At 40.3% G+C, this 72,089-nt stretch overlaps 1 protein-coding gene across 1 annotated transcript; it reads left to right on the top strand.

Moving 5' to 3' along the window:
• The first annotated feature begins 11,085 nt into the window (after window positions 1-11,085).
• On the top strand, window positions 11,086-51,308 carry ntf3 (neurotrophin 3). The gene is made up of 2 exons (XM_080050925.1): window positions 11,086-11,256; window positions 49,538-51,308. The coding sequence occupies exons 1-2, from the start codon at window positions 11,239-11,241 to the stop codon at window positions 50,402-50,404; spliced, it is 885 nt and encodes a 294-aa protein (XP_079907051.1). The 5' UTR covers window positions 11,086-11,238; the 3' UTR covers window positions 50,405-51,308.
• The last annotated feature ends 20,781 nt before the right edge of the window (window positions 51,309-72,089 follow it).

The following is a 72,089-nucleotide window of genomic DNA, read 5'->3' on the forward strand; positions in this document are numbered from 1 at the left end:
GGAGATGTCTGTGCTTATTGTTTCAACCAATGAGTGTTTGCTTATTTTGTTTCTTTCAAAATTGGATTATACAACTTTACTTATATTTAAACATTTCTCAGTGATACGAATATGGCCACTGATTACAAATAAATAATGTTTTCACTGCAAATAAGAAGTTATTTGGTTGCATTCACTAATATGAACACACACACACACACACACACACACACACACACACACACACACACACACACACACACACACACACAGATCATGTGTGTGGGTAACCTTGGTGGGTCATTCTACTCTTCCTCTGTTTATTTGTCTAAATGTCTGGGAGCCAATAGAGCAATTTCTTCACCTTCTCCCTCCTTTTTTCAGCCTTTCTTCCCACTCTGTTTGAACTTCCCTCCCTTCTTTCTTCACTAACTGTTTTCCTTCATGCCATCCATCTTACCTCCTTTTCTTTGACTTTGTCCCCTTTCCTCTTGTACCTTTCTACCCCTCTGTTTTCTCCTCCATTGCTTTCAGGTGTGTTTGTTTTGTGTGCCAGCACACCTGTCTCTTTTAATTATGAGTAATTTGCGTGTGTTTGTCTTCCTACTCTAGTTTGAATGAGCATGCGTGTACTGCATTCATCTCTTTTTAATATGCGTCAGTCAACGCTGCTGTTTAGTTTTCCATGGGACAGGGAGTCGCACGTTAGGCAGAATGCTGTGACGAAAACAATGTCCCATCAATTACACCCTTTTGATATTTCAAACAGGCACAGTGTTTGCTGTTGGTGGTTGGGATTGTAAACCGATACCGATCAAAGTGCAAATAAAGAAATGAGAGCGCGGCGCCTTTGAGCGGGCATGTTTGTGACTCGGCATTAAGCATGCAGAATTTACTGTGCAAACATTTTTAATCTGGTCCCTATAATTTAGGATGTTGCTTGTGATCTCGTCAGGATTTAGTCTATCAGAAAGGACTTAGTCTCCTTGTTTAGGGTTAACTGCGGTATCCCAAAATGTCATCATATTTCAAGCCCTGTGGACCGACTCCAGTCAAGTTAATACAAGTCATATTTATTTACGGCGAGGTTTATACAAACACAAGTACAGACAAAACAAAAATAAAAAAATAAAGCAGGAAGAGCAGGGTAGGCGCTTTATTCCCACGGGAAGTGGGTTGGAGCCTTACAGTGATTTTGCCATTTCAAAAACAGTCTGTGAGGTACAAAATATCATAACGGCTAAATGACACCTTTTCCCTAAGAGCTGCATCTACCTTTGTGATGCTGGCTAACAGCTCTTACAAACGGCCGAATCTAAAAGCCACTCTGGAGAGGTGGACTTTTAGATGTGTCCACAAGGTTGTGGCATTGCAAGACACAGTGGACTGTGAGGATTTGCAGGACCTGCTCCATCAGCAATGGAGGGGGCACCATCTGTGGCACATCTCACCCTCCAGATATTATGGAGAAACATAATTTTCAGCCATCTCCTTAATGTCGGAGGCCATAAGGCAGACATAGACCATCAAGCGATCGTTGTTGTCAAAGGTGGTTGTCTATTCCTATAAAAGTAATAATTGATGATAAGTTAAGTTGGAAACCACAAGTTAGCCATCTTAGGGGCAAAATAGCCAGGAGTATTTCTATACTTTGGAAAGCACAACATTTTTTCAATCAAAAGGCCTTACTTGTATTATACTGGAGTTTAGTTTCCCCACATCTGCATTACTGTGCCGAGGTGTGGGGAAACACTTACAAAGGTAAATTGCACCCCTTGGAGATTCTTCAAAAAAAGGCAATATGAATTATATACCAAGCCAATTACAGGGCACACACTAATAACTTCTTTATTGAAGGTAGAATTCTCAAATTACGTGACGTGGTAAATTACCACACCGTACAAATGATTTACAAGGCTTCAAAAAAAAAGCCTTCCTAACAGTTTACAAGTAATGTTTGAAGAAAGAGGAGTTTCGGATGATTTAAGAAGAAAAAGAAAATTCACTGAGAAAAATATACGGACCACACTTAAATAATTTTCGATTTCAGTAAAGGGTATTAAATTATGGAATGAACTTGATGAAGATGTCACAGGGAGTTGCAGTTTGCGCAATTTAAAAAAAAATCATGTCTCAAATTATGGAAAATTACAGACTGAAAGCTGAGCACATTGGGTTTACTAATAAGCTGAGCACAAGGTGAATGTCACTATCATAACATTATTGTATCGAATAATAGAGGTCAGCAGACAGACTTGTATGGGTTTGAATACTTTTGCAGATGTGTCAATGAATAATGAGAATGGAAATTGACTGTGTATTGGACTGCAGCTGCTTAACAGAAAAAAATTAGCAAAATCATAAAAAACAAAAAAACAACAACAAAATTGTGTTTTTTTAAAACATTTTCTGTAACAGTAAATGTGTATCTGAATCTGATGAAAATGGGGGCGGGACCTGATAAGCCTTTGGCTTCTTCCGTCACCTTTCGGACAACACAAAGTATGATGTATGATGTGAAAGAGATAATTGTCTATTGTGTGGAATTGTCCGAAAGAATAATAATAAATTAAATTAATTTTTTTTTTTAAATATTTGACCATTAACCATAGCTCACTGAATCGATCTGTAACAGTTACAAAATGGCCTTGAAAGTCTATGTGGGAGAACTCCCATCAGAATACAAATTAAGCAAGAGCAGACTCCTGTTCTTTTCCAGAAATAGATCAACGCAGCACTTTCTAATGTCATGATGGTGGAACAACCTCACAGGTTGATCATGGCCCCTTTAATCAGTTTCAGATGGTTTGCATTCATCACTTTGGGCAAAGGATACAGTTTGAAAATGAGATGCAGTTGTGCAATTATTCTGATTTATTTGCTGTATCTTGTAGAAACTTAAAGCTCCCATATTATACACTTTTCGGTACTATTATACACCATATTATATGGTCTTAGTGGTCCCTAATACGTTTTTCTTTAATTGTTTGCTGAAAAAAACTTTCAGATAATGTATTGTACTATGCTGATGTTCAGCTAATCTCACAATGGCCTGTTTTTTAAAAAGAGCTGCAGCTCCCCTCGTAAATATACAATCTTTGAGCTGCCCCCGCCCCCTGTCCGGAAGCGAAGCCAGATACGCCTTGCCCTCTGTCTGTCAGGGGCGTGGACCAATAAGAAATAGGGGTGTGGGCTGCACAGTGGAAGCTTCTGGCTTTCCAGTTTGTGAGGTCAGAAAAGGGGAAATTCTGACTGGAGTATATTGGGGGGGAGGGGTGGGGGTTTCAGAAAGGGGGAGAGTGAGAACAGGAGAGATTGTTATTTTTTTTTATATTTTGGCAGTCTCTAGGCACACCGTGGACCCATGGATATGTTAGAACACATTTAAAAAGTGCATTTAGCATAATATGTGACCTTTAAGATTTGAGTAGTTTGGCGAGCCTTTGTGGCCGAGTAGTTATAGAGCATGTCACATTATCGCAATGTCGCCGGTTTGACCCGCTGTCGGCGACCTTGGTTGCAGGCTCATCACATTTCCTGTCCACTCTGCAGCTTTACTCTATCCATGAAAGGCAAAAATGCCCAAAAACATCAAGAATTGAGTGGCTTACAATGCCGCAGATTGCTACAGGTTTAATTCAGAAAATCAGCAATGCTTCCTGCAGTTGGGTCAGATCAAGGTCTGATCAGGTTCCAACCTCAAGTGAATCGAAACAGAGTTTGTTAAGGCTGGACTGCGACCACGTCTTAAACAAGGTCTCAGTGCCGTTGTTTTGGTCCTTACATGAGTACCATTTCTGTGTTCACACCTTCCCAAACGTACCGCACCAAGGCAGTAACCGCTCAAGGGATGGGGTCAACCGAAACATGGTTGGTGGGAAAGCACCTAAAGCACCTCAAAGTATAGTACAACCAGGGCTTAAAACTTTGTATATCAGGCAAATTTGGTCCCGTCCAAACTACATGTACCTGTGTTAGGACATTTTTTGGAATCTTTTTCTTGTCTTTCTCTGTTCTCCTGCCCCTGCAGGCATTGTAGGGTTAACCTAACACACCTTGACTCAAACTACTACTATCTTTAGTAGGAGCGAAGTTGAAAACAGTCCTCTCCCTTTCCAAAAGTGGATGCTTTTTTATAGGGCTATAGTACAACCATTTCAGAAGGACATTTCCAAAGTTATAAAAGTTGCCTTGTCACTCTTTAACCTGTTTATACTGTCCTCTCATATTTCATCTTCAATCTCTTCTTCTTTCCCTTTCTCCTTCTGCATAATAACCTCCTCTACCATTAACTCCTTATTTACACATCTCTCATATTCCTCTACATCTTTCCTAGCTTTTCCTATTTGTCGTCATCACCCTCCCCTCCCTTTCTCCTCTAAAACTTTTCCCCCTCTCCCTCGCTCCTTTCATATTTGATGATTTCACTGCGGTCCAGGATAATAATTACACAGTTGTCATGTCACATGGGGAGCTCGAGGGAACCGCTGGAGATGTGCGTTGCCGTTGTGCTCATTAAAGATTGAGCACATCCTTTACAGTGATGATGCTGAACGAAAGGCTGGTGTTAGGGGAACTCCTATGATGTATGACTAATGCTTAGTCATAGAAGGGGAAACACAATATACTGTACAGTATGACTGTGCGGATGCTTCAGCTCTGACTGGATCTATTTGGGAAAATTACATAACAAGGTGTGGAAAAATACCTGGCAGGTACCAGTTTGAAAGTCTATTTTTGCTAGCTAATGTCAGTAACTCTATTTAAGTTTACAGGTGAATTGCAAAATTGCAAGACTTAAGACTAACAAAAGCATGAATTTGACCATGAGTTTTGATATTGGCTGTGGTTGAACTTTTTTATTGCAGTCGTCTGTGTTGGTGCCATTGTAGCAGGTTACGGGAATGAATACAAGTTGACCATGTAACTGTTGAAGTTATGAGTCATGATAAGCCACACGTGCCTTATAAGCTTTCTGTTTCAAACATACAATCTGTGTCAGCATTTCAACATTTATTATGCAAGCTACTGATGCTGGACTTTCTTAAAGTATTATTTTGAACTCTTTAATTTTGAAAGCATGGTAAAGATTAGGGTTTAGGATGTGTTGTTGATGTTGTTGTTGTTTTTTTCTCCCTATGTTGTACTTCTGTTTGATCCAAACAAACATGGGACAATAAATGCAAAACTTTAATGCAAAAATTGCCACCTGACGATCTAAATGTAGATGTTCTAGATGCAATGCTGGTCCATGCAAAATGGCTTGGTACTGCTCCATGTTTGCGCCGACTGCACGCGTAGGTGCTTCCACTTTGAACCGCAGACCACTGTCCTTTGTTTCGTCTGATTGCCTGCTTGTTTTGGAGTTGTATTTCTTTGGGATACAAATGGAAGGACATGAGCACTAGGGTTTGTTGAAAGTTGTAGGAAGTGTTAAAAAGTTGTATAGAGAGGGTCCAGGCACTAGAATAAGAACTGAAATAAGAGACCAGCATTGCAGACAGAGTTTTCTGCCTTCATGGTTGCGGTTTGGCAGGCTTAAACCTCATAATGGTAATAAACCTTATCTCAATAAACATAATTGGAATCTAAACACAATTATATGATCGCTTTGATTGTTTTTGGTACAAAGCCACAGTGAGAAGGCAAAGAGGCTGTGTGTGCCTGCCACTTTACCCTCTATTTATGCCACAGTTTACTAACATCATTGCATCCATCACTTAGCCTGTGTCCAATCATCAGTCGATTCCGCTAAGGTCTGGCCTGTGTGCACTGGCCATTGATGAAACATTCATGGTTTTACCAGATGTGCTGTTGAGATTTACAAGAGACAGAGGGGGGAGACCAGATGTGCAACAAAAGAAAAGTTTGCCATGTCTGTTTTCGTGTCTTCAGTTGTGAGCCCAAAACCATGCATACGCCGAATGCACAAACACACATATTTGGATTAAACTGCACTCAGTAGAAATAGTGCCAAGCTGTGGAGTGATGTAGTAAAGACTGTTATTGAAGCTGCAACCACAATGGCGGTCTGATCTGAACACCAACCCAGGGGGAAGGGGTTATTGCAACCAGTCCACAGTGGTTGTTTGTTACTGCTTTTTAAAATCAACCCCTACGATTGTCGAAGCAATTTCAAAGAGATATCTTTTCATTTCTATGCGGACGACAATCAATTATAGATTTCCTTGCACCCAAACGGTTATACACGCGTTTACATATTCCCATCTGGATCATTGTTACTATCTGTTCACCTGTCTCAGCACAACATCCATAAACCGTTTACAGTTAGTTCAAAGCGCTGCTGCCAAGTTCCTGTCCAAGTACCCAAAAAGATCCCATGTTACGACGATCATGAAGTCTTTACACTGGCTCCCCATCAAATTCAGAATCCAATACAAGATTTTAGTTATCACCTTTAGAGCCTTGCATTGTCAGACCCCTCCCAGTCCCTATATCACAGATTTACCCCATCCATACAACAAGATCAGAAACCTCAGGTCCTCAGGTCAGCGTTTACTTGTTGTCTCTCATACCAGGCTCAAACAAGGGGAGATTGTGCTTTTGAGGCGGATCCTCCTACATTTTGGAACACTCCCACTGGATTTGAGATATCTATAATTTGTGGGAAACTTTAAAAAAACACCAAGACCCACCTTTATAGACCTGGATTCTTTGTTGATCTTGTTTTATGTTATATTATTTATGTTCCTCCCCGTGTTCTGTGTTTTTGCTTATATTTGCATGGAATGTCTTCTGCGCTCTTCTTTTAAGTATTTTTATTGTGTTTGTTGTGAAGTAGGGGAGAACGGGGTAAGTAGGCACACTTTTTACTCTAGTGAGAATTGCTCATCACCAAAACATCTGTCAATAGCCATTCCTACATTAAATTGAAGCTTAAGGTGTTGGCTAGAAATGTGCGTCTCTCTTTTTTTCCAACTTATTGTAATGAAGAAGTAATTTACCATCAAAGACACTCTGACACATTGTGACAACCAACCCCATCAAGGGGTCGGTTGTCACACACTATGGGGTTGTTTGTCACAATGTTATCTTAATGGGAAAAATCTTAAAAAGAAGGCAAGGAGGCAGAACCAAATTTGAATGTTTAATTGCATTGTCAAGTTGACAAATAGGCCTACATAACGTTCTGTAGCCTTGGCAGCTGGTCTAGTTTGGGATGCACTGGGTTGTTTTGATTTTGTTGCCCTTTTTTCTTTTGCTTGCTAGCTGCCTTTTCCTGCTCTATTCTTTCCTTCTCTGGGGTGTCAGTGAGGATACAGCTTGACAATTTCTTTCGTCATTGGGTTCCTTTTCTGGCTGCAGCCTTGAGATAACATGTGACAACCAACCCCCCAAAAAATTTGACGACCAACCCCAACTTGAATTTCTTGCTAGCATCAAGGCCAACAACCATCTGGCAACTAATTAGCTTGCTAACCACAATCTAAACTATAGATTACCCTTCACACTTTCTGAGGGTAACAAGTGTTTTGTTATAAACCCATTGTGTAAAAGCCTAGAAGAAAAATACTGAGAAGCAAAATATTTGGAATTTGACATGAAAAACACAAAACATCCTCTCACCTGAAATGCAGCTGTCTTCCTCCAAGGAAGTCTATGTATGTGACCTCTGATCCCAATTCTGGACCTTTTTTATATCAACATTTCAGAGCTAGCGCGCTCTGGTGGCGAGATATAACGAATGTGACATCCAACCCATGTGACAAATTACCCCGTTCTCCCCTACTTTGTGACGTCTGTTCTTGAAAGGTGCTATACAAATAAAAGTATTATTATTCTCATAAAACTTATTATGGGGCGACTGTGGCTCAGTTGGTAGAGCGGGTCGGCTGATGATCAAAGGGTTGGAGGTTTGATCCCCGCCCTGCCACCTGTGTCATGGTTGTTGTGTCCTTGGGCAAGACACTTCACCCACCTTGCCTATCGGTGTATGAATGTGTGTGTGAATGGTAACGTGGGAAAGCAAAACAGGTCTCCCTTGTAAAAGAGTCTTCGGTCTCAATGGGATTTACCTGTATAAATAAAGGTAAAAAAAAAATTTAAAAAAATAATTCTGATCTGGGGCAGATTTTAGGAGGAACACATGAACAATAACTCTGTCTAAGCCCGTACATTATTACGTAAATCGGTAATCTGTGAGTGCCTTCAGATACCATTGATTCACTTTAGTGTTCTCCTATCTGCCACCTCTATGGTTGAGCTGTAGTGAAGGTTAGACCACTAGACACTTGGTTAAGGTTAGAGAAAGTTCATGGTCATGGTTAAATAGACAATAAACAAACATTGTCTATTGGTATAAGACGGTATGTTGGACATGGATACTAGGTGTCAAAGTCTGACACTTTATTTGATTATTTAAGTCTTGTCAGGGATGAAAATAATCACCCAAAGTTCCGGTTTGCAACTATAAAGGGTTACTTGAAAAATAAACTTACTAGCCAACTTAATTACGTAAATTACCATTAATATATCCATGCATTCAGCCAACTTTGTTACCCTCTAACCTGCTTTCTGTGAGGCATCACCATACTGTATGTACAACTAGCGGACTGGGCACGGAGAAAAATAAAAAACGTCCTTAAACGCATTGAATGCTTAAATGTATTCAGACAAGCCTATACATTAGAGGTAATGTTAGCCTGGCACAGCGGCACCATGCTGGCAGCATCAATAATAAAGAGTATGGATAAAGATACATTGTTAACTGTGTTCTCTTATCTTTTTAACATACTGACACGGCAACCACATATGAATCAAGCACTAATAAAATACTAACCAGTTTCTAATGCTTCTTAAATGTTCATATAGTGGAAGAAAACAAAACTATGAGGAACAAGAAAGTATTGGTTGCACCTTTTAAATGGATTTCTCATCCTCTAAAATGCCTAATTATTACCGTGTTATTCCCCATAATCTTGTTTTCTTCCACTGGATGTAAAGGAATATAAATGCACATGTATCTGTGCTAATCAGTGAGCACACAACTAATGTATCACTGAATTTGTTTTTATTAACCTGTTCGGATCCCCCATCATCCATCCATCATCTCCAATGCACATTCATTTTCCAGAATGCTTAGACAGAGAAAAAGCACAGAATTTGAGAGTTTGCAATTATATTCAAACATTAGACCTAAAAGTGGCATTGTGTGGACCATAAACAACTTCATCAAATGCTACTGTCCTGATATTAAGTCAATAAACTTAGAAATGCATGCTTAATAAAAAAATAACTTCATGATGACGTCACGGCTATTGTCATTGGATTAACCATACGATTGCAGCAGTTACAGTAACCTTTAACGAGTGTAATACAATGACATTACACTAATGACACTAAACATGTTGACTAAACCATCAAGAGCATAGGCCAACTAATATTACACACAACACAGCTTGACAAAATGCTGCATCACGAAAAGACCCCACGTAGTCTAAATCATGACATGACCAAATAATCGAGAACAAATTCAAAACAGCCACAAGTCACTAGCAACTACCGGTCAAGGCAAATGTCAAACACACACACACACAGATCCCAGCTTAATCACAGAACCTGCGCCAGGATGAAAACTACCTGTCAGATCTTCTGTCTATCAATTTAGTTGACATTTTTAGAGCGCTGGACAGCGCAGCAGATTAGAAGAACAAACATTATTTGCATGTTTTAATACGTTGCTGGAACATTATGCTGGGAAGCAGCGCACTACTAGCGGGTCATACCATGGAGAATGAATAGCAGAACGGCACTGGCAGCGCACGTAGCACCACACACGGCAGCGATTGGTTGCAAGTAGGCTAGCAGACATACCCAGCAATACAATTAGCAATGAGCCAACTATAGGCCTACCTTTCATAATTTGCTGCCTGATTGGAAGTGTCGCACAGATCGTTTATCCAGCTGGGTCAGAGCGGCTAGTTGCGGTGTTGTTCGACCTAGCTTCACAATGTCCATCTTTTTTTAAAAGATCCTTTTCTCAACAAAAAAAATTCCCCAGTGAGTTGGCCATTAAATCCACTCCTTCTCTGTAATCCACTGTGTGTTTTCGACAAAGTCTTCTATCCATGGAAAGTAATGTCAGCTAGCTAGCGGTAGTTCAAGTAGGTACTTTCCCTCCCGATTGCGACAAGGCCAGCTGGAAGATGATACGCCCAACTCGGAAAACTCGAAATCTGATTGGTTAAAGAACATGTCAATCACAACATCGTCTCCATTAGAGTCAACAGAGAGGGGATTCTCTCGGAATTCTGAAGGCCTCCGCCAGATATTTTTTTTACCCGGAGACAGCGCAGCTCTAATATGGAGGCAGCGCAGCCGAAGGAAAAATAATTCAATTAGGCTACGTATTTAGACATTTAGACTTACGTGAACAAACTATTTAAGATAATAGAATTAATGAAAACATGTTATTTATTAAAATGTATAAATGATATATTTAATAAAAAATATAATAATTTATTAATCTTATATAATTTAGTTTTTCTGAAAGTCTTTAGGCCAGCAGAGAAGGCTTTGCTGGCCCTGACGGCCCGCCACTGATTAAGGACTAAGGTGGTTATTGATTTTTAAGGCAAGACTCTGCAGGTAGTTGATTAATAAACAAGAATTTTTGGTATTACATTTTTTTCAGACATGTTTAATCAAGTATGCAAATTTGGCATGATCTAACTAATTTTGCGCAATTTTTTATATCTTGTATAAATTTATTTCATTTTTAAAACAATGTAACGTTTTTACAGTTATGGAAGCACAATACACATACATCTCAAAATTGACCAGTGCTTATACAACAAGCACTTTCACTGTCTCAAAAGAAACCCTGCCAAATGTCAGCCAGCATAAAGACGTAAAGGTTGCATCAGTCACGGACACACCTATGCACGCGCACGCTCTTAATTCGTTGTCCTAATTCAATGTGAGCAGGCTTGCTCTCCGCTGACAGACAGTGGCAGCGTGCATGCAGGTCTTTGCAGCAACATGCGCCAAGAGCCATCTGTCCTGCAACAGAATGAGCGGCGTAGATTATGCCGGAGAGATAGAGAGAGAGAGAGAGAGAGAGAGAGAGAGAGAGAGAGAGAGAGAGAGAGAGAGCGCATTACGCACACCCTGATCCTCTCCACACAGAACCAGTGGGGCGCACAGACCGGCGGCAGCCCTCAAAGTTTTCGCCAAAGGATTCCTGTAAAAATTAATCACCTTCATGTCGACTCTGTTGGATACTAACCCACCGATGCTATGGTTACCTTTATTACGGTAGGAACTGCTTCATTTGGTTTGATTTGGTGCGCCGTGGAGGGTTTTTTGTCACTGAAGAACTTGGTTTCTTCGGGAATTACACTGACAGAGACTGACACCAAAGTGTTCACTGTGCTCAACAGGCTTTAAACACATGTCAAAGATTCACGAAGTTGAACTGTGAGTGCACCAAATCGTGTGAGGAACATATGTTGGCTTTTTACAAAGTTTGGGAAACGGAATTTGGCATCACAGAGGCGTCTTAATTGGGTTTGTGTGCTCCAGATTAAATATTTACTTCTTGTATGAAAGAGGAGTTGTATGACAGTGTTTTCTCCGCTAAGCTCGCGCTCTGACAGGTAAAATAAAGTATACATCGAGACGCAATGCGACCTGCGGACCAGTGGAGACGAGACAAGCTTATTTACCTGTCACTCGGGGAGTGCACAGGTAGGCAAACGGGTTGGGTCTTTCTTTTCAAAGCTCGATTACTCATACATCAGAGGCTCCTGCTGTTTTCACATGCATTCGAGAGCCTGGCTCTATTTTAGAGACGTGTGAGGGAGCGGAACTGGCTGAATGCGCACGGTTCCGTTGTGGTTAACTTTGTGTCTTGTAAATACCGAAGCGCTAATTGTCGCTGCTAGTGGCAGTGAAAGCTGAAATGTCATAGTTGATTCCCAACAGAAAGGTGGGTTATGCATTTAATTGCCCTTATTTCCCTCCATGCGCGTTCTTCCCCTCGTTTGTTTATGAACAGAAACTACCGTCTGTGCGCACAGAGACCATCTCCAACATCTGCGGTCATAAACTTTACCAAATCTGTCTTTGGAGAAATGCAACCTAATAATTATATCATTTAATGGAACAAGTAAACGTCAAGATAAGAGGAAAAAAAGACAGATTAGGTACAATCAAATATCAATGTGGTTTTCTTCACCATAATGAACTTTAAGTTGTCTGTCCAGATTTGGAGTTAATGAATGTTTGGTATTTATGCATGTGCATGTGTGTATATATTTTATACCTTTTTATTCCCCCCAATCCTGCAGGGGTCATTTTATGAATGGGAGCTGGTGACAGGATCAATGCCAAATAGCCCAGTAACCCAAAAGTACCCATGCTGCATGCATGCGTGTGAACGTGACCTGTGTGTGTGTGTGTGTGTGTGTGTGTGTGTGTGTGTGTGTGTGTGTGTGTGTGTGTGTGTGTGTGTGTGTGTGTGTGTGTGTCAACTTTGATAACCTTATCTATCATAATGGCATTAACAGTGTGGTGCACTTGGGTTATGTCTGATATGACATTTGGTCTGGGCAGTTTTGCCTAATGGAGCTCATCAGTGGGCGTTCTGAGAGCCTTCGGTGGATGCTTTCCTCCTGCGGTGGGAGTCCCCCTTGTGTGACCGGGTGCAAGTGTTGAAATTGTGCGTGTTCCTGTGTGTGTGCGTGCATGCGTGCAGAGCAGATGTTGCAGCGGCGGATTTGACGCAGAGCCACTCCTGACATGCAGACACACATCAGCGGGACAGGGAAATTAGGACAGGAAGGAGGCGAGAGAGAGAGAGAGATAGACAGAGGGGCCAGTTCCATTCTGTAAATCCCTTATGGACACTTGAGGCAGAAAAGGCCTCCGAGGCTCCCTGAGATAAGTTAAGAGCAATGGGCGCAGTGCAGCTGCAACCTTAAGCTCAGTTTAACAATGTTAATTTTGTGTTTTACTGCAGGAGAAAAGAGAAATCAAGCATAAGGGGTGTAAACCGACCAGGGGCTGGGCTCCCTGGAAAGAACATAATGTAGATAAGTGTATAAAGGGCCAAAATGGCTCCCAGGTGGTTTAATAAAGTGATAATGTTACGACAGAGAGGTTGTTGTTGTCCCTCCGGCTCTGTGTTCCAACCTGTTAGTGCTTTTGTTTGTACCAAATCCCCATTCCATTCTCTGATGTATGCTTCCCTTCCCTTTAGCTCTTTCACTTTTCAATTTATTTTATTTTTTTCTGTAGTATTCGTCTGGCAAAGTGGGTCAATGGGGTTATTGATATCAGCATTTGACAATGCAGTTTGGACCTAGGGTTGCTGGTTTAAAGTCTTAAATGTGTATTTCAATGATGCACCCCACACCTCGGAAGAACATCTCACAAGGCGTCTGATTCAGTGCCAAACTATGCTGCAATTGATTTAGGTTTTGGTGTAGCGTTGAAAGGAATGCGGTTGTGTGTTAGGAAGCTCACAGGTGTAAAAATGTCTAACTGTTAAGTGTGGATTTACTTCGCCTTAGTTAATTGGTGGCTTGAATAAACAAACAGATGAAATGACGAGAAAAACTTGTAATCTTGTTCACTAATGAATTCTGAAGAAATTGTTGTTGTTTTAGAATTGATGTACAGAAGTCTTTCTCTATTTGTCTCTGTACTAAGCTGCACTAATGCAAAAGAGGGAATTTCAAAGTGAACATTTAACCAGTTTTGGGAGAGGCTTAACACGAACATGTCTATAGTTTGAAAGAAAATTATTTTATATGGAAACACTGAAAGAGAAAGCGAGATAGAGGAAAATGGTTGGTGGGTGAAAATGAATAAAACACATCTCATCACACCTTCAAAAGCAACAATGGCGTCTTATGCAGTCCCTGAGGTCCACCCACCTCCACCTCAATCACTCTGAAACTCTAAAAGCGCTTAGCAGATGTTTCTTGCAAGTTGTTTCCGCTTTCTTCAAGACACAGAGGGGATTGTAGTAGAAGTAAGGTGGAGCTCAAGCACTTTTCTGATAGATTTATGTCAATTGAGGTGTTTTGCACTACTGGGGTCAAGCACCTGAAGGATTTGTGCGGGCTTTTTCTTGCAGGTTAGTTGTAATAGAGTGCTTGGAATCTGCATGAAGAGACTTCAACATGAAGTTAAAACTAGGGGTGCATCAGTTGCAATTTCTCGTCCGATCTAGATATCCGATATAGCAAAGAGTTTAACTTTTGAATTTCCGATATTTTACTCCAACTTAGAACTAAAGGCCCAATTCACAGCATACACAAATATTTTTGGAACCTTTCTTAAAGAAATAAATAATGAATGCATTAGTATAGGTATTTGTACAACTTAGAGGCTAAATTAAAATGGTTGTTCTGAATGTTTTTGGAGAAGTTCCTCCACGGCTTATTTCAGACTTATTGTGGACTCACACCTGGGAACTCAGGGCACTGCCATTGTGCTGCTCGCTTCAGACCCAGGAAATAAAGCTTTTGGTGTGAGCCTAAAGGTTACAGTAAGGTTACAGTAACCTAATGCAAATTTCAGGCTATCTGCCCTCTTCTTTCACTGCGTAGAACTCCCGCACTGAAGACATGCTGCTTGTGACTGACACGCTGCGGGGCTGTGAAGTGCCCTGTTTTCCTGTCTCTGCTTCAAATTAAAAGTCAACTCACGTTTGGTCAGTTAAATGCTTTCAATGTGATGCTGCAGTTTAAGTAATTTTTTTCAGTTTGCATTAGCGGTAATTTAACACTGCACACTTCAGATAGTTAAATGCTTTCATGTAGAAAGCTGCGTTGTAGCCCTTTGAGGGTTTCACCTCTAGTTAAAACCAAACAACAAAGCGTTATCGACAGTGATGAGCAGACTGCATGTCATTCCACATGGATGAGAGAGGCATAAATAAGTTGCTGTGTCTAGCTTATGTTAAAGAAGAAGTTTGGATATGTTTCCATGCTGTTATTGCTCTTCTGTGTAGATGGAGGTGTGCCCCTCTTTCTATACGGTTTCAGTTCCACACAACGCTGTGCCTGCTCTGAGATGGTTTACACATTTAGCCCAGTGTTTACATCCTGCACATTCTTACGGCTGGTGGGAGCAAAACACACTGTAAGGATGTGTATTGAGACGACTCCCTCTGCTCTGTGGAACAGAACCATCACACCAATGACAGGACATTCATGTTCTTGAATTAATTCCTTCCACCTTTGACCTAAACTGCTTACTGTCATGTTAACAAGCCTAAATCTTGAGCTGAAATCCTTAGGCAGCTCTCAACGAAAAAGCAGAAGTTCCCGAACGTCCTTTTGTCCATTTTTTTGGTTGGCTTTCCCACAATTCCCTGAGGCAGAGCAGATACAGATCACAGGGTTTCAAGGTGAGGCTCGGGTCCTTCCCAGCAGTTCAGTCATCAGACACTTTCGGCCCTCCTCTTTCTGTCCGTCTTGACCCGGTAATCTGTCTCAGCGATTTTATTTTATCTCCCTCACATTCACTGTCTGGATCTTATGTACACCCATTTGTTCTCTCTCTCTCTTTATGCCCCCTTCCATTTCCAACCCTTCCCTCCCAGTTCTCTATTCTTTCCGCACTCTCTCTCTCTGTTTCCACATTACTAAGGTAGACTGAGTGACCTCCAGATAACATCCTGATGCTGATACAGCCGGGCACAGATAGTGTCGACTGGGGACGGATTCCCGTAGAGGCCTAGCTTTCATTCACTTACACTGTAACATGCCTCTACGGATTTCGGCTGTTGTTTCTTTTAAAGTAGATTTTAACCCCCTCCATTGGTTGATGTAGCCTTGCTGTGTGTCGTGTGTCTGGTGTCGCTGGATGTATTTACATTTAGCTGTACTACAAATATGGAATACAGAGTAGTTCAAAAATATTTACATTATCAATAGCAGAAGTGAAAGCAGTATTTAGATTTTTTTAGGAAAAGAACAGATGCATTGCTGTATTCAGTTTATTTTCAAAAGTGTTTACTTTAATTCTCCTTTCCGCTTACAGCAGTTTCTGGTTTCATGTACATCTTTGTTTCAGAAACATGTAATATTCATTACATACATATATTCCTTATTTTTTCTACACAGAATTTTCAGGGAAATTGGTCGCAGGTCATTTAACTACAAAGCTCCACCTGCTGCATCTCAAGGGGCTATATCCTTCAAGAAACTGCATTCAAAATCCTACATTAGTAAAAGTGCAGCAGTATTATCAGAAACAAATACAAGTATATGCTCTGCATAACTCTTGTGACTGACATATCTGTTGTTAAACCGGTATTGCTTTATTAGACTCTTACTAATGATGCAACAATATGTGAGTAACATTTTATTGTTGTAGCTGCTCAATGTGAAGCAGGTTTTACTTACTCTATGGCTGTGTTCGAAACGGCCTACTAACGTCCTACTCATACTAATTTTGACGTCAATTTCAGTATGTTGTGGTTGTGTATGCGAGTTTGTGTGGTCGAGAAATGCCCGGATGAGAACTTACTTCCGGGACGATTTTGTGTATGGATCGATAGGTTAATACCCCTACTCAACCGCCCCACAATGCATTGCGTCTTTTCAGACAACACAACGTTTTTTTTTAATTCTTTATTGCAAAAAAAACATGGGGAACTGCGGGGAAATCACAAACAACAAACTGTTTTTTTTATTAACATTCTTATGGAAGTCCTAGACCAAGCGTAAAAATAAATTTATTATAAACAATGTTTTATTTACGAGAGCGTCTCGGTAGCTTGTCGACTGTGACGTGATTCACGTCAGCTGAGATGCTTCTGTATACTTCAGTGTTAACGGTCCGACGAACCTTGCATACACAATAGTTCGTTAAGTAGATAGTATGTAGCATATCATGTTAAGTGTGTAGTAGGGAGGACGTTAGAAGGCCGTTTCGAACACAGCCTATATACACAGTGTGGTATTTTACCCAGATGATTCCCAATGTAGTGGTCAGGACCTTTCAAAGGGTTAATACGATGAATCTAAGAAGTCGGATTAAAAAATTAAAAAAGCTCTGCAACGAACATTTTTAATGATTTTTTTCAACTTTTCTCTAACTTAACCTATCCTGTAACATAGCCTGATTGTTCTGAGCAGTAACTTAGTTTTTAAGCTTTACAGCGCATTGAATTTGACATTTTTACCACGTTCCTTTAATCTTAATTCTTAATATAAAAAAGTAACTACTTTCTATGGAGAAAAATGTAATGCAATAAAATGTGAAGTTTAGTACAAGCAGGGCATAGAACAAAACTCTGGGCCCAAACCTAGTTTCTGTGGGCCCCATTTCTCCCTTGATCCATGTCACACTTTTTTATTTTTTGTGTGCGTGTCAGAAGTAATTGAACTGTTAACATGATTCTGAAGTATTTATAAGGGTAGTCATTTAGAACCGTTCATACCAAGTTAAAAAGTAAAATTTAAACTGTTATATGGGGCTAAGTCTGCACAGTTTAAAAGTACCACACAATCAACCCTCCTTCCTTGACATGTTGTAGCCTACAATAACCTAACAACGGTTAAATATGCTGTTCAAATTCAAACACATTATTTGTTCATTTAAGACTTTTTGTGCCAGACGTCAGTTCCACCCACCCACTACGATGCCCATGAGTACAAGTAGTAACTTGGAATTCTACAGTGGTAAATGTCCTTTCCATTGCCAATCACCACCTATTAGCTACTTAGCTGTCCCATCTGCTAAAAATGTTAAGCATGTGCTCTCCTGGTGATAAGACTGGCTGTCAGATGGTTGTCTGAAGCAGTTATACATGTATTACCATTAATACCGTAGTCGAGTCCGCCTTATCCACTGTGCTACAGGATTATTTTTAGTGATTATATCAGATTAAGATCTTGTGCTCTTTTGTCAAATTTACTTAAAATGTGTCAGTTCCAGCAGAGATTTACACCAGGCTTCCTGTGACTCTAATCCTGTTAATGCTTTCCAAATCTGACCTTGGTGTCATTGGCTGAGACTAGGCACGGAGAGGTTGTTTTTGCCTTTCACTCCTCTTATCGGCTTCATGGAAAAATCTGGCAAAACCTGCTTTTTGTAATAGCCCTGTTTTTCTTTGCACCAGTGGATTTAAAGTGCCTCTCAGTTTATTATGTGAGATATAGTGAGAGAACGCACAGTAGGAATGTCTACAGTGATGGATTCCCTTTTAAAAGGTGGAGTCAGCGATTCTGGTGAATGTTTGTTGACAAAATCACTTTGTTAAAATCAGTTTATATCTCCTCACGATATAAACTGATCTTAAAAATGACTGTCTCTACCTTTAAAGCACAGTTAGCTTTGAAAGGTGAATTCAGCGATTCTGGAGAACGCCTGTAGTCAAAATCAGTGAATCTCCTCACAAGGTGCTTCCTGTCCGTAGTGTGTGCACGCTGAAAAGAAATCCATTGTAAATAAACAGCCTAGGCTCTATAAACAGGCATGTTGCTAGCTATGGTGGGCCCCCTTTGTTTACGCATCCTTTGTTTACATACTAGTTTCCAGAGCCTATAGGCTGTGTACTAATACCAGATTTATTTTCATCACACACACACACACATTATGGACAGGGAGCAGATCGTGATAAGATATTCCCTTATTTTAACAAAAAATTACAACAAGCATTCTCCAGAATCGCTGACTTCACCTAGAACGCTTTACTCAAATGAAAAGTAGATCTTTATAGCCTGTCAGATGGTTCGACTGAAACTACCTGTTCAAAGCTCAAATACTTGGGTGTGGCCATCTTCATATTCTCCCTATGGAATGACATGCCTATAGGTGACATCTGTGTAGACTGGTGTGTCAAGTTAGTGGCCAACTTTGATATTTGAGCTGACAGATGTTCAGATGGCCTGAGGGGTTGAGCGGCTGCTCACAGTTTAAACCACACACAAATCCAATCCCTTACTTGTCCCCTCATTTTGTTTGACTCTAACCTTAACATGAGACAAATCCTAACTTTAATCTTTTCCCCCGAAACCAACTAAGGCCATGAGGAAGTGAAAATGGTTGTTGAAAAAATGTCCCCAAGGGTGTCAAATCACATATGCTCATTGTTTTCTATGAAAACCACACATCTCACAAGCTAAGAAAAACAGGCCTGTTTTCAGCTTAGTGACAAAGCATATTTTTCTTATAATCAAATGGCTTTTTATTTGTTTATTTTTAGTTTCAAAAATGAAAAATCAACACTTAATACTTAAGTTTATCTGAAGAACCTAAATTTTGAGATGAAGTGATTTTTTTTAAAGAGTTTTTTTTTTTACTATCTTTGCAATTAACTAATTAATAAATTAATTCCACAAATTCACGCCACACAGATTCACGAAAGTTATCAAAATCAAATGGCTAAAGTGGTGTGACCATGATCAGATACTGCATTGTATCTCTATGAATACTGACATTATGTGTAATCTGGCACAGACGATGCACTTGATCGCCTGGGTTCTGACATCCGACACCGAGTGGTGTGTGGCGGGGAGTAGGTGCTGGGATGTTGGATGGGAAACACAGTTATTTACATCAAATTCCAAAAGATCCATTATCAATGCTCCTTATTGTTTCTGTTTTCCACATTTTATTTCTCAATCCTTGTTCCCCACAGGTTTTATTTACATTAGCTTTGTGCATCCCAGCCAAAGATCTGCAGTATGTCTAAAGTTGATGCAGCAACACCCACTGATCAGGTCCCCCAAAACACTAGACATCTCTATTACATATGTACAGTATGTGCTTTAATCAATATCCCCCACCACTGATTCACTTATGGGAGACTACTGTTGTGCAATAGCACACCATTCATAGAGAGCAGATGCCTTGAGCAATGGGTTTGCTACAGAGAAAGCTTTACTTGATATGTGTGTAAGAGCCAATTAGGTCTCGAGGACAAATAGGAACCAATCTTTGGTCTGTCAGGTGTTGTACCTGGAAGGGAAATAGTTTTTGGTCACATATCTCATAGTCTCGCAAAGCCAGACCAAACTACAGCAAATAGTATGGCCTGGAAGCACGCCGTTTAGAGCCGTCTATTCGGGTGGGAAACTGGGCTGGCCTGTTTTTATTTCTTTAAACCAATCACAATCATCTAGGGCGGGGCTAACCCCGGGAAACAGCAGCGGTGTCCATGCAAAATAGTGCCGGGGGGGAACTTATTTTGATGGAACGTCTTCACGTCCAGAGGCTGTCAGAGAAATGGCTAAATCTAACCCGCAAACGCCACACAAAAACTATTAAAGACAAAAGGAATACACATAGTGTGTTGCTTTCTAACCAGCATGTCAAGACACCATACACTTTCGCCCCCGAGGAGCTCACAGGATAACTTAACCGGAATTAACTAGCCACGTAGTCACGCAGTGTTATCTCTGGTAACATTATCATCGGCGGCCCGTTGTCCTTTAAATCACCGAAAAAAGGGAACGCCGGATCTTAATCTAGCTGGTTATAAGGTCCGGTGCTCAATTCAAACCCCCACGCTTCATTTTCCAGAGTTTATGAGGGTATTTCTGCCCGGGGGAAGTTGTACAATGAAGTTGGACAGCTAGGCTAGGCTAAGCTAGGCTGCGTCCCGGACCGCCGCCACCAATGTTATTATCCCGAAGTATCCCCACACTTTATTTCTGTCTACAGTATTATTTCTGTGTGTGTGTGTGTGTGTGTGTGTGTGTGTGTGTGTGTGTGTGTGTGTGTGTGTGTGTGTGTGTGTGTGTGTGTGAGAGAGAGAGAGAGGGAGAGCGCTGCACAGAAGCACACAGGTTGACTGTGAGCGAATTGTTTCCTAGTTTGAGGGGGAGCTCAATACGGGAACACCAGCAACAGGAAATGGAGGCGCAGCGTTGTTAGCCCAAGCCAGCGCTAATAGACGCTGGCGGAAACCATAGATAGTAAATAATATGGATGGAGCATCCGGGCTGACCTCAGTTATTCACACAGCATCCAATAATCCTGGTTTGTGCACGTCGCCATCTTGTGAGATTTTTACTCCGCCTCACTCCTCTTGCCGAAAAGGGGAATCGACGTCACGTCGGGGGGAGGGAGATAGCTGACGTATACCTCCGAGGCAAAGTGAGGGACAACGGGCGGAGAGCTGTCACTCAAGAGATCGCGCCACTACATTTTAACCTCTAAAAGAATAAAAACTAGCGTTGGCCAAAAATATTCACCCCCCTCAGTGTTGTCATGGAGATATGACCTAAACATACAGACTAAAATGGTTTTGTGGCCCAGGCTGTAAATAGGTTTAATAAGACTTTGAAAACGGCCTATCTAACAAGTGAGTCAAAGAAAAACTGCTCGTCTTGGCGCCACCCCCAGTGGCACTTTCTGGTTACTACAGTTGTAGGTCACTTCCTTATTGGATGCCGGTAAAAATCGCTGAGGTTGGGGCTTGGCGGAAACGGTTCAGCCAGAATACATATCTCACAACTTGTCGCTGCAGTTAGGGCTTTACTGTTGGAGATAGCTAGCATACAGTTTACGTGGAAATAAATGGAATAAGTGTTTTTAAGTGCAACTATTGTTGGGCTTACACTACACGACTTTTCACGTGATTTGACAGTCGCAGACAATCTTCCAATGTCGGACTGAAATCACAGGAGTCTTGCCGGAGTTGTGGCGCGCGCCCATAATCTTAGTCGTTTGGTGTAAGGTGGTCATCCGATCCGATTTCACTCAGTCTTCTTCCCGTCTTCACGTTCCGACATTATCAAACAGGTTTTATATTATCGTTAGTATTAAGGGGTTGGCTCAAGCGAAATGACGTAAACACTGTCACACTCTCTCCTGCACCAAGCGGCATTAGTCGTGACTTGTGTCCGCCTGTGAGGCACTTATTTCGGACACTTTTACCTAGTAGCCTCGGCTGGAGAACCAGCTGTGCAACCTTAATACTTTACAAATTTAAGGTTAGGAGTCAAAGTTATTGGCGGACGAGATCAGCAAATAAAGCTGGTCAAATAACTAAAGGAAGTCCCCCGCTCGGAATATTGAATTAACTTTTTTTTTATTAAATAATCACAGTTGCGTTGCGGAAATAATATTAATCTCAAAAGGAATCTAGTTGTAGTCTTTTCAAAGTCTTTAAAAGTCCTCTGGTGTAAACCCAGCATAAGACTCATAATAGGTAAAAGTGTATCAAGAAATAAATCAGGGGTAGAGCGGCTCAGTGTCTTAAAACACGGGCTTAGCCTCTACAACGTGTTTTCAGACGACATATGAGTCCAACTTCAACATTATCTTCACCCTTAACAGGCTCAATTGGCATCAGGAATTAATTAAACACAAGTAGTTAATCACAGTTCCTTAGGTCCCCACGAGCAATCTCTTTAGCTGCCAAAGCCTCAATGTTTAGTTTTAGGAGGTGCATATCAGCTATGGAGTAGATTTGGAGGACTTTTGGTACTGAATAGCATGGCTTCTTACCACAGTGTGTGCAGTGTTTACCGCAGGATTTTTTTGTACCCTTTAAATTTGAATGCATGAATCTGGTGCACTTTGAGAGGAGAATATGCACTTAAATCCCATTCAAGGAGTCTTGTGTATTACTATAGATAGGATTATTGATGCTGACTCTTAAACAAGTTTAACCCTATTAACCCTAGCCCCTAAGCTATTTTTGAGATGTTTTGGTTCGCCTGGATTTATTCTCTTATTAAGATTGGATTCATCAACCTTTTAACGCACAGCAGTCAAGCTATGAACATCATTTATTTGGGCCACAACCTGGACTATAAGAATATGTGCTGCAGTGATGTCGTTTGAAAGTAGGAAATATCAATTAGACCAAGGGTGTCAAACTCATTTTCACAAAGGGCCACTCTACCATATGATAATCACACTAAGGGCCAGCCATGTAGTTTACCGACATGCCTTCTTTTAATCCAAAAAGTTAAAACAACATACCTATGAATATATTGTATTGTAACAACCTGCATACAGGGCATATAGGCTAGGTTTTGTTTCAACATTTGGGAGTACAAATTATAGGTGGGGGGTACGGGGCGCCCCCCCAGAAAATTTAGAATTTAACACTTAATTTCCTGCATTCTGGTGGATAAAAATCCACCGATCTGTGCCTTTTCTAGAATCAATTTAGTGGAAAACTATTTATGACAGTTTACATTGGACAATGAAATGCAAAGCCACCACTGGAAACAAAAGGGATTGGCTATCAGTAGCTAGCTAACGTTAGCTACGTAACACACAACCAGATAATGTTAGCTTCCATCCTTAGACACTTGACACAATCAAACATCAATATTAGCATGCTATTTAGCCACATAGATTGGCCTATTTAAAGCCCTTTAGAAAACTGACATATTTTCTTTGATGCAAGTTCATCAATTCATGGCTTAAAATCCTGAGCTGTAGAACTTTCAGCAGACATTCCTTCCGGTAAGCTGCGCGAGTGTCCACCCGTTGGGAGCGTGGGCAACCTGCGGATATGACACAGGCTCCGCATTTTTTTTTAAACCTAAATTGATATGCAAATGATTTTTATAGCAGCGGCGGGAAAAATATAGCAGCGGCGGCCGACCGCTGCTGTGTGAAAGTGGGGGAATCACTGGTGTGCGTGTGGAAGGACAGTAGTGGTTAGTTTTGTTTACATCTAATAAGCATTGCAAAACACAAGCAGAAGTTATCAGATGTGGGAAAAGAATGACTTCTTTTGTGATAGACGTACAGAGCTATAACAGTCGACTGAGCTGTAAGTGAAACAAGAGAAGCCTCTATTGCAAATTCAAATAGTTCAATTATTCAAATGTATGAATACGGTAAACTATATTTTTGGCATGAGAGATAAGATATGGCTAGTATACAACGTGATAGACTGCATGTCATGGGCTTTCCATGCCTGATCCCGCATGATATAAATTCATAGCATTGCTATTAGCATCTATTTTGATATGAAGTCAGCACATGGGACTTCACAAGCCCAGACAGCTTTTCAGAATGAAAATAATTGGGGTAAATTAGTGGTACCTTGTATAAAACACTGCCTGAAGATGTGCCAAGTCAGCCGCTACTTAACCAATATTACAAATGTACTTGTGCCGACAAGGATACATTGATATCCACTCTCTGCAGTATGTTATTGGCATTAGATATGATAAAGTATGTGATCCAGCTACAAAGTAGAACGTGTTACACATGGTAGCAATCTAATGCAAATAGTGGAGTACAGAGATGTTTTTAAATAGTTTGAGGTATCTGAATATAAAATTATATAATTGTACTGTATATGTACACTTATATATTCAGCCTATGGTCTTAAACATGGCTGTTATGCGTCTCCATCTGCATTTAGGTTACCCTTTCGTTTTAAAGTCCTCAAACTTCAAATGGCACAGAACTTATCTTTAGGTGTAACTGGACAGTTTTAGTGAGCTCACAACAAGGTTTTTTACTAAAATAAACACCCAAATGTATATTTTGGACCTGTAATATATACTACTATGAAATGAGACATGTTATGGAAGATAAACAGCCAGAAATCTCAAATTTGACTTGGAAAAACTATATGTTTGTCTCGCCATAAGTATATCCAATTGAGTCTTAATTCAACTGAGCAGATTCGTCATAGTAATACATAACAAAGAAATATAAGCCTGAATGCTTATTTTTGTCTCAAACAAATGACTTCGGACAAACAATGGATGTAGGTTCTTCTTTTAAAATTACTAGTATTATTTCAGCTTAATAACGTTGTTACTTATCCTGGTGAGAATGGAGACATGATGTGTCCTGGCGTGACCAGATCCTAAAAGTCAGCCCATGTGTTTGTTTTATTATCAGAGTGGTTAAGTGCTGGTATGGACTGAGACCGCTGCAATGTTTTATGTGAGGACAAAACCTTCCAACAAGAGTTTAGTCTTGCTTATAAGAAAGGACATTTCCTCTTATACGGTGTTCAATGTCTGAGTCAGAGAAGGTAAGCGCCAACGAGCTGGAGACAATGCTGAGTGACATTGTGAGTTTTGAAAGGAGCCTTGCTGCACGGCCAACATATTGTGTAATGTCACCATCTTGGAAATGAAGAATCCTTTTATTTGTAGACATTTGTATTCAGAAGAGTTTATACCGACATACCAAGTACAGTGTCAAGTAGTATTACTGTTATGTATTATTCAAAGGCAACAACTCATATATTCAAACAAGGCCTTAGCTACAGTGCAATTTGCGGTTGAATGGTGGGAGGCCACATTCAATCCTTCCATTTGCCTAACCAAAATAAGACCAACTTCACCAACACATAGTTAAAAGGAGGTTCACTCAGAATGTGATGGTCTCTTCTGCTATTAAAGTGATTACTAATCTGAAGACTTCCCCCCAAAAAAATATCTGTTTTGAAAACTTGAAACATCTTTTAGTATTGACGTAAGGAAGTAAATGTTGTACAGTATTAACACACATGTGCACTGAGAAGTAATATATACATTAGTTCAGGAAGGCTTTTATCCAAAGTGCCTGCCAGTACAGTTAGTACTCGTACACCAGTAGGACGAACAAATATGTATGTTTCAGTGAATATACCTATGAACTACAATGGCAGCATTCATCTCCAAACCTAACCTTAGTGTGTGATCTTTAAATTTAACCCTAGGGAGGACCATTACTCTTTGGGGGTCATGTCCTCACAAGTCACATGGTTAGAAACGTAGCGAGCCTGTGTTCCCTTTTACTTAAGAGAGGCCATGTGAATAAATAAGAGATAATAGTGAATAGGAAACAAATGTAGTCTCGCACAGTCAGACCAAACTACAGCTACTAGTAGTATGGTCTGGAAACCTGCTATATCGTTTCGGGTATTAGGGGGGGAAATGGGCTGGCCTGGTTTCATTTCTTTAAACTAATCACAATTGTCTTGGGCGGCGCTAAGTCCAGGAAGTCGCAACGTGTCCCTTCAAAATAGTGCAATTTGCTGCCGACACCACTAATGACGCGTGTCGTGTGTGCTCCTGTATGTTTGTCTGATGAAACACTGAATATGAAACTAATATGAATTAATACAAGTCTTACATATTGATTCGACCAAGGGACCTTCAAAATCAGGTAATAAGGCAGAATCCAATTTTAACACTGAAATTAAACTAGACCCACAAGAAGGTACTCCTGGCTCCAAAAACCTGAACCAATGGTGTACCAACTTGGGTCAATGAGTATGACGCATCCATCCTTGAAGACGGATTAATCCAGGGCTTTTCAAGATTTTGGATGCTTGGGCAGGGTGGGATACCCTCCGACTAATGTTAGTCACTGTAAGCTAATGGTCATACCAAACTGAGTAAGGTTGTATCTGCATACTATCTACCTGAGGGAAAATGTTTTCCCTGTTCAAAAATTCAACTTTTCATTTCTAAGAGAAATAATTTACTCTTTTAAAAGGATCAGTGGGAAGTCATACACCAGGATCAAAGCACCTGATGCAAATTGGAACCAATGACCTACTGTCTCTGGGCAGGAGGAGGCTGATTCCAACCTTGAGTAGGGCTTAAACAGGTGTTCAACACAAGTTTGGATACTCTAGTTGCAGACCATGATGGTCCGTGCAGTATAAAAAATGTGCTGCAATGAATTATTTAGATACATGCAGTATCTAGAGCAGGGGTCTCCAACAGGTCGATCGCGAGCTACCGGTAGCTCGCGGGCGGGTTTTCAGTAGCTCGCCTGATAGGTTGACCGACTTGTAAAAAAAAAAAAAAAAACATTTTTTTTTTTTTTTTTTTTTTTTTACAAGTTAAAAATCTGATCAAGGTAAATGCACCTCTTCCCATGGTCAAAACTTTGCGATTTGCGGTAAATAAATGTTCACGTGTCTCAAAGCGTTTCTCTATCAGCTGGTGTGCGTGCTGCTCTGCGGCTTTGCATGCGGCCATGCATAACTACGGCATGCACTGTCTTTGACTTTTGCATAAATGTATTTAAAGGCCTACTCCACCGGTTTGAATATGAAGGTGTATTGAATTCTGAGATCCTATGTAGTATAAATGTGCAAAAAAAATTGAAATTGGTTCATCCTAGCCTGAGAAAAGGCAGAAAGAGTGTTTTTTTAACCCTATATTAATCTTACTGTGACATCACAGTAAGATAAATATAGGGTTAAAAAAAATTACTTTGTAAATATTACTGTGATGTCACAGTAGGAGAAATCACAGTAATATTTACAAAGTAAGGTTTTTTTTTAACCCTATATTTATCTTACTGTGATGTCACAGTAAGATTAATATAGGGTTAAAAAAACACTCTTTCTGCCTTTTCTCAGGCTAGGATGAACCAATTTCATTTTTTTTTTGCACATTTATACTACATAGGATCTCAGAATTCAATACACCTTCATATTCAAACCGGTGGAGTAGGCCTTTAATCATTTTAAGGGGAAAACACATTGTATTTAGTTATTTGTAAAACAGCCTGCTATAGTAGCCATACAAGATTTATTTTCTGAATTTCAATGCTGCTTTATTTTTACGTTTTAAATTGGGAAATACATGTTCCAAAACGACCAATAACCTCTGTATTTAAAAAGAAATCAAGCAAGTAGGCTAATAATAACCATTAATGAATTATAGCCTATCGCATCACAGTAGGCCTAATTGTCCACAATAATCTCACAACAGCCCCTATCTAAAAAGGAACTTTAAAAATGTACAACTGTAAGGTCAGTTGTCTGTTTTATTCAAATAAGCAGTTGTTTATTTCTGTAGTGCGTATTGGCATCTTTGAGCAAAATACCCCCAAAATTTTCGGCGCGCCGCGTTGCGCCGCGCCTCCTCCACACCTGGGTGGTGACCACCTTGACTAAGACATTTCCTGGGGGAAACACTGTTGCGTCACAATAAGAAGTGTAATACAGACATTGATGTCAATTTTCACTGATATGTGGCCCACAAAAAGTGTAAAGTAATGTGTTCTTGGACCTTTGATGGGAAATTATTTATGATAAGCATTGGGTATTGCAGTTTCACACATGTACAAACAGAAGCTTAATTCATTTGATGTGTGCTATGTAAATAAATATAAGCGATTTGATACAAGTAGCTCTTGGCCACTTTAATTTTTTCAAAGTAGCTCTCAGTTGAAAAAAGGTTGGAGACCCCTGATCTAGAGTGTCTCCTAGTTTAGGCATTGTTATGTTATGCCGAAAACGGTAAACACAGCCTTGAGCTCTATGGGGATGCTTGTGGTTCTGGGGCTGCTGGGCAGTTGCCCACAATATAGGTTGGTTATCCAGCCGTTGGCCCTTGGACCATTAATCTAAGGAATACTACAAGTACACACAGACACACACACACACACACACTGAAGGAAGGTCAAAACCACTGTTGAGCCCTACAGTCTATTTCTGTGCCTGTGATTCTATTAGGCTTGACACTAGATTAACTCCCTTGATCTGAGTGGCTGATTCGGTGTTGGTTATTATAACTGCTCTGTCTCTCTCGCTCTCACACACAGCCTGTGCTGACACCCTCACTCATCTCCTGCAGGTTTCTTTTCTAACATACCGCGTGCCACTGAGTTCGCTTTGCCACCCAAACACTCCAAGCACCTGGTTTCACTCATAGGATCATCTTCTGTGTGGGAAGTGCGGAGGCTCAGATAAACAGAAACATGTTCCACTGACATAGTACACGGTACCTGCACACTTTAACCTCTTAGTAACCTACTCCTGCATCAGTACTGTCTCTCTCATTTATGTCAGACCCAAAGCTACACCTTGCCAATTCAATGTGTTAGTCACATGGATAACTATTTAGACTATGAAAACAGAGTGAGAAAAAGGTGCGTGCTTACCTGGCAGACATGGTCTAACAGAAGACTCTAATGGCGTACATTTCTGTTTCATTTAAACCTTTATTGTATACAGAACATCCATGCTTACTTGCCTGCAGTCACTTCTTTACTGCCTTTGCTGGTGCATTGCTAATTTTACGAGATGTTGTACATCAGTTTACCCACTGGTAATAAAATGTCCAGTTACTAAACCTTACAAAACGCTCCGCAGGGTGCCTGATTACTCTCTGGGAGACTTAAGATCTTTAGTCCCCCTTCACTGACCAACAGAGGGATGTGTGAGGTTTACTGATGTTAAAATTCAAGTATCAAGAGTTCAAATTTCTCAGCGATAAATCATTGCTGTTTGGATCAGGTTAATGCTTCAATTTGTGTGTGAAAGAGCTTTACTGCTTTAGTTTGTGTGAGAAAAAAATTTCAAATGTTAGCAGTATACGAGAATACTCTGTGTTTGGATGTCATACTTTGCTGTCATTTATTGTTGGTTTTAGCTGATTGATATATTTGCTTTTAACAATAACTATTTATAAAGTCCATTGTCCTGCCAAGACCTCTGGTGGTTCCCACCAAAACAATCAGAAACTGAGTTGCAATCCAGTTTTTACTCCATCTAAAGAATTAAGTAAAAAAGCCATATCAATGACTGATGGCCAGTTTCCTCTGTTCCAATCCATACAATGACTGATGTCTATAAAAAAGTCCCATTGGCTCACTTTTAAAAACAAAAGTTAAAGTTTCAAAATGTGTTGTAGACCCATTGGGAATGATTCTGGAAGGGCTAAAAATCCTCTCTCTGGCTCTAGTTGCTTTTAGAGTACAAATTGGGGGATTTGGGGGGTAATCTAACTAATTACTTTGTCCGTCGTTACAACGCCGTTATCGTTACTGAACGTTAAATGCGGTGCGTTAGGCCTACTATGAATTGATTGAATAAACTGTGTAATCCGAACGCACCCCTGGCTCCATAGGCCTACTACACAAACTGCTAGTAAGGAGACCGGGTGAGGTGCGCTTTTATAGGTTACAGTGTTTGTTATTTCTTATAGTTTTTTAAGATGTGTTTTATTCAGTGTGGATGACGTCAGTCAGCAGGAGCGCCTGTTTAGTGAAGTTGATTTTTCTTTCTCTCTCTGTTGTGTGAGTGTGCAAGTTGCCGCACTAACATATCATTCCACGGTTGAAACGTGCTTTCCCTGAGTTTGTTTGCATCGCCCTTGTGAGTAAGTGCATGGAGTTTCCCGATCGCTGTAATAAGCTATAATTTATGCCCGTTATTAAACGGACGCGATTTGCGGGTCGCAACAGCTGTTTAAGGTGTCATCACGAGCGGAGTATTGCTGTTGTTCTTTCCCCGGGATCTGTATGCTGCTGTGCATGTTAAAGAAGAAATAAACATAGGATAAATCCTTACTCCTCCTCTCATCGTCTCATGCTTCATAGTCTGACGTTTTTGGCCGACACCCCTGAAGTGAATCCAGTGATATAGCAGATCAGCGCGCTAACGGTACATCCACCAGTTTCCTCTACTACAAAGGTGGAGATAAAAGCACTACTTCCAATTCATTGAGGTCAAAGAATACTTTTGTTGAGAACAAAATAGGCCTATTTGAGTGCAGGATAAACCTTGTGCTGTCTGTGGATGTGCAATAAATATCGAAGGTTATGTACAAGTAGGCCGACCTGTCTGTCCTACTCATTTCAACTGACTTGTGAAATCTGCTCAGAAAAATCCAAATTCTTTGACAAATAGCATTTCTTTTTTTTTACAGTAATGCAAATAGTTACTTTCCCTGGTAACTTGTTAATTATATTATAAAGTAATTCAGTTACTAACTCAGTCACTTTTTGGAACAAGTAGTGAGTAACTATAACTAATTACTTTTTTAAAGTAACGTTCCCAACACTGCTTGGGACAAGTAATCAGACTGTTGTGTGTTTGCGGAATCAAAAGGAATATTCTCTTCTTATTTCTCTAGTTATGTAGTCAAAGTTGCTGCAAGGTGTGTGTTCTCATTTGTTTTACTCCGTCAGGGGAAAAGGTGGAATGTGTAGCTGTAGGTAGATACATATGTATGTACATGCACTAGCACACACCACACATTGACCTTCCCCTTCCCACACCTCACACATACTGTACCACAACTTTCCCTCTCTTAAACGACTCAACCACACCAAAGAGGCAACACCACACAGGCGCAAATGTATTTTCTCAAGGGATAATAACATCCGTCAATGCAGTTGACTCACCTGGCACGAAACATTCAGAGGATAATTCACTGTTATGATTGGAATTCTGCCCTTCCCTTCACTTGCTGTAACACCCAGGGGGTGAAAAGAGAGTGAGAGGCAAGGTGGAGGAAGACAAGGAGGATAACTTGCATGCCTTAATGGCTTAGTGCAAATAAAATGGAGCATCTAACATGGCTTAATATAAACTTAAGAATAGGAAAATTAATCACGTGTCCAGTGTTCTCCTCTGGTGAGTAATATCCGTAATCATTTAGTGACATTGTTTAGGGATCTGATTGCCTGGAGGAAAAACTTTTCCTCAGTCTTTCTGTGCAGGTTTTGTGCACAGATAGTATAAATGGATGTAGCATCCGGGCTGACCTCAGTTATTCCAACTGCTCCCAATCGTCCTGGCCTATGCACGTCACCATCTTGTCAGATTTTAACTCCGCCTCATTTCCTCGTACTGAAAAAGGGCATTGATGTGACGTTGGGTGTAGGGAGATACGCCCATCTAGCTGAGGCAAAGTGAGGGTCAACAAGCGGCCAGCTGTCACGGCGCCCCTAATTATTCATATATTTTAACCTCCAATAGAAGAAAAACTAGCCTAGTAGAAAAAAATTCACCCCGCTCAGTGATATGACATAAACATACAGACTAGAATGTTTTTTTGTACCAGGCCTTAAATATGTTTAATAATGCTGTGAAAACAGCATATTTAACATGGGAGTTAACGTGAAATTGCTTGGTTTTGAAACCTGCCCTTAGTGGCCACTCTGTGAACTGCACTTTGTGTCACTTCCGCATTGGATGCTGGTAGAACTTGCTGTGGTTGGGGTATGGTTTTGTGCCAGCACAGGCTTCAGCCTGACCTCAGAGTCAGTCTGTTACGTCAAGAAATTCAGCTCCTTCTTCATGCCGTGCTCTGAGAAGACTGGGATGTTTGCTGCATCACTGGTAGAGCTCCTTCTATCCATGTTAGTCCGACTAGAGTTAGCATTGGTAGCTTCAAACCATGCACAAAAAAGAGTTCAGGTCGTTCGCCAGAGCAGCTGCAGCACTCCAGAAGGGCCCCTCCATTATAGTCCGTGATCTCACGTAGCCCATGCCATATGCTCTGTGTATTTTTCCTGGAATTGTGGTTTCTTGTGGTTTTATTTTATCCTTTTAACGCCTCTTGGCGTCTGCTATATCCCATCAGAAACGTCTTCTTAGTTTCACAAGCAGTAGGCATCAGCAGGAGGGTTAGCAAACCCACCAGCCCTCACACTTCAACGGCAAACTGATTTCGGGACCGTCAATATATAATACAGTCTAGTTTACACCAAACCGATTCAGTCGCTGATGAATGTCTGTGAAATATCCAACTTATGACGAACTTCACCACAGAGCAAATTCGTCTGACTATTGAGTTGACGGAACAATGTGAGGTCGGACTGAAGACATGGCACCCCTGGCCTAATGTAAACCAGAACCTCAAAATTTAAGGTTGACTTATTGATACTTTATATCTTGGTTAATTTGGATGAAAACCAAAGTTTAAAAGCAAAGTTCTGTGCTGTCATGTTAAAATAATCTGACACCACAACCTCGCCACACCTTTCTTCTATCTATATCAAAAACAAATCAATGAGTCAAAAAAATTTCGATACCGAATATTGTTTTCCGTTCCGTTTTCTAATTAACAGATTGAGTGAACCACCAAGTGGTTAATCACATTGTCATTTGAAAACATGCTGAACTTCTCTGGCTTGTGCTTTTGCACTCCCAAACCAGACCAGATGTTGAGGAGTTTGAGATAAGAAATTGAACATCGGTATGTTTTCAATCAACTCACAATGAGAGCTTTGCACAAACATCAGATTTTCCATCTGTCAGACGTTCCTAAACACTTTGGCCTTCTCTCAATTTGAATCTACTTTTGGACTACAGTAGTTACTTGTAAAAATGTGTGTAAATAAATGGAGCCATTCAACATACCATTGTTTCCAAGCTCATGTATACAACACATAGGAGACACATTGTTAAATAATTTTTGTTTATGCACCTCCGGTTTTAATTTATTTATTCTGCTGTTCACTCAAGACATTTTCTCGAGTTTGGATTTTTCAGTTTAGTTTTTCTGTGTTGATTAATTACAATTTGCAGTACAACTACTTGGCTGGAAACTGAGCGACAGACCACATCGCTCTCTTTCTGTCTCTGTGCCGTAACATCTGGAATCAATTGGACAGCATTAGGGCTCAGACATTGGTGGTGAAAATCCCTCTGGAGGATTTGCTGGTTTGGCAAACTACTAGCTAAGCCCCATCGCTAAGCGCCCTGACTGCATCATCACTGGGGTCTCCACGGTAACTGCAGCGCTCACCATCCATCGCAGTCATTTCAAGTTGATACAGTTGTGGTTTTCTTGAGCCAGCAGGTTTCAGCTTAGAGCCACAAGGAGAAAGATATTCTGACTAATGACTTCGGGTTGTATTTGTTGTTTTAAGATGATCTTGCCTGATATTGATATCAGTGCTGCCAGTCTATTTTTAATCAGGGTTTGTCTTATATACCCTGATGCAACACTAATATAAAATATCAATATATAGTATATCTCTATTATATCACTGTATAATATTTGTGCCAAAAGCCCAACTTTACTCGACATCATTGCAAAAGAGGGTCACCCCTCAATTGATCTTTCAAGTTTAAATAAAGGAAAATGAAATTAATGAATGAAAGTTTGAACTGTCGTTTCAGGGAAACTGGTCAGACACGGTTGGTGGTCCACACTCTTTCAGTACAGTCACACTTTTTTTCTATCAGCCATAACCAGCGGGAAATCGATGTTGTGCCTCTTCTGGGTAGGGAGTAAGTATTGACCTTAAGTGAAGGAATTCAAGAACCTTGGGTTCTTGTTCGCAAGTGAGGGGACAATATAGCATATAGCAGATTGGCCGGACAATTGGAGCAGTGGGAGCAATATTGCATTTGTTTTACAGCACCGTTGTGATGAAAAGAGAGCTGAGCCAGAAGTCAAAGCTCTCGAACTACCAGTCAGTCTTCGCTCCTACCCTCAACTATGGTCATGAAGGCTGGGTCATGACCAACAGACCTAGATGGTGGGTACAAGCTGGCAAAATGGGTTTTCTCAGGAGGGTAGCTGGCTTCTCCCTTAGAGATACGTAGGTTGAGAAGCTCAGTCATCTGTGAGGAACTTGGAGTAGAGCCACTGCTCCTTTGGGTAGAAAGGAGCAAGTTGAGGTGTTTGGGGCTTCTGATAAGGATGCCCCCTGGGCCTGGGCACCTCCCTAGGAACATGTTGCAGGCACATCCAGCTTTGAGGAGGCCCAAGGGAATACGCAGGACTAGCTAGAGAGATAATATCTCCACACAGGCCTGAGAACGCCTGGGGATCCCCTAGTCAGAGATAGTTAATGTGACCCGGGAAAGGGAAGTTATGCAGTTACACTGTCTGTTATACAATTTTTAGCAAGACATACGTGTTTACCATCCCTTGTAGACCTGACTGGTGGAAGTAACTTTATCCACTGCTCCACTGATAATTTATTCTAAGGATTCACATTGTTGACATATCAATACTTCTAGCTTTAATACTTACATGTGTAAAACATTGAAGCACAATTTGGATCAACAGGAACCAGGCTGATGTTTACTTTTCTCTATATTTGTGAAAGAAAAATGTCATCATTTAGTATTCTACAGTAGATATAGCTTGCTTTTGATTACCACAAACTGTTTTTGTTTTCCTTTCTCGCCTATCACTTCACCTACCACTTCACATTTTAAGTAATAAGTGTAAAATCTGACAAACTGTCACACATTTGTTTTTATGTTAAAATGATTATTTGAGCTATTCACCCTATAAATAATACATTGAACACATACACATATAACTTATAACCAACAATGATTGAGAACTTTAGTGAACTGTGGCCATGCGTGAAATAACATAGGAAATGAATAAGGTGTAATAATTGATGCACAAAAAAAAGGTGTGGTGTCATATATGGTCTTCAAATTCTGCCCCAGGACAAACAGGACATGAACCGTTTCTAGTAGCTACCACAGGAGCTGGCAGAGCCACCATGAAACACATATACTGTAGAGTAGCTGTGCTTCAATTACAGCACAGTGGGAACCTGTTTGACTAATCCGATTTTCTATAAGTGTCTGTTGTGTAACTGAGTCAGTAGAACAGCTCGACACACAACAGCAACCACGTGAAAACAGGCTGGCACGGTTTGTTGTCTCAAGGTATTATGACTAAAATGTAACTTTAGAGATGTGTGAAAGTTCACCTCAAGTAACATGCACTGTACACTGTTAGTTTTCATTGCTGGGATTTAGTAGATCTCTGAGCTGTTTTCTGCAGCGTAACATACAACTTTGGAGACTAGTGGACTGAAATATCTGTACTACTCTCCTTAAGCTACACATGCAACATCATATCTGTAATTAGTTTAGAGCAGGTGTCCTTACACTTTTAGCCTGGTAGCTAAAATAAAACAAAAGTCGAATCGCTTGTCCTTAAACCAATTGTCAGTTCAACATAGACCTACTGTATGTGTTTGTCAAGTCTGTTCAGTGCAGAATAAGCTGAATGACACGTGTTGCCCCAAGAGTACATATAAGGAGTACATATACTCCTGCTCCAATCCAAATCTACAAAGTGCAACTATGGTTTAAGTTGGAATGTTCTAATTGCTAAATTATTGCTGAAATACCATTGCTTTGGAGGTTAAAATTCTTGTAAGTAAATGTCAGGTCTGTTTATCTGAGAGTGGAGAATCATTTCATAAGAAATGTATTTGATTTAGAGTTTGGCTTTTCCTAATGTCTACTGCACATCTTATGATTTATTTCTATTTAGACACTACAATTGTTGTCTGAGAAGCTAGAATACTGAGTCAAGTGTGCTACAGATCATAGCATCTTCATCTCCTTTCCCACTGCCGGGTTTGACAGCAGTTGGCTTGTCTGATGAAGCCTCACTGCCAGCAGATTACCAGAATTGTGTCCCTGTTACAGTCAGTTCAGAGGTTAAAAATTGTAATCCCAACTTCTTAAAAAAAGCTTCATCTCCCACTTCATCACCATGTGTCTTTACTACCTCTTATTCCTCCCAATTTAGTTTCCTATGTTTTCCTATGTTTTCATACTCTCACTCCAACTAATTCCAGTAATTTCTTCTTTGACATACCCCTGGAGTTAAGTTACCGACCGTCAACCAAACTTAGCTTTCAAGAAGAATTTTTTTTGTCACATTCATTTGAGTTGTGAAAGCAAATCAGACCAAATATAGGAAGTTTACCAAAAAACAGTACTTCACACATTGTCACTTGGAATCAACATCGGAGTCAAGCAAGCGTGAAACATGCCTCGTAGACAGACCTGGTCCAATGAAGAGGTGAAAGCCCTTGTCGAAATATGGTCAGACCATCACAAAAACACAGTTGCTTGTGGACACAAAAAAGATGTGTTCTTATTATTTAGTGATATAATGGTGTCAATGGGGTTCAAACGCACGGCTGATCAATGTCGTAAACGAAAAATAACCAGCATGTTTTTTTATGTCTGAGCCCATCAACTGGAAAAATGAAGAAGAGGAGTGTCTTAATCTGTATTCTGCCATGCGGACATTTCGACGGCGTAACATTTGTTTACAGTGTCTTGTGTGCTTGACATGTTTGATCCGCTTGACAAAAAGTGCTGCGTGAAAGCAAACCAAACTAATTGAAACAATGCTGCAACTTTAACCCTGAATTGCCACCAAGACCACCAAACCATAGGTGTGAAAGCAACCTTAGCCTGGTCTCTGCCTTGGCACTGACGGAATTAGTTATGTGGATATGCACAGTTTATTAAGTAAAGAGTTCAACATTGAGGAAGACTTGTAATTGCACAACTTACAAATTACAAATAAAGGTGTTTCTCTAATATAGGGTCACTGGTTGTATTGGCCAAGGATGTAAATAAAGTCTGCTGCTATTTAGGAAAAAATAGAAAGAGATACAGGGTCTAAGGTAGGGGGAATAGGTGGCATACAGTAGGTGTAAATCTGAAGCATTTGCTGACATTTATTAATGTCAATGCATTTGAATGGGATTGTTTTGGACCACTTGCCATGTGTAAAAATGACACCTAGAACTTTAGTAAAAGAGTTTGCGTATATGCATGGGTTGAATGCTCCTCTATTAACCAGACAGTAGCCAACTTTGTGTGCTGTTTGGTGCTGCAGTTAGCATACAACAGGTTTATCACAGCTTTTGTGCTGCAAATAAAAGCCGCCCTCAGGCTCCTAAGAAAACTAACAATGAACTCAAAGATGCCAAAATGTAGCTTTGATTGTTATTTCTTTGCCTCCCTCTCTTTCTCTTCCTGCTTACCCTCCTGTTCCCCTTCTTGGTATATCTCCACCGGTTGGCTCTCTATCTGCTGCCTCGCTGCCAGACATCCACCAGACTGCTTCAATCTTTACTTCACATGAATGAGACGGATGGGTCGGTGTCTGTCTTGCTCTAACACGCTACTCCTCCCCTGCTGGTAAATCACACTTTTTTTCCTGTCTTTCGTTTTTGTTTGTTTTCCCAGTCCAGAGTGGAGAGGAGTGGCATGTGTTAAATGAGCATGTTATCGTCTCCATGCCCCACCATACCCTGTACTGGAATCTCTGCCCCCCCCCCCCCCCCCGGAAAGCCGTGTCTGAAGCTGCTCTCTCACATTGATCAAAAGTTAAGACACACACGATCAGAACAAACACCGACATGATCCGATGCACCTTGCCCACGGGATTTGCTGACATTTGCGTAGGTGAACAACACAGGAGAACATGCGCTCACACACACACCTGCTCTCTCTTTCTGCACATCACACAGTAATGAGTCTAGATTATTTTAACAACTTATTCTTCTTTTGTGGTGCAGTGTTTACACACACACACACACACACACACACACACACACAACCATGAACAGGCCTGAAATATAAACATGTGGTGAAGCCATGCTGCCTGCACTACTACTGCAGTCTATCTGCTGCACACATAAGCCTTGTTTCCACTGAGCGGTGTGGTTTGGTGCAGTTTGCACCTGTAATAATAATAATAATAATACATTTTATTTGTAAAGCACTTTTCATAAAGTAATCTCAAAGCGCTACAGAAACCAGAAACAAAACCTGTCATGATAGTTAGGTAGCTGGCGCCAACACAGTTCAATGGCTTTGAACCGTAGACTGTATAAACCCTGCCTACAAAGAAAGGGTGCTGTTGGCAGTGGAAATACAAGCCAGGTCTGGGGTCACCGAACCAAACTGTGCTGCTGACACGAGGCAACAAGGCAAAATACAAGCTCTCAGTGATCGGCAGTAGCAAAGGAACACAGATACCCTTTTTCTTTTTAATGCACAGGTAAAAAATTATGTTCACCTTACACATTTTGTGCTGATAATTTAGAGTACACTATAAATAGACTTGTATTGAATTGAGAATTAAGTTTTTGCAAGATACTTGCCCGGCTTGCATGTATCCTACCCCTGTCAACAGATCTCCAAAACCGTAAATCACATCATGGTACATGACTTGCATGTGCACATGAACAACACAAAAACATCCCATTTATGAGTCACAGTTGGTGCAGCCGTCCAGTACATCACTGCCGGGGAAACCTGTCTTTGGCTCATGCGAAGAAGCCTCGACACTGAGGCTGATTATCTGCTTCAATCCCACAAGAGTTAAAAGCTCAGATGGCATGAGCCCACAGCCACTCCCTTAGACTGCATGCATGAGACAGTTTTGCAAATGAAACCCTCAGGGAAGCTTTTCCATCGTACATATCTCTCTCACATTTGTGCCTACACCATGTTAATGCCACACAAGTACATTTACAGTACATGATGTGCATTTCTGTGTGCGATACGTTTGTGCTTCAATGCAAGCTTGTACAGGATTAACGGCTTCAGTGAGCGTGAAGAGCAGGTGAAATGAGGATATTGGCAATTTACCCAGCTCTGTTTCCTAGGGAGTGATCCACAGGTATTTTGGACATGGAGAGGGAGTTTCTCGTAAAAACAAGTACACACGTACCAGCATAAGCTCTGTTTGCATTGGACACACTATTTGCTGTCATCTGATGAGTTGTGTCAATATTGCGGGTTTTCCTTTTAATGCTGGACAATCTTTCATTTTGGAAGTGAAGAAAGTTACTTCAATATTTTTGGAAAAGAAAACATTTGTAAAGCAGGTTCAAAGCAGGTTTTATGGAGTTTGTCAGGGCTGTTGATTTGCATAATTGTTTTATTTTCCATCTTATTTTCTTTTTATAGCATTCCATTCCTGTTTTTATTTTCATTACATTTCTATTTCAATACAAAGCATTCTGGCCATGCATGCATGCATTTTTCTCATCGTAAAGCACTTTCTCAATTTCTTGTATGAAAGGTGCTATCCAAATAAAGTGAGGACGAATATAAGCAGATAGGAGTGTGAGATGAGGAGTGGATGAAGAAGGGATAGTGTTAGAGTGAAGAAGCAGGTGAGCTAGTCACGTGGTACAGTATATACTTTGTAGGAAAGAAATTGCATCACTTACTCGATCCCTGGTGTTATTTGGTTACTCACAATAGCTTACAATCAGCACGCTTGTTCCGAGTATGGCAAGCAAATGTAATTCAGTCTCAACATGAAGTTTAAGATTTTAAAGTATTAACCCTAGCATCAGGGGCTCTGAGGTGCATCTAATTTTGTCCAAGGCAGGTTCCTAGGAAGATCTCATCCTCAAATGCAATTGCATCAGATCTTCGTCACTGGCATTGCATCGTCCTACAGTGATTTTTACTTAATGGAATGGCCCAGAACAAGTCTTGTCTTTGTTAATGTTTCAGTTTATTCATTCATGCCCCCTTTCTATTTTATATAATGTACTGTATATGCCAAGATTGTCGATTGAAACAGATCTGCAGCCTTTAAGGTGTGTAGTTTACAGTAGGTAATGTGCAGCATTAACACTGTTTAACAATGTGCATCTTTGGATATTGCAGATTCAGAAAGTAATGGGAACAAGTATCCTTCAGGTTTAAAGAAAAGTTCAACATTTTGGGAAGTAATTAGCTTTCTTGCTGAAAGAAAGGAGAAGGAGATTTGAATAGATTGAAACCACTCCCTAGCCTGGAAATCCAGACCTGCCCCTGGCAAATTACATTTGCTTGGCCTGACTGGACACACTCCATTGAAGCTCATTAAGTATGTCAGAAAATTATAAGCTACGTTTCAATTGGTTCTATCTAATAGGGGCGGGCCAGAGCCCTACAGTATGTATGGTGCTCTAGGACGGATGTAACCGGATGATGACAGTGCTGTGCATTCACCATCGAAGTCGTGATAGGAAACTACAGAGATGGCTGCGGATATTTGGATTTGGAAGACGGCACTCAAATCTTTCAGTAGCAAGAAAGAAGAATGTTCTGTTTTGCCGACCGACCACGGCAAAAGTTTAATTTACCAGTCAACCTCGCTGATCGCTAAATGAACGGGGCTTAATACGTCACCTTGTTCATTGCTCTGATTGGTTGTAGTGCTATCCAATTGTTTGCAGTGGTATTTGAAATGCACATGTAGGTGATCTGGGAAGGTCTATTGATCGTGGCCAGACCCTATATCGTTCTAGATATGGGTCTAGATTTCTAGGCTAACCACTCCAATGTCTGTACAGCAAATATAAAGATACTAGGTGGATAATCATTTGATTGACAATTATACTTACACTCACCGGCCACTTTATTAGGTACAGCAGTTAATTTTCTTGTTAACACATATAACTTATCAGCCAATCACATGGCAGCAACTCAGTGCATTTAGTCATGTAGACCTGGACAGGACAACTTATTGAGGTTAAAACCGAGCAACAGAATGGGGAAGAAAGGGGGTTTTAGTGACTTTGAACATGGCAATGTTGAGAGAGCCAGAGGGGCTGGTCTGAGTATTTCAGAAACTGCTGATCTACTGGGATTTTCACGCACAACCATCTCTAGGGTTTACAGAGAATGGTTCGAAAATAAAAAATACCCAGTGAGCCACATTTGTGTGGACATCAAATGCCTTGTTAAAGTCAGAGGTCAGTGGAGGATGAGCATACTGGTTTGAGATAAAGGAAAGGCAACACTAACTCAAATAACCACTCGTTACAACCAGGGTATGCAGAATACCATCTCTGAACGCAAAACACGACCAACCTTGAAGGAGATGGGCTACAGCAACAGAAGCCACTCCTGTCAGCTAAGAACAGGAAACTGAGGCTACAATTCTCACAGGATCACCAATATTGGACAATAGAAGATTGAAAAATCATGCCTGGTTTGATGAGTCTCGATTTCAGTTGCGACATTCAGATGGCAGGTTCAGAATTTGGCGTAAACAACATGAAAGTATGGAACTATCCTGCCGTGCACCATCAACCATGCCATGTTCAATGTCACCTAAACCCCCTTTCTTCTCCATTCTGGTCCTCGGTTTGACTTCAGTACATTGTCTTGACCACATCTAAATGCCTTAATGCATTAAATTGCTGCCATGTGATTGGCTGATTAGCTTTTTGTTTTTATATGCCATTGAACAGGTATACCTAATAAAGTGGCCGGTGAGTGTATGTTCAGCTTGGAAAAGGAAAAGCAAATAAACGTGCATTTTATAAGCACAGTCATTTATAATTGTACACTACAGAGTGGTGTAGTTACAGGTGAACGTGTGCAAAAATACAAACCTGATGTAAGACACACCTGTGATCCACAAAACTCCTCCTGTGCCCCTCACAAATATTTTTTTTTACAAATGAAAACTTAAAATTGATCACATGCCCAATCACGAGTAGCCTTCCATCTCGACTATACAATGCAAGTTACATGACAGTTAATGTTAATCCCCATCATCATGAACCACTCAAACCTCTCCCTTTTTTCTTGATTAGGTTTTTTCCTCTCCTGTAGTCCTTTGCATCACACCTTTCTTCACTCCCTCTTTTGTCCAAACAACTAGCCCCTCTTCTTCTCTGTCCCTCACCAATGCCTGAGGTAATACAATATCCAAATGATCTTATTGAGTTGGGGTTGAAATGTCTCATCAAACCCTGACCTGTCCTTAGATGTATTTCTTTGCGTGGCAGTGAATCGATGGTAGATGAAACACTTCACCCTTAGTCAAGTGGTGGCTAATGTTCCATTTTAACACAAGTAAGAACATGAAAAGGCGTGGGGTTTGCCTCACTGCTTAATTTTGATTATGTAATGTGGCTGTGATGATGGTCAGCAGCTCCAAACACGAGGGCAAGTTGATTCTCCAAGTTGAGGAGTTCAAATGTCTAAATGAGGGTAAAGTGGATTGCTGCAGTGATACAGCCTCTCCGGACTATTGTATTGAGAAAAAAGCTGAGTCTTTGGGCTAATCGCTTGATTTAACTGCCAATTTACATTAATACCCTCATCAAAGGCCATGAGCTCTGGATTGAGAATGAGGGGATGAGCTAGATGATTCCTTGTACTTGTCGACACTAGGTTGTCTTTATTCCACTATGTCCATGTTTTGTCTGTCATACTCACTTAAGTTAAACTTCACGCGTCAGTAAACTTGAGTTTGGTTGAGTTGAAGCTATCACAGCATATATGTGAGATTGAAATGTGTTTTAAATGTTGTCATATAAATATTTTTGAGGGGTTGACTCGTAATGGAAAATTAACCAGTACTGAAAATTAAACATCATATTTTGCTTTTGGGACAATGTTTATTATGTACATCAATAAAGGCTCTCATCTTTGTTTAGGGCGTTAGCAATAGGGCTGTGCTAAAAAGTCGATTCGGCAATATATCGTGATTTCTGTTACATTTTCCAACACCAAAAATCGACATTAGAAAAGATAGGAAAATCGCATTTTAAACCATTTGTGAACTACAACCTCTGCTCCTGAAGATGTTGCAGAACAGTTAGTTGCATTGAATTGCCCGGTGCCATTTGGGTTGTGGCAGAATCAAAGCTGTAAGAAGCATGGCCGACAGAGCAGCCAAACATTGCAATATGCATCGTACCGAATTGTATTGTGATGTATCATATCGTTAACCCATATATTGTGATGCAAATCGTATCATGAAGTCCTTGCCAATAGCCAGCCCTAGTAAGCATGCTAACATTTGCTAATGAAAAAGTGGATTTCTATTTTTTGAAAACGCTTTTTTGATCATGAATGGAACACAACTGCTGGGGGAAACAAAGGGCCTATTTAAAATAATGTTCCTAATCTTGTTTTATCTGTTACATTTATACTTTTGGCAGTTTTTTGGAGAACTGAAACAGGTCCCAGAAATAATTTGGTCGATATTTATCTTAAATGAACGGGATTCACAAAGCGCAGCTCAGGGTTTGAAAGTCCCAACAACTCTGCATTCCAGTTTCACCCACTTCTTTGAACTATTTTCAGGCTGCAGTGCTATCTGAATATCACATGAAAAATGCATTACTGTTGAGCAATTATCCATTAAAGTGTGAAGCACAAGGCTCAGAGGCGAACCATGGATTCCTTGTAAACATGTCTACTGCTGTGACAAATGTCTTCCTTCTAGAGAGGAGAAGTCACTTTTACAAAAGTGTCCGCACACAAAAAAGAGGCCGACAGTAACCTCACCCTCAAACAACAGGCTGGGAATGAGAACCAATTACGGATATCCTGTCCATAAGACAGCGTCATCGAATCTCTGATGACCTGTGGATGAATGTGAGGAATCCTCAGACTCCCTGAGGCGTCAGATGTTTCTTCTTGCCCAAACCTGCTTCTTTGGTAACTTATAGTCTGTAGACTGTGTATTTGCTCTTTGTGGTAACCAACACCTCAGTTTGATTCGGTGGGAGAAACATGTCCACAAGTGCTGCAGCCAAAAGGATAACATGTTGTTCTTCGGGATGATTGGCAAATGGAACCATACCCCGAGATCTTGAACTTGCTCTGGACTGAGCTAGAGACACTACTGCTCTTCTTACATACTACAACTTATATGTTGGGTTGTTCGGACATGTCTAAAGTGTTTATACCTGTTCTCAAAGGCATTCATGGCGTTGCACTTGTTTAAACGAATGAAAGTTGATGGATGTACTTTGTAAAGAATGAGGCCCAATATGCTTGTCCTCTCAACATTTCAGATGTTATTAGACACACTTTCATTAGCATTTTTATAAATATACTCCTGTTAGCCAGGTGACAAATCTGATTGCCATCTGTCTACGTTTACCTAGACTATTTGCGGATAAGACTTGGTACTCCTCGATTTGACAAAACCAAAAAAAAGAGGCACTGTTAAACAATTCTACAAGCTTTGAATTTGAAAAATACCAACGTAGTCTGAACCAAAAGACGACAGCATGGTCTCCCAAAATACAAACTGAATTTGTCTTCCTTTCTATCAATGAGATCTCATCATCATCCATGTTAATGCTGCCAAGCTTCCAAATCTGAGTCTCATTGAAAAGAAGAGAAATAACTAAAGGCAGCCAGGGAAAGATTCAAACTGTCTAAGTGTGTTATACATTCAGCTCTGTCGTGGTAACTCATTCAAAAAGAACATAGTACGGAGTCTGTCTGAATAGATTTTGAAACAGGTGGACTTATAATATTCCAATTGTCTGTGCATGAAAATATTTAATTGCAGTTTATCTTTCGAGAGCATTACCATCTGCTAGCCTGGTTGTTTCTTCCTTTCTCTCTCCCTCACACCTACACTATGACTTTAAATGTCTACATTTATTCCTTAAACTTAAACCCTACCCAACACCTATTAAGCCTAACCCTAAAATCAAGTCCTTGACCTAAAATAACTTGTAGAGTTGAGGATGGGCAAAGTGTCCTCAGTGTGGAGGTGTTTCCGCATAATGCTGTCCTTGTGCACAAGTTTGTTACTACAATAAGCATGGCAACACAGGGAAACGCACACACACACAAACACACAGTCTAATTATAACCCTGCGCACTGAAAGAGTTGTGGCTCACTCACTGCGCTTCACTGGTCTCCGCCAGCTATAATGTCTAAATCATAAACTATAATAACAGCTTTTGATGGCTGTGATTTTGGCAGCAGGGGGTGACAATACATTTGTCTGACTAGATGTAGTTAACAGGGACCAGGCGCCTCATACGTTTGGATCTTATCGCCAAGGCAGAGGCAAAGAATGGATGCGACAAGTTAAAGCTTGTGTCAGTTTCACAATAAGTTGCCAATGTCACATCATCAGAAAGCCAAGATTTTGACATTTCATTTTGTTCCACTGCATGATGACTCAGGGAAGAAGCTGTTGTTTCACACTGGAGACTCAAAGTACTGTAGTTTTAGGGTTGTATGATTATAATATGTCGCTGAGTTTCCTTGCAAGTGCAGATGGCTTTGTGCAAGATTTACAATATTACATTGATACTTCCTTTTGGGCAGAGAAAATGGGCTGCTATGATTCAGCGAAAACAAAGCCATGTGTGCATATGTGTTTTCTGAGCCATTGATTTTAAGGCAAAATTGCTGCCAAGCAGATGCCCCCCCCCCCCAACAGCTGTATCATCCAGCCATAACGTCTTCTGATTGGAACGAGTTATGTATTTTAATTTTTAGCCATCTGTTTTCTCCTCCTCTTTTTCAAAGACATTTGAACCTTTAGGGAAGGTGCGTGTATTGGATTGCAACATAAAAACTTTTCTCCGAAACATAAAATACACATCAACATCCGTTTAAGTACTATAATTAGACTGGATGGCTCAGACAGGAATGCTGATACCTAATTTTGTTTTCTGACTAAAGGGACTAGGTTGAGTTTGTTTTATTAGGTCAAATCAAACTGGGATTGGAAGACATTTTGATTGAAGGAGTGCAACTATACCTGCTATACACTACCTGCTCTGCAACAATCAGAAGACAGACACAGTTAGTGACTAGATGGTGGAACCTTTAACAGCTAAAGGGCCCTAAACAGAGCATGTATATCTGACTTATATTTGTTACATGGCCAGAAACACAACACCAAATGAAATTATATTGTGATTCTCAATCAGGTTTGCCATGTCAGCTATAAAAGGGATTATGTCAGAGTTTACAGTTTGTTTCCAAATCTCCAGACTGATTATGAAAAGGTGGGCAAAGGGAATCAATGCTAAACAGTTCCTTCCAAACATGTTTCCCATGAGTGAAACTGTTTGAGGGCCAACAGTATAAGTTTGTGTAATAATGTGTGAACCTTTATAAACGAGCCCTCTATTAAGTGGTGATAACACGTCTCTGAAGCTTACACCACCAGCATATCCTGACCCACGCTGATTAGGAATGAGCATGTGGCTCTGAAACATCTGCTCTGTGCACATGAACAAACCTACAAAAGAATTACAAATATGCTCTCTGACGTGAAGTAATACTATGTGATTTGCAGATCTCCCTGATCACAAAAGTGTTTTTTTTAAAGTTCGGGAAGGGATATGGAATGAAAACCATTTAGGCTTCAGCAGATGATTGGATGCAGCATGAAATTTAAGACCTAAGTCCCTATTAAAAGCTCAGAAGCTCACAACATAAACTGAGCCAAAATAATGCAGTAACAATGGATGCTTCAGTTGGGGCCTTGTTCAATAACATGGCAAAGCCATGGCACAGCAGCTGCGGCGATGTGATGAAATCTTTGACGAACATTTCCAAAACCAATACAGTTGAAGTGTCTCTGATCGTTTTGGAAAGAACACATCAAGGAAACAAGACAAGACGAGTCATGAAGTATGAAAAAGTCTTCTTAGAGATTTGTGCGGAGACGTCATTATCTGTATCTGTTCAACCAACAAAAGTATCTGTATCTGTATCCGGATACACAACAAGAAGTGGTGTGGCGTATACCGGAAGTCTCTTTTACATTAGCCTAAAGGAAGTCACACCTAAATTGATTTTTCAATTGTGCAATTATTGTCCCTTCAAAGCATCAAATTGATTTAATATTGAGGTATAAGTCAAAAAGTCAGATATATTTCTACCTTTTCATCTCTCTCTCTCTCTCTCTCTCTCTCTCTCTCTCTCTCTCTCTCTCTCTCTCTCTCTCTCTCTCTCTCTCTCTCTCTCTCTCTCTCTCTCTCTCTCTCTCTCTCTCTCTCTCTCTCATTGTCCCTCATTTACTAATAAGTGAGTGGAAACTTTCTTACTTGCGGAGTTGATAAACTTTAAACGTTGTGTCGCATAAGACACAGTGGAGCAATCATTTTATTTAAGCCGTCTGAGGAAGTTCTAAATTTGTTCTCAGAATACAAAGAAATTCAGGGAACGAAAATATTGATAAATAACAGCCCAAATCTGTGCATAGGCTACTCCTTGTTAGTAAATGAGGGCCAGCGTTTTACTTTTAACTAAACTAAGATCCCCTTTAGGCCTAACTGGGGGAAATTGAACAATCTGAAACTGGAAAAAACATGTAGGCTACAGCTGTATTTCATGATTTTTTTTTATCTCTATCTCTCCCTCTTTTTTTACATTTGTTTTACTAAACTAAGATTTAGGAACAATCTGTATAAACGTATGTGCCAATCTCATAAACCATAAATAATATCTTAGCCTTTCCACAAAGCCATATGTGATTTTAATGTGTCAAGTTTGCAGTTTCCGATTTTATGGTATGGGTCCTGAAGTAAGCCTAGGCATCTACACACTGATTGCGGAAAAAGTACAGGTCCTGCATCAGTTTGATGGAAACGTTGTGATGTTTGAAAGAGTTTAAGCAGTAGGCTTAGTGAATGTAAATACATCGGGGAAGGGCTGATGGTGACTCGGGGTGCAGCATATTCCATCGGTTCGTCTCTTCTCCGCCACGGCAGCGGTTTATGAGGAAGCACAGATAAAAACAGCAGCGAATGCGACTGGTAGAACCCTCCATTCAAGGGTTAGGGCTGAACGCGCTGCGTTTATCAGTGTGTAAAAAGAGAGAGACGGCGGGTCACGGGACGCGCCCGGTCCTCTCGTGTCCACCGCAGAACAGCTGTTAGTGTCATTCTACCTGTTGTGTCATTGAGGCGGAACGCGCTACGTCAATTAAGCGCATAATATATAAAAAATTAAATCCCCAAATAATAAGGGGACTATTCGGGAATTATCCGTATCCGTATGAAACTCATTATCCGTGCTTATCCGAATACATATTCGGATTCGGGCTCATCCCTAGTTACATCATCCTGCTGGTCCAAGGATTCAAACTGGCAACCTGCCCATCACAAAACTGCCTCTCCACCAAATAAACTGCAACCACATTTTACTCTAGAATTACTCTGCAGTGCAAGTGGTTGTGTTTTTGCCGTGATAGTTGTTTCTCTTCAGTAGAGTCATTACTTCAAAGTCCCCTTATGGCCACACAACAAAGTGTGACAGGTTTTAAATACTCGTGCGAGGCGTTTACATGTATTCCTCTAAATAGTCACGTTGCACACGTAGCAGCACGTTAGTTTCCATAACTGTGTACGTACCAAGACACATGCTGCTGGTATTTGTTACATTGCGGTAACAGAGTTTAAGCCGAAAGTTCCCACAAAGTCTCAAAGACATTCACAACTTTATTCCCTGAGAAAACTAAACAATCCCTAGCAAGGGAGTTAAGGTGTATGGAGAATCATTTTCTATAATTTCTAAGTAGATTTATGGCCATTTGCTAGTCAGGAAAGATCGAATTTCATAATATCCTCAGGCAATGTAAGTGACACTGAACCTGTATGTATCATGTTAGTTTGTTCAGGTTCAGACTGAGTTAGGATTGCAATCTGCAGCAGACCGGCGCTGTAGGTCCCATATTACGCCCATTTTCAGGTTCAAAATTGTAATTTAGAAACTGTTTTCATGGTGTAGTTCACAAAAAACCCTTCATATTTCTCACAGTGCCATTTCTAAATCTTCTCTATTCAGCCTTTGTCTGAAACGCTTTGTTACAGCTCCTGTCTCTATAAGCCCTGCCTTCCAAAAAGCCCTGTCTGCTCTGATTGGCCGTGAATCTAACTGCCAGTTAGATCCGGGGGTATCTTGGGGTGTGCTAATCACAGGTGGAGGTAGTGCTAAGTTAGGTTGGTTCACAAGGGAGATAAATCTGACACAGGTTTTCAGAAAGGTGGAGGTGGGAAAAAAGAGACTAGTTTTTTTCTTGGAGTCTCTAGTCATACCCATATTAATGTTGTAAAAACCATGAAAAAGTAGGTGTTATGTGATATAATGATATTAACCAATCCAAACTACAATTCGTTAGTTAGTTACTTTTTTATTTTTTTAGGACACCATAACAAAATCTGTACCTTTCAAATCATGCTGTATCCTTGTACATGTTTTCTCCCTCCCCCTTCAACTCTCCCGTGCTTCCGAGGATGTGCACCTCACAGTTTAAAAACCTCTGATGTGGAGGAACAACAAGATAGAAAATCTGTTTTTATTTGTGTAAGGGGGAAAACCAGAAGTTTGACATGTCACTTAAAAGTTTCTCTCTGTCTTTGCAGATCTTACAGGTGAATCTAGTGATGTCCATTCTGCTGTATGTGATGGTCCTCGTGTACCTCTATGGTATTCAGGCGACCAACATGGGCAGCAGTCACCAGGGGCAACAGCAGCAGCCTAGTCAAGACCCATTAAACTCCCTCATAATCCAGCTGCTTCAGGCTGACCTGACCAGGGGGAAGAGCAGAGGTAACCAGAGCCAGCAGGGGAGGAGCAGGGACACTGAGCCCCGGGACACACCGCCTCCTCTCCTCAGTGAAAACTTTGCTTTGGAGGAGCAGGGCGAAGCGGAGCAGTGGGCGACTGGGGGTCGCAGCGTCGGGAGCAGCGATGGTGTGGTGGATCAGCAGGTGATGCTGTTGAACTCGGACCTTCTCAGGCAGCAAAAGCGATACAACTCGCCTCGGGTGCTGCTGAGCGACCGGCCGCCCCTGCAGCCACCGCCGTTGTATCTCGCGGACGATTTTGTGGACGGAGGGGCGGCAGGAAACAAGACGCGAAAGAAGCGATACGCCGAGCACAGGAGCTACCGCGGGGAATATTCCGTGTGCGACAGCGAGAGTAAGTGGGTGGTGAACAGAACCCATGCAGTGGACTCACAAGGGGACCACGTCACTGTTATGGCCAAAATTAAAACCAGTGTCACGCAGGAAATTAAACAGTACTTTTACGAGACAAGCTGTCGGACCCCAAGGCCCTATAAGGGCGGCTGCAGGGGCATAGACGACAAGAAATATAACTCGCAGTGCAAGACAACACAGACTTACGTTCGAGCGCTGACGAAGGTTCGCAATTCAGTGGGCTGGAGGTGGATACGCATAGACACGTCATGCGTCTGCGCTTTGTCGATGAAACGTCGCAGGACGTAAACAGCAATACAAGCTCTGCTTGGGACTACCTGTGTGGGATTCTACTTCCTGTATAGGATTTTATTTTCTGTTCACAGTGCTACCCACCACGGAATAATGTGTCACGGTGGTGAATAGCACGATTCTGCTATAAAATGATACTGATACTGAAGAAATCTTGGGTCCATTTAAATTATATTTCACATTCATGTGCTGCAAATCCACAAGCCGGTGCAGCGCCGCTTTTAAGGAAGAACTCCATTGAGAGGGGTTGGGGGGAGGGAGTGCGTGGGAACTGTACATATAAATTATTTAAATTATATGAAATGCATGTAGTTTATACATGTTTATCTATCTATATATGACGTATGAATATATTTGTGTTATTTATTGAAAGAAGTCTTCTTGTCTATAAAAAAAGGAATGAAACAAGCTATGAACTCATTTTGAGATTATAACACAGAGCTGGGCTGCAAAGGTGCTTCACAGTAAGACTTTACATGTGCCTTGACCAGTGTGGCTGACGAGCAAACATAGGACATGGTAACTCACAAACAGCAGTTGCTGCAAATGTTTTTTGCGGTGGAGCTAAAAAGTGAGAGTTGCAGGTCCAGGGGACCAATATGTGGCCCTAATCATTAGCATTATCCCCCCAATGAGACAGATGACTATATCTGAAGGTACAAGACATCCTATGACCAAAACACAGATTTGAGATTTATGACCAAACTTGTACTTTTACTTGTACTGCGTTCCCAATTGACCGCACTGTTATATTGTAATTCACATTGGTCCATTCCTTTCTCTTGGAAACAGTTTCATTCAAATTAAAATAGAAATTCAGCTAGTGGAATCTGCTGGCAGTGACTGACAGACACTCAAGGAAATCCAACTGTTTCAGACCACCTTGACTCTGTTCACCACATTTTACCCTCAACTGTTATCATGAGCTGTTTTTTGTTTCTTCCTTTTAATAAAAACCTATATTTCTTAAAGTTTGAAACATTTCATTAACAATTACCCAGTTAAAATTTTTAAAACAAAAAACAGTAAATGGTGAATACAATATAATCAACATCCTTCAAATGTGTGATCGACAATAGGTCAATTCTGCAATTTCCAAAATGATTGCCTGATGCTGTTTACCCATTTTGTGTTCGGGAACTTTCAGGGACAGCCAGGGACAGAAACAGTGATGGCCGATTGGAGGTCTAATCTAAAATCGTGCATTCTTTCATCTCGTCAGATGTTATACACTTTAGTTATCTTGTCAGTAACAGCACAGAGCAAGATATCAGCTGGAGCTAAAACTGCAAAAATGGGGTCAGTGGTCAAAAGATGTGGAGTTCACAATGTAAAAGAAGTGACCCATAAAGTGTGTGCATATAAAAAGGAGGCCTTAGCGTCAAAGTCCCGCAGCTCAAAACTCTTACATCAATTCACTCATATTGTTGTTCTATCTGTTGCACTAATGCCAAATTGATGCAGAAAGTATTTAAAGGTGGAGTCAATGATACTGGAGAATGTTAGTTGTTAAAATCACTTTCTAAAAATCAGTGAATATCTCCTCACGAGCCGCTAAATCCAATTTTAATACACAGCCTAGTAAACGGGCATGTAGCTAGCTTAGCTGGGCCCCTTTGTTTACATACCACTTATCAGAGCCTTGGCTGTGTATTAACACTGGATGTTTTATTCAACACACACACACACACACACACACACACACACACACACACACACACACACACACACACACACACACACACACACACAGTACAGGCAGGTAGCTGATTGGGAGGGGATATTCACTGATTTGGACAAAAAGTCATTTTAACAAGCATTTTCCATAATCACTTTAAAGAGGGACCTCTACAATGGCTCCCGCTGTGTGCAGCGCTATTGCATAAGAAATGCAGGATGAGCTCAAAGTGAAACTTAAGTGATGGTAATGACCATGGAACTTATTATCTGACATTAGTTAAGGTATTTAGAGTGAACCCAGTAAAAGAAAACCCAGAGGCGCAGGTTCGGAGCCTGAACTATAAAAACACGTGCCATTCATCTGCAGCCTTAAAAAATGACAATGATACAATCATCTGAGGGTATAGCAGGATATCAGCAAAGACAGAATGGCATAAATGTAAAAAGACACATGAGACAGAATGGCAGAGAAACTAATAAATCAAATTAAGCTTATCCCCAAATGTGCAGTGAGACAGAAACAGACTAGAGGCAAAGTGATCGACCAAAGATATGAATCAGTTATTTACAAATTCCTCAGAGGTCACTGCAGGGCTTAAAGATGTGTATGTTAAATGTGAACACTTTCTGTGTTCACTGGAATGTTAGGAGATGCAATCAGAAGTTGCCAAGGCAATGGAATGTTGGTACAATCATAAAGAAAAGGGAAATAAAAACCTGATATTAGCGACACACAACCACACAAAACTACTCGTCATAGACATCCTCATCACCCAACAAGAACGGTGTAGACCTTTCAAACATTTGACCTACAGTATATTCACATTTACTCGTGAGATTAAGCCTGCATTTCTGCTTTTGCCATTCTATTGCTTCATCAATGTTTAGCACAAGTTGTTTATGTACTGCATAGTGTCAATTCTTACTAGCCTCATATCCCTAGGAAGTAAATCCACTTTGGATGACCTTGCACTTAATTTTTTGCTTCTAATGGCAACTTTTAGGAAAAACTGTACATTACAGCAAGGCAGAAAGTTAGGGTTTGGAGATGGGTTGCTGAAAAAGGTTGTAGCTCATCTTACGTTCATGCAGGACATTGAGGTTTGTGTCCAATCAAAGTAATACATTTTTCCATTCTTCATTTGAAATGTATATCCTTTAAACTCAAGTGTTTTTGTGCTAAACTCTAAAGGATTCTAGTTTATGCTATAGCACTTGTTTATAATAAAAAGTGTGTATTGTTGTTTTGAACAGTCACACTGGAAGGCAGAGTGGAAAAAAAGCTGTTCTGTAGAGAGAAGAAACAGTAATGGTTTAAATATGGTGGCAACATAACACACTTTTGGAAGGTCTCTCCTGGAAGGCATTCATTCATGCAGTTGAACTAGGTTGCACATGTGAAAATGATTGAAGTATTTATGTGAAGAATGAAGAAAAGAGTAGAAAGAGAAGTTCATACCCCATTTACTCTCTCAGTTCTGCAAAGCTGACCAATCATTGAAGTGGGTGTGAATGTTAGATCGTCCATTTCTAGACAGTTACAAAAACGCTCAGATCCAGCTCTGCCCCGTTCCAACATCAGCCAAGCGTTCTGAATAAAAATAATGGCATCTTAAACTAAAGTTATTTGCCAAATCCACATCTCTTCATAAAACATAATCATTTGTTGCATTGTGCATATTCTACAGAAAGCATGAATTTGGTGAGCATGAAACATTTCTAATTGGAGGCAAAAAAAAAAAAAAAAATTCCAATTTCGGTAAATCTTTTGAGGTGACAGACATAACTGACAATTCTCTTAGTCAGTTGGCACCCGGCTAACAGGTTTGCTCAAGTTCTGAGGTCATCCTCTGCTGATTATCTCGCACTAGGGATGGCCATTCAGAATTTTTTCTTTAACCGGTTAACCACAAGAATTAACGGTTATTAACCGGTTAACCGTTAAGATTTAATGTAGCCTATTTATAGTGAAATACATGAAACATTATAGCAGGGCTCCCAACCTTTTTTTGTTCCAAGGACCTGCATATTAATTTATCATACATTTTGACATTCACACGGCACCTTGTAAGTTGTGAGAAGAGGTCTAGTATGTGAATGTAGGAGCAGAAAGTGAAATAAGTGACTGAAAGGGGACATTTACACACACACACAAGTTTAGGGGATGGGTAGCCTACCGAAACCCGGTGTTAAGTAGTGCTGTGCATGGGGCAACATTTTGAAAGACCGTAGTATTGATAAGCTCCAACGTTATCAGTACAGCATAACGGTACTTAACTTTACGCTTTTGTTTATGACGGATTTTCACTATTGATCCTCGCACACAAGCATAGCAGACCTCTCTGTGTCTGTGCAGGGGCACTCACTGCCTGTCTGTCACTCTCTCACACTCACTGAGACGGTGATAGATGCAGGACAGCATCCACCTCAAGAAGGCTAATGCTAGCGCTATGTTAAGCTAGCGGGAGCCCACGCTGTTAATTAAATTATACCAACCCACATAAGTTGTGACTGGCTATCTTTCTGGGAGTGTACCATGGACCTATTATAAAGTTGAGAGTAGCCTACACAACTCTTTTCATTCTTTACCGACAGTTGGCATTCTTACATCCGGTTTAGCGATATCAAAATAAGAGTCCGGATTTCAGAGAAATTAAGATGATTTAATTTTTTTTAACCGTTTAACCTTTAGTATTAACCGGTTAAAGATCTTCTTAACGGTTAACCAGTTAACCATGGACATCCCTATCTCGCACCAAAGCTTGTCACACATGTGACAACATCAATTGGACCTCCAATGATAACCAATCACCCGTCTCTGCCTCCCAGTAACCCCATCATCCTCACAGAAAGAGATGCTTTCACCCCATCATTTCTTCCAGGTTTGATGAGACTTTCCCCTCCCTTTTCGAGCCTGATTTTGCACAACACCCTGCTGGGTTCTTGATTTGTTGTTCATTTTGCGGCAGGTGAGTGAAGCATAAGGAGTGAGTAGCAGAATGTACTGTCTCTAATAACCCAGGGGTTTTTCAGAGTACCCCTCTGTAAAGCTGACTTAAGGAGATGTACATACATGCAGAGCTGGGATTTGAGGCAGTAATCTCCTATTCTAAGAGGAGCTTACCCCTTGTCGCGCTGCAGAGGAGAGCAGATCCGCAACGCCTTCAATGTGCTGACTGCATATGTGCTCATATTTAAAGTGCTTTAGATGCACTTTATTGTAAAATGGACACATTTCTGTGAATGAACAAAATCTAACCCTCAGGCATAGTGTTGCTCTCAGGGTAGAACTGAGCAGTACTGGAAGTAGGTACTGAAGCATACAGATAGTTAAGATGTTATTGCTCATTTTGCCCTTTTTTATGAATTGTAACTCACCACATGCAGTAGTGGTTTTCTAAAGGGGGTAACGGCAACCCAAAGAGTTTAATTGACCAATTTAGGTGTGCAAAGCTGACATTATCTCTCATTGGCTCTTTTACTCCTTCTCTTAAAGCCAGATCTAGAAGTGCAGACTTGGCCAATGGTCTAATCTGTGATGTCACACCATCGCACAGCTCCAGACAGTATTAGTGAGGGAACATGGCAAAGATGATTGTAAGAGCAGCCAAGATGATTACGCATTTGCCAAAGGAGACATTTGTGAAAGAATATCCCTGGTATACAGAGAGAAGCACTTTTCATTGCATGACTTTGATTGACAGCACTATTATAACATGAGGTAAAAGGCTCTAAATAAACATCCTGGACTAGCTTTTTCTTCATGCTTTTCTACCCCTAAAAGGATGCATATTCACAAATGTTTTCCTACAATTTGAGGCATTAGTTCCCAACCCTGCCAGGTACGTTACCGGACCTCAAAAGGGATAGATCCAGTACGAGTAAATTCCATGCTTTTGCACGCATTCCCCCCCCCCCCCCCCCCACCTATTATGAATATACAGAATCACTACAAACCCTGGTGCTAGGCTCCTAACTTATAGCCCTTACATGTGCTTGACAAGCAAGAAAAGACTGGATTTAATCAGGAAATAGGATTCTTTCAGCATTGGATAATTGCTACTTGACAGACATAGGTGCAAAGAGGGCTTTGCTGAACTTCAAATTTGTTAAGGTATTCTGTATCCCAGCTTTTTGTTCTGAGAGTTGCATGAAATCCCTGTCTTTAACTTGGCATTGAAAGCTGTTGGGGGGATTTCATACAGTCCTAGAGCCTATTGAGAGTCTAAAGGTCATAGGTCACAAGTGTTTACAGATGGCAGGATCACAGCAAGGATAAGAGGTGTCAACCAGATTTGTCAGTTGTTGTTAGAGCGGAACTCTCCCATTAGTGATATAAAATAGTTAACTGCCTCTGAGCCAAGTGTCAAGCTTTGGAGCCCTCTGCCAACAAAGTTCGAAAGAGGTCGATTTCCACAATTTGGCTGGTATTTGGAGCATCGCCTGTGGCCTGAAGATCAATTGATTGGACGATGTTAGAAGTATTTTTTTTGATTGGTTGTAATTATTATGCTGCTTACAACATTTTTAAGAATCTAAATAAACCAAGATGTACAAACCATCAAACAATAATAAACACTTTTGGCGTCTTGTGAGAACCTTTTTGCAAGAGCTTTGTGCTTTATGAAGTGCAACTGAGTAACAACAAGTAGTAGTCAATGAAAAGGTAAATTCAATTTCTATCCTCTTGGTATTTTTCAAAACTGCCCTAACTTTATATCTGACATGACCAGCTGGAGGAAAAGACACTCCAGCTCAACCCAGTTCTCCACTAATAATTCCTAGTACAGAAAACAAACTGTTTGAAATACAGATTGTGTAAAGACTTACGTATAAAATGGTCTTTGAAAAATAGACATTTCCAGACCATAATATACTGTATTAAATTACAGACACATTAGTAGCTGCTGTTATCCTTAATTTTTACATAAGATGATTTAAAGGGACTGAAGTGCAGGAGTATAGATGCATTGCATTGAGGTCAGTAATTTGGGGAAGTTCATTAAATCAGGCCTTTTACACAAAGTGGCTTCTTTAATGAGATACAGAACGTCCCTCAACTATTCTGTGCCCCATATTCATTGTGTTTCATCTGGTTTGTGGTAAAATTACTTAAAGGCCACCGAATTACACAAGAAAATATTATTTGTAAGCCCTTCAGAGCAACACAAGCTGTATGAGTATTATCTGAACCCCTACTGGCAAAATCACATCATTTTAAACCGTTCCATGTTACTGATGCCTGGTACTGCTATGGTTATGTTTTGGACAGGTTTGGACCCAAACCAACTTGGGACAACGTAAGGGAACATTCAATTAACCTTGACTGTATGGTAGGAAACAATTATTATATAATTATTTGTGGTAAATAACTATTGGATGGATTACCATGAAATTTTAAACCCTCTCATTTTATGGTGATGACTTTTCACCATAGCAACATAAAATGTAAAAGAAATATAAACTGGTGAAATTTGGTACATACATTAATGGTCCCCAGAGGATGAATTATACAATCCCTATTACTGACCTTTCATCTAATGGCATCATAAGGGAAACATTTAATGTTGTCCAATTTTGCAGGCATTTGGCATTTTAACACCTTTTGGGCCCTATTGTGGGTGATGATAGTAATGAATTAACTTAAATAAAAAAGGGACCATCCATTAACTTTAAAACAGTTGTCCCATCTTTCCCATCAGTTCTCAGGCCTGCAAACATTCAATGATTTTTATTGTGTTTGGGAGCCCTGTCAAACATATACAGTACTTCGCCCAGCCCTCATGCCAAAAGCTCTGACTTTCCTAGATTTAACAGTGCTTCAAAGGGCCAGGTTGTACCCAGAGGAAGATTTCATTCAACATCTTACTTTCCACAAATTCGTCTTTTAAAAATCCACTTATACCACGCATTTATATTTAGAACAAGAGTCCTTCTATGGTCTTCATGGAGGCAAACTCACAATATAACCAAAAATAAGTATACTCTGCAATAAATCATTGTATGCTAAACCCTTCTTCAAATGCTTCTTAATAGTCAGATAAGTCACCAATTATTCTGCGGACACAAGTTTATTAAATTTGGTTCAAGGCTGTCTCAAGATTACAGAGATGAACATATAGAAAGCCACGGATACAATTCAATTTACAAATCAAGTTTACAAATCTTTAAGGATCAAGATTTCTTGCACATTCCTGCCAATAATATGCTTTCTCCCATATTTGGAAAAGTGAATCTTGACCTATTCAAGAAAGAACGAGTCACTGATTAACATTTTATTCTGGCCCGTACTTAGAAAACTGAAGCTACAACACGTTAGTATATAAAGTGTCAAACTAAACTAGCCATGTTTCTGAAGCTGAACAATAATGAGTCATTAACGTGTTTCTTCTTATAAGCGTGTCCCACAGCATTAGGGCTGGCAGAGGTCATTGACATTGGAAGGAAAAAGAAAGACAGAAGTGTGGCCGAATGCTTGATGCTAAAGGAATTTGCTGCAGTTCATTCTGTGTTGACACTGGCAGCGCTTGAGAACCAACATGAAGACTTTAAATTGGATAACAATGGAAGGCCTGTGTACACGGCACAGGGTGAGTCCATATTGGTGAGCACACACACACTCGCAGGCACACACACACACACGCAGACACACACACACACAAACACCCAGGCACACATGCACGAACAAACACACACCTTTGGATATAAGAGGAAATCGAGGAAATGAGGAGGTGCTTTTAACTTGAAATGATTGGCAGATTTTCTGGGATGTGAGGCGGCCTCTGAGCTGCTGTGTGAACATCTGGAGTTAAACACAGCATTGACCACCCACTGGGTCTGTGTATGTATGTGTAAGTGTGTCAGTGTGTGAAAGAGGCAAACACCACAGGGGGAAAAAGCAGTGCATAGAGCACAAGGGTTGTTGTTTCCTCTCAAATTATTTCCTATTGAAGGAGGTGGACACACACACACACACACACACACACACACACACACACAAGCGTTCCCTGAGGTCTCATTCACTTTCTGTTTCTATTTTGAACTGTCAAGTCTAATTCAAACGGACAGCCCAGCAATCAACAGCTTGGCCCTAAAACAACACAACTGAACAATGGTCTGCAGTAATTTTATTATTATATCAAAAATCCTGGAAGAAACTCTAACAACGGCACATTCAGTCAAAAGTGCCCCTTTGCTGAAAGTTTTAAAAATTGCAAAGTGTGTTACTTGACCAAAGGATAATTGTGTGTCAACTTACTTATATCCCCTTATTGCCAATGTGAACTTGAACAATTCAGTTTGATCCTTGTTTTACCAAAGACAATCTAAACCTTAAGGTGCGTTAAGAATATACACAAAGCAAACACCAATTTTAAAGAATGTGTCCTTTGGATTTCAATCAACCAGCTTCTTCGACAAATTAATTTAAAATTATTACAGTAGTTCACCAAGGTCATCCCAATAAGATATTTAAATGCCACAGTTTAGCTCCTTAAAACAAGCAATCCGTTCCCCCACCACATCTGACTTCAGTGAGATGAATGGACTGCTTCACCCTGCTGAGCATGTTTGAGAGGCTGTCAAAATCAGAGGAATGTGCAAAAAGTGAAAAACAGTCTTTGTGTGTTCCTGTCTTGTCCAAGGTCTGAGGTTTGAAATCCTCTAAGCATGCAAATTGTGTACGTGTTATCCTCTGGCAAACAGTTCAAGGTGGGCTCAGTTTTTACAACTCTGCCTGACAGAGGTTAACTCCCCTTTTCAAAATGTAAAGTGACCCATGTCGGATTTAGAATATGTGTGCATGGCAGAGCTTTTGGAAATTATAAATGATAATAACCAATATTTTGTCCATCGCCAAATGAGTTGATACAAAGCCTTTCAGCTCCACATACAGTAACTCAGTATTTTTCCGAAAGGCAGCGTTTACAAACTGGTGTTGCCCCCCAGCACTGGAACAGGAGCTGAGAAAAATCCCAAGAAGCGCCCAAGAAATGTTTCAGTTGTTAATTCTACGGCTAAGAAAAAAACATGGACGTACAGCAGAGGGTAAAATCCATGAGCATCTCTGAATACTTACTTAATTTAGATTCACCAACATTGTTGTAATTTCTCATAATTCCTAATGAACACAACAGAAGCTATGCATTATAGCTTTAATTGTGAGTTGTTTTGATGCAGTCATACGTTCTTTAGATGTTTAGCTGGATAAACTTTTAAATTTTCTTCTATTAATTTTATTATTATTACAGAGAGATCATGCACAAGGCAGCACACTTAAAGAATAAAGAACATTTTCAAAAAGATGGAAAATAATAGTCAGAGTTTAATTTCAGGACAATCAATAAATTTTTTCTTAAGTGGAAGCAAAATAGCCACTTACAATGTTTTTAATAATTGGAGCTGATTAACTTCATTATCCTAAAGTGGAACTGGCAGTGCAGGCAGAGTAAAGAACATACACCATAAAGTCAAGTCACAAATATCATCAGCACATGAAAGACATCCAATAGTGGCGACAGCTTGCAAGATAAGACAACATGGAGGCAAAACAAAACAATGCAGACACGAGGCTGCAATAATATGCTGCAGTGCAAGATATGCAGTGCAAGATATAATTAATTATTTTGCATAAATGCAGACAAAATGATACAGCGATAAACAATGTGCATATGGCAACATGGGACATTGTTGGTGGAGTGACAATTTTTAAACGTTAAATCACGCTAGCTGCTTAATTTAGGGATGTCTGAAATGTCTCAAACATTTCATGCCATTCATGTATGTCATGTATGACAATAACTTTGGTGATCCCAAAAGTTTTTTACCTAGCATCAACATCTGGTCAAAATGTGTATTCATTCAAACATTCAAAATACCAAAAAACTAAACTTTTTCTGCTAATGAAAATGCCATTATAAAATGCTAAACATGGTTAAACTAACAGGTGGATTATGCTGCTGGCAATGTCATCACTCTTGTTATCATAATATTTCTAAAAGCCAAAGCTCTAATTCCAATCACATCTCAGATTGCCATTACACACTTGTAAAATGTTTTTACAATGGGGTCTTTCCATCTTCATAAGCTTGTGATGATATTTATTACCCTCTATAGAATAAGCCCTTTTGCGTGCCTGTTATTTTAAAATCTTTGCAGCTCAGGAATTGACAAAGAAAAACCTTGGAGGTGTTGTTACAGTGTGTCATGTCCTACATGACTGTTCTCTTTTTTCCATGTTTAAACAGAGGATTAGGGTTTAAGACTGAACAGCGAGCACCGAGCTTCAATGGAGAAACAGAGATCCTCTCTGCAGTACTCCTTTTCCCACCACTCTCTGACATAATGTTATTTTAGTCGCTGTTGAAGTGGAGTCCTAACCCGGTCACTCTAAATAATACCTTATCCGTTTCTCTCACAACTTGAGTGCCGTTGGTTTTGGTCATAAAACCTGATCTTTATTTTTCTAACTAACAAATAAGAGCAACTCTGGTCTCTATGGCAGATAGACCAACATGGGAATTATCATTAATTTCACAGCAGTTCTCAAAGGGATGGTCTTCTTTATCACAGAGTCTGGCTATGAAACTAAATGTATATTCTTCCTCTTACATCCACTATGTGGAAGGTTTGTATTTTGGTCAAACACAATTCTGAGATACACTAATTACATTGATTGGTTGAGCTGCATCTTAGCAACACAATGTGTTTACAGAGTGAGCGTCCCTGTGTAATCAAACACAGTGTCAACTTTCATGGGGGCTATTCATTGGTAAAATGTACTTCAGATGGAAACTGATTATGGTGAAAAATGTTATGATTGACTTGGCTTATGTGGGGCTGGCAGAATAATATTAATGCTCCTTCAGGGCTTAGGTCACCGGTGAGAGTTAAACCTTCTTTTTGCTCCGGATATTGGACTGTACTTAGGCCTACTGTATACAAAATGTTGTAGAAGTGTCTGTAAAGTACAGGGAAAATGGCAGAGGTGGGACCAAGTCATTGTTTAGCAAGTCACATGTAAGTCTCAAGTCTTTGCCCTCAAGTCCAGAGTCAAGTCTCGAGTCAAGACAGGGAAGTCCCGAGTCAAGTCCCAAGTCAATGCTGACAAGTCTCAAGTCAAGTCCCAAGTCCTGCAGATGGGCTTCGAGTAATTTTGAGTCCTTTAACCAAAAAGTAATAATATATTTACCCACATCATGTACGGTTTTAAAATCTATATTTATTTATTAAAACAAGTGCAATTGAAATTGTGGATAAAAAATTGTACGGACATTGCACTTCCCAATTACACTATTTGCCAGTGATTTTCAACATGTAACTCATATTAAGCACTAGGGTTGCAAAATTTCGGGAATATTCAAAGTTGGAAACTTTTCATGGGAATTAACGGGAATTTATGGGAATTAATGGGAATTTTAGGAATTACCGGGAATAAACGGGAATTTACTAAATTTAAAGCAACCCAAATGCACTAAATCCTTCTAACTGTTATTTCAGTCCTGGCAAACGTTCTAGACAGTAAAAAGCAGTTTTTTCAACTACATTTTATAATATTTATGAACATTTAACTTCAAATCAGATTTTTTTTAAAGCTTATTGAGACATTTAGAGGCATTTACTTAATTTATTGAATGGGTTGGGTCAGACAGATGAGTTATATTTTACTCAACATGGTTGAAATTATTGATTGTTATAATCAAAACTTGATAAAGTTCTACTTACAAATAAATCTGTTCAAATGTAATGCTTTTTTATTGTATTTGTTTGCATGGATGTCTGCGTATGACAAAACATAGTCTAATGTTTATATGTTTAGATTTATGTTTGGATATGAAAAAAAAATCATTTAAATGACCCCCATTTACTTAATTCCTATAATTCCCAATTTTGAATATTCCCAAAATTCCCGAGCGAAAGTTCCCGTGGAAAGTTTCCGGAAATTTACCGGAAACTTTCCACCCTAAATTTTCGGAAACTTTCCACCCCTTTGCAACCCTATTGAGCACATACACACACAGACACTCACACATAAACTACATGTAGAAAAGGCCCCAAAGTTTATAGGTTACAGTGTTGTTATTTCTTATAGTGTGTTAAGATGTGTTTTGTTCAGTGTGGATGACATTGTAGCTGTCAGTTAGTGGCCGTGACGTCAGTCGGCCGGAGGGTCTGTTTAGTAAGTTTCCTTTTCTTCTCTCTCTCGGTCAGGTGTGTGAGCGTGCATGTTGCCGCAGTAGTCGATCATTCCACAGTTGAAACGTGTTTATTTGAGTTTATGTGAATCACCCGTGTGTGAGTAAGTACATGCAGTCCCGATCGCTGTTATAAGTTACAGTTTATGGATGTTATTAACGGCCGCGATTTGCGGGTCGGAACAGCTGTTCTAACGTCTCCTCACGAGCGGAATGTAAGCTTTTGTTCTTTTACCGCGATCTATGCTGCTGTGCCTGTGAAAGAAGGAAAATAAAGAGCGGATAAACCATACTCCTCCTCTCCTAGTCTCATGCTTATAGTCTGAAGTTTTTGGCCTAAAGTGGTGTTCTGGCCGACACCTCTGAAGTGAAACCAGTGATAAACAGATCAGCGCGGTACAGGTACATCCACCAGTTTCCTCCGCTACACTAGGCTACATGATGAAAGATACAGAGCGGTAGGCCTACTTAAAAATATACCCTACTTTTAACACAAATTAACCAATTGTCTTAGCTGAGGCCTAGTTCCTTTTCAGTAGGCTATCAAATTGATATTATTTGACTTCTAACTAGTGGTGTACGGTATAAATGGTATAGGTAAACCGGTATGAAGTTGCACTACGATATGGATTTTGACTCTACCGTATCACCGGTATAGCAGTTATAAAGCAGTGATGAGCGAATGCAGGCGGCTGCTGCGTCGTCAACCAGCACGTGCCCAATACATCCATGACAATGCTGCTAGATCCTGTGTCATTCACAAAAAAAATTGTAGTAGAGGAAACTGGTGGATGTAGCCTACGTTACCATGCTGATCGGCTAATATCACTAGTTTTACTTCAGAAGTCTCGGCCAAAACACCACCAAAACACCGCCCAAAATGTCAGAATATGAAGCATGAGATGATGAGACGAGGAGTAAGGATTTATCCGCTGTTTATTTCCTTCTTTAACATGCACAGCATCATACAGATCCCGGGAAAAGAACAATAGCAATACACTCGTGATGAGACATTAAACAGCTGTTGCGACCGGCGAATCACGGCCGTTTATAACGTGCATAAATTATAACTTAAGCTATTACAGCGATCGGGAAACTCCACGTAGCCTACTTACTCAAACAGGCGATGCAAAACAAACTCAGGGAAAGCACGTTTCAACCGTGGAATGATAGTTTACTGCTGCAACTTGCACGCTCACACAACTGTGGGAGAAGGAAAAGGAAACTTCACTAAACAGACGCTCCGGCTGACTGACGTCACGGCCGCTAACTGACAGTTATAATGTCATCCGCACTGAACAACTCACATCTTAAAACACTAGGCCTATAAGAAAATAACAAAAACTCTAACCTACAAACTTTGGGGTCTTTTCTTTCTTTCTTTTTTTTTAAGATATTTTTTGGGCATTTGTATGCTTTATTGATAGTGTAGAGACAGAGTTGAAATGGGGCAGAGAGGGGAGTGACATGCAGAGAACGACCGGGGGCTGGAATCGAACCCGGGTCCGCTGCTGGCCGAGGCCCATGAGGGGGGCGCCCTTAGCTCAGTTGGTAGGGCGTCCCCCTCAGCAGCAGACCCAGGTTCGATTCCAGCCCGCGGTCGTTCTCTGCATGTCACTCCTACTTTGGGGGCCTTTTCTACAGAAATGCATTGCATTGCCATTCAAAAAAAGTCTTACATAAAGAGCGATCAGTTTTTCATACTGCGACCGTTTACGCGCGCCTCAAAACGGTCGGGCTCGTTCTCGTCACTCGCAGCCCGGTGAGAAATGCTCATTGCGGTGTATACACAGAACAGCATCCGCGAGGGGAAAAGCTTCATCCAGTCATGACATAAAGAGCGATCAGTCTGTCAAACTACAAACGTAAGCGAGTAAAATAAACACCACACAAGGAGTTTAAACTGAAATGAAAGTTAAGAGATGATAGAATCAGAAACCGATTGTAAAAGACACAAAAAGTCAGCATAGAGTGCTTTACGTATAAAAACATATTGACCCCCTCCCCTACCCATCCACAGAGCAGAACATTGCAGATTGCACAATGAATGTTGTTTAAATCCCTCTGTAGGGGAGACCAGGGGCAAATGTAACACTTTTTGGTTTTTGATTAGTCAAAAACATCTTGAACAATTTGGATAATTCATTCTATGTTGTATTGCTGTGCTCTACTTGTTAATATAAATTGTAGTTATTTTATAAGCAATAAGTAGATGTGTCATGATCCTGCTTGGGCCTCAAGGTTCCCAACCGATACATTCTAAGGAATTTGGTGGCCACTGGCAGGTGTAGTTTTTGGAACAACATTAAACTGTTCTCAGACAATGTATCCTAATGACTTTGGTGATTTATTTTAGCCCTACCCGGTATTTGTGCTAATTAGCTCATTTAAGCAGGATTCAGTATACACTGATGTACTAGGACACCCCCTCTCCCCTCCGACAACCCCAGTGCAAGTCCAGGACAGGGAACTTGGTTACATATTATTCTCGAACCCTTCCTACCCTCATTTCTTGTCCCATCTCCTTTTTCAGCTCTGTAAGAAACGCATTCAAATGCTCAAAAACTTGTGATACTTCTAATTCCATATAGCTGAATTGGAGTGGGATTGCTGTTCTCAGAAATATTCCTCCTTAGGCCGTGCACAATTTGCCATGCCCAATCTTCTTAATGTAATGAAATGTCTTGAAGTCCTGACACACGCATGTTTGGTACAAACCTATTTTATCAAGAAGGGATTTGGATGATGTTCAACACAACCTTGTTCATCTATCATACTGTCACACAAACAAGCAGTTCCTATAAACATTCCTGCTCGAAGAAAGATTAAGGTCAGGAGCTTGTTCAAACAGTGTCACTGCCAACAACAGTCACAACACTACTCTGAACAAAACAGGATCGGCTTCCACTAACAAACATGTACACACATATTCTTACAAGCACTTTAAGAAAGGACCCAAAAGGAAGTTCCAGTCCCCATCTGTGGCTTAACACAAACGTACACTTGTATTACGATGAGTGTCCCACAGGTGGAGCAGAGTCCGGGAACCTTTCTGGACAATGGCTACAGAGGGAGATTTAAGCTTCTTGCTGTGCAAGACTTAGTGGCCAAAGGATCAGGCATTAAGACACAAGGTGTGTTGGGAATCCTTAATGGCAAGAGCTTTCATAGAGTCACTCCAGGTCAGCAGACAGCAGCCCACTCATGTCTAATTTCAGGGAACAAATTAGATCTTCCTCAGGCCTGATCCAAACCTCTTACTAGAAAGTTGTGGTGAAGAGGGAGCTGACCTTTAAGGCTTAGATATTGAATCACATGTCAATCATAGTTTCAACCCTTAGCTATGGTCATCAGCTGTGGGTAATGCTCAAAACAATTAAATTGTGACCCATATGATTTTCCTGCACAGGATGGCTGCACTAACTCTCAGCGATAGGTCAGACATCTAAGGGGGAGTTTGGGTTTGAATTGCTAGTTATTCACTTTGAAGGGAGTCATTTGAGGTGGCATCAGGCATCTACAAAAGTCATAAGAATTTCTCCAATATCAAACTAACCCTAACCATGCCATTTAGAACAACAGAAAGGTTTACTAATCTGAGTATGTAATACTTCCTTCCTCCATATATGGACTTTGTTTCTCTAAAATAATGTCACATGACTTTCTTCCTGCATCCAAAGGACAATAGAGAATGGCAGATAAGACGTTTTTTTTCTTTTTTTTAGAAAGTTAGCATATTTTAATTTGGGGCATTTGCTAAAATTTGCTAGCCGGGAAATCCAGACCCTGATATCTTGAACAATAGAGGGTCTGGCCACGATCAATAGTAATTTCCAACTCAAGGGGCGGCTCCTACTCGTGCATTTCAAATGCCACTGCACGCAGTTGGATAGCACTACAACCAATCAGAGCGATGCACAAGGTGACGTAAGCCCCTTTCGTTTAGCGAACAGCTGTTAAACTGTTAAATTAAACGTTTGCCGTTGTCGGTCGGCAAAACAGAACATTCCACTTACTTGCTAATGAAAGATTTGAGTGCCGTCTTCCAAATCGTTAAGGGTCGAGGCCAAAGCAGTCTCAAACTCACACAACATATCCGCAGCCATCTTTGATGTTTACTATCACGGCTTCGACGTCGCATGCACGTCACTGTCGTCATCCGGTTACGTCCTCCCCAGAGTACCATATAAGGGGCTCTGGCGCGCCCATATTAGATAGAACCAATTGAAACCATAGCCAGATTTCTGGTTTTCTTGATAAAGCTTCAACGGAGCGTGTCCAGACCAACACGCGCAGCAAATTTAATTTGCCAGCGCCTAGTGGCAGGTCTGGGAATGCCAGGCTAAAAATTTGCCGAATTCTGTTGCCTTTTGGAAGGGCAGTCTGGAACGTTTTTGGATGCCCCAGGCGAAGATGGAGATGTGACTGAGGAGAAGGACATCTGGGCTACGTGACACGTACAGTCAAATAAAGGTGGATGCAAACTATAACTTCAGTTGGAAAGTCATTTCCGTTAAAAAAAACTTTCACCCCATGTGCCTAAGTGAGACATTGCAAGGAGCTGTGTTGAATCAAAATGGATTTGGCAATAATGATTCAAAAAGAGTGTAGTAATGACAACATCTGAAAAAATGGCTATACAGTGCTGCTTGAAAGTTTGTGAACCTTTGTGAGCCTTTTGGAATTTTATTTATTTTAACCATAATTAATTCATTTTTATCAATACCAGTATTTTTATATGAAATAACAGATGTTCGTTTATCAATTCAACATTTTTCTTTTCCAGAAATCAATTGTTAAAACAGATCAAACAAATTATTTGACAACTGTTGTATGTGCAAAAGTTTGTGAACCCTGAGCTGCATTGCTTAAATCGAGCAAGGTAAACACAATCAGGTGGGCCAAATTGATTGATGAAATAGACCAATGTACCGTAATTTTCGGACTATAAGCCGCAACTTTTTCCCCATTTTTCGACCCTGTTATTACACAGCACAGTATATGTTCTGTAGCTACTATGGATGGGCGTTAGTAATCGAGTACTGAAGTACTCCTCGTTTCAAATGAACTCGATTGGTGGATTAAAATGTTATATATGTGTACAAAACGGCACAAAGCGGATAAAATAAAGTTTAACAAAATTAAATATTTTGATGCAAGTGCAATAAACTGAGCGTTGTTTCAAACAGCAACTGCAAATAACTGCCACATCCATGCCACCGCAGCGCAGCCTGTGTTCTCCACAGCACCGCGGAGCTGAACACGGTCTCTCCTCTCTCCAGAACATTTTCAGGAATATACAGTAACTGTCCAATTATTTCAAAGCAGATGATAAAGTTACGTTTATAAAAAGGGGAGATGACACCTGTTACTCTCAGTTAGTAATGAGCAGACTCCAGGACAGGTGAGCATGCAAGGTGCTCTCCACTTGGAAAGAAAAGTAAATAAGAAGCAAGGCTTACTTTAGGCACAGTTAAGAAGCCTTAACTATGGAATATGGGGATGAGATTCAAAAACCGACCGGTGTAACCTTCCGTTAATGAGGAATTAGTCGCGGTAATTATTCACGGACACGGAGTGAGCAGTTGTGCCATATTTTACTCAAAGTGACTTTAAAGTGAGGCCTTGACAGTTATCTCTCGAATTCAAATATGTACATATATTTCAGGGTGTTGTGCATCCCTAGCAATAAAAACTTTGGATCTGGAATAGACTGTTAAAGAAATATATATAGCTTTCGGAAAAAAAGTTGTCTTGTGGTGTAAGTTGTGCCGTTGGAGAGAATACCATGGGGTAAATTGTGCCATTGATATATTTCTCATAAACTGTAATGCAAGACAAATCCATTAGACAATCACTTATTTAAGGTTTATTTAAAGTAAATATTTTACAATGATTGAAGTACAATTTTCTTAAACAAGGCCTAGCAGATCTAATGGTTTTACCTGCAAAGCTCACAATGACAAAGTCACCATCATCATCTTTCTGGCCATCTGAACTCTCATCAGTGGTGTCGTAAAGTGGAATGGAGATGTCACTCTTCTGAGCTACTGTAGACAAACACTTTCTTTTGGTGACCAGCGTATACAGCCATGCCAATGGCACAACTCGCAGAAATTTACTTTGCACTAGCTGCTCCGCCCTTGTAGAACCAACTGCCACTTGGCATATGCGATTCCCCCTCCATTTCTGCCTTTAAATCAAGGCTCATAACCCATCTGTACACCCTGGTTTTTCCTCCCCATTAACTATCTTACCTCTGCACTACTATCTTTGTTTATATGTGGATGTCTGGGCTTTATGTCTTTTATTTTGGATATTGTTATTTTTTCCTTAATTTTTTACCTACTGAATGCACTATGTACAGCACTTTGGACAGTGAAAACTGTAATAAATGTGCTTTTATAAATATATTTTGCTTACTTATTTACTTATAACTCACTCCAGGCACTCTGGCACAAATCACCCCAACCCCAGAATTTTGGATAATAAGCATGATGCAGCAGTTTAGGGCTGACATCGTGCTATCTCTTAAATGCAAACACTGCTTACTAGTCTCATCCTGACCACAATACAACCAACAACAATTCATATAATCCTATCATGACATCACACAACACCAAGTGCTTGGTCAGCATCGTGAAAGGGCCTCTTTTTGCCATGCACCTGGCCCAGTGGCTCAGAAAACTCAGTCTAGCTCAGAGTCAAGCTGAATGTAAGCTTCCACACAAATGTGTTCGGAAAAATGTAACTTATTTTACTTATTTAAAACGGTCACATTGTGCCAAAAAGTTATCGTGTGCCATAAAATGATTTAAGTCCACCATGTTAAAGCTATTGCCCAGTTACACTGTAAGTAGGGAGGGGGATCATTAATTTCTATTCATATTGATACCTTTATAAAGACTCCACAATCCAAATATTTATCGATAATTTTCTATTATTTTGTTAAAAGAGAACTGGTATTATTGCTTTAATTGCTTATAAGATGGGCAGAGCTAAGAATAGGATTTTAAATGGGCCATAATTCCATATTTAGGCCTACTATTTATTTTATATTGCTGGGAAAACAAGTTTTTCACCCAAACTGTATTATTCAAGCTTCTCGTGAAAAAGGCAAGGCAAGGCAAGTTTATTTATATAGCACAATTCAGACACAAGGCCACTCAAAGTGCTTTACAGGGGCAAGATTAGAATACATAAAACACATTATAAAACGTTTAAAAGCAAATAAAAGAAGCAAATAAAATAAAAATTGCAGCTTAAAATGGAAACAAAAAAGTCTTCAGACTCGATTTAAAAGAACTGAGAAAAAAAAATCAAATTTCTTTTTTTCTTGATTTTACATTTGAACACATCATGATGTCATTTTATTGACCTTTGCCTAATAATAATTTTACTGAGCCGACCTGAACACATCACATTTGAACAGTTTGCGATTTTTTTTAAGCTAACTAGTTCTTATCCTGCAGATTTTAATATGGATTTAAAAACTATCCAATTTTTTAACTGTGGGACTTGCTACACAGTCTCTCGTTTGTTGATCACCGCTGCTTTGAATGAATGATGAGACGGTGCCGAGCCCGTCTGCAGCGGCTCAGCGGACGGAGTTTTTTTTGAAGCGGGTTGAAGGAGTTTCTTCAAGACAGTCGAAGGTACAACGCTTTTACAGCCCATGAACAGTGATGGAATTATACGCTGAAGTAGGCCTAATTAGATGAAGATGACCCGACTCTACTCGATATTTAAAATTACATCATGTGACCTACTGGACTCCATAGCGGTATCAATAAGCTCAAATGTTATTGATTTCTGGGTTTTGAATATAGCGGAACCAGGTCCGTATAGCCCCATGGTATAGCCTAATAGAGCCGGCTTTCGGAACGTAGACAGCGAAACTGCGCGCACACAGGCTGTTGTGTGTGTGTGAGAGAGAGAGAGATAAGAGTGCGAGAGAGAGAGAGCGTGATGCTGCTGGCTGCCGTGCGCAGCTGCTCAATTGCAAATATAGCCGATCTATTTTGTGTGAGTTAGCGGGATTTTTTTTTAAAACACATGAATAAATAGTATAGACCACTGACAAACCCTCTAAAATCCACTTGCCCGTTCGGGCAACCAAAAAGCAATCTCAACTTTCCCGAACATTATTTTCAGTTGCCCCGGGCAAGCGGGCAACCGTTAGTGTCAACCCCTGTTTGGTGAGTTATTTATATGTATCTAAATTGTAGGACAATAATTTTATATTATTTGCTGCCCTTCTTATTTTAAATGGTGACTTAGGCAATTTTTTTTTGTTACAACTACAGCCCATGCTTTTTTTCTCCCCACCGCATACCTACTCGATCGGTTTAAATTGTGGCCCATCTATTTAATTACTTTCAGTGAGGAAAAGGTGTTTTAAACTTGTGGAAAAATAATCCTTAATATCATATGGCAACTGTGACTGTTTGACAATAAGCATTGAGTGCTTTATTGCGGTGAACCGTTATTCTGCAGACAGATGCGTTGCGTTCTAAAAATAGAAAAAAGTTTAACGAGGAATCGATTGATCGTCGAGAAATGCAAGCGATCACTCGAGTAGCGAAAACACTACTCGTGCCCATCCCTAATAACTACTATTGCTCTAAATGGTAACACTTGAATACGTTATGCAAATATGCAACTTGTTTGTTGAAATTTTAATAAATGGGAGCTTCCTCAAGCAGCCATCTCTTTCCCGACAATCCCCTCTGTGCACGAACTCTTACATATGATAATTAAACATTATAACACCTGCGGCTTATAGTCGAGTGCGGCTTATAGTGCGGAAA

Source organism: Ammodytes marinus (genome assembly GCF_949987685.1).
Source record: "Ammodytes marinus genome assembly, chromosome: 22".
In the NCBI taxonomy this organism is placed as follows: Eukaryota; Metazoa; Chordata; class Actinopteri; order Uranoscopiformes; family Ammodytidae; genus Ammodytes; species Ammodytes marinus.